At 37.9% G+C, this 67,863-nt stretch overlaps 1 protein-coding gene across 1 annotated transcript; it reads right to left on the reverse strand.

Moving 5' to 3' along the window:
• Positions 1-855: 855 nt before the first annotated feature.
• On the reverse strand, positions 856-47,561 carry LOC113079796 (protein sidekick-1-like; the record flags this gene model as incomplete). Its single annotated transcript, XM_026252018.1, has 11 exons — positions 47,506-47,561; positions 41,565-41,698; positions 18,343-18,369; positions 15,897-16,008; positions 15,059-15,249; positions 11,103-11,186; positions 9,172-9,366; positions 7,203-7,319; positions 5,535-5,702; positions 1,299-1,396; positions 856-1,079 (listed from the first exon to the last, which is right to left on the reverse strand). Coding segments are annotated over exons 1-11 (1,406 nt in total), but the record flags the coding sequence as incomplete, so codon positions are not given.
• Between the last annotated feature and the right edge of the window lie 20,302 nt (positions 47,562-67,863).

Raw genomic sequence — 67,863 nt, forward strand, 5'->3', positions numbered from 1 at the left:
TTAATGTTAATAAAAAAAAAAAAAAAAAAAGAAAAATCACTCACCGCTCTTGACGGAACAAACAACTTTGGTAGCTTTAACAGTGATTATATTTAATTTATACAGTGAAAAAAATGCAATGCTATTTTAAAGCTGATTATTAATTTCTGTACTTGAACACTTAAAACAACTACAAACCTAAAGCACTGTTTAATTTGTATCTTTGTTCATTAGACCTTTCACTTCTCTTTAATACTGTTTGAGCTTTATATTTGTTAGTAGTTTTTGATGTGGTATCAAAAGAGGAATCATGATGAATTGTAAAAACTGGTATCTTAAACGTCGGTGTCATATAAGCTTATTTATTAGAATAGAAAGAAAACATGAGTCAAAAACAATGACTGCAACAACTATTTTCATTTATTTGTATATTTTTTGTGGCAGGGCCAGAGAAAACGTTGGCAGGGCAAGTAAAAAAATTGAGCAATCTGAAAGAAATCCTTGAAAAAAAAGATGAAAATTTTCATTTGTGGGTGGATTATGTAGGACCACCTAAATATGTGTTTTTTTAGTCTGTTCTATTGTCCACCGGGTGGAAATCATATTACACCTATCCTCGACAAGCCTCACGATTTGAGGTATTATTCATGTCTATAGCAGAAACGGCGTGGGATGAGCTACATGACAAAGTTGAATACTTAGGGTTAGAGGTTTTTGAGAGCCGTCATATTTTTCGCTCTTCAGTTCCGTCCTCACACTTCAAAGCCGGCTTGTGAAAAATGACGCGCAATACGCATCTGGAAGGTGACACACATCCATCAGCACAGCGCATTAGTCAGCCTAATGCTCGAGATGAAGGGAAGCTAAGTCACTCACATGACCTCCAGACGGGGCCGCCTTGGGTCGTTGCCGGCCTGAGAGATGACGTCACAGGTATAGTCCCCGATGTCCCGGACCAGTTTGACTGATTGTGCAAGGAGCCCTCCTGCAGGCTGATACGCCCCCCTCTGGTCTGGCCTCACTAACTCCTCATCCTTTTTCCACACGTACCTGCCAAGTGAAGGAGACGAGGAGCAGAAGAGAACTCTATCACAGTCAAACTGACACAGGGGGAGCACAGGAAACAGCACTGGCTCATACGCTGATATCCAGCATATTAGTGCCGAATTAACTGTACAGCACTACGGATCGCGCTTTGAATCAACTTCAAGGCCTGTGGGCTGACACTCTGAATTAACATTACAATCAAACCGAGCGTGGAGCCCTGGGCTCTGATGTTGAGAAGAGAGGAGGAAGCAGTTTGTCATCACCCACCTCACTGCCACGCGCGGGTCGTGGGTGGCACCGCACTCCAAAATGGCCGTGGTCCCCTTAATGACACGTCTGTCCATGGGAGGCCTGGATATGGACGTGCGACCTTGGAGCAAACACAACACTGTTAATTCTGCACTAGTTCAACATTTCCAAGAACCAAACAGCTACGCTTCACTGTTTAACAGCCTTTTCACACGTCAACAGCCGAGTGAATTTCCTTCCCGCTGAGACAATGCCAGGACTTTACATGCTCTGATCGGTGTGTAATAACAAGTCTGGATGCTGTAGATATCACCTTGTGAATCTGTGCTAAGAAGCTATTTTCACGGAACAGCTTATCAGTCTCTGCTCTGACTTTATTTATTTAGAAAAGGAAGTTTGATGTGAGTTTCGCTTTTGTATAGACCAGAACCGCACATTTCTGCTGAATAAATGGTGGTCAATTAGTCACATTATTTTCCTGTTCATCTGAAATAAAATTATATGATATATATGTACTCTTCATTTATAAAACTGATTGTCAGATCATGTTTAATGTGATGTATTAAAGACAATTAGCATGTTTAAACTCACAGTTAAAGGGATAGTTCACCTTAAAATGAAACTTTTATGTTTATCTGCTTACCCCCATGGCATCCAAGACGTAGGTGACTTTGTTTCTTCAGTAGAATGCAAAATTAGATTTTTTAACTCAAACCATTGCAGTCTATCAGTCTTATGCTGTGTTTACACCAAGCGCGAATAGAGTGCCAAATTCACGTGTAGCTTGCCGCTTGAACATTTTGAAGGTATTCGCACATCTAGAGGGAAATATACGCGCGTAGAAAGCAAAAGTTTCTTGTGGGAGGGGCAAGTGCTAGTGGTTGTCTGTTTGCAAGATGGCTGATGTTGATCGAGCACTCGGGTCTTTTCCACTTTTTCCTGCACACGTCCTCTGAATAAACGCATGATCTTGTTAGCGAAAAGTAGCTGAAGGCTATATTGGAGGAAAATACTTGTAAAAAACAGCGGGAAGGCCGCGGGTCGATAAACGTGTACGTGACTCAAAAGTTAAATGTGTATTTACAACACATTCTTCCAAGCAAGGTCTTATATGAACTTGTGTGTGATACTTGTGTCATAAAGCTCCTGTTGACTGCTCACTGACAACATCAGTTGTTCCTCCATGTTGAATGAGTGACTCCTGAGCAGGCTCCTGATTGGTTAACGCGGCACAAATTGACGCCAAAGTTCAAATTTTTCAAGTCGGGTGGCAGCAGAGATGTATAGTAACGAAGTAGAACTACTTCACTACTGTACTTAAGTACTAAAAGGCGGTATCTGTACTTTACTAGAGTATTATTTTTTTCTCCTACTTCCACTTTTACTTCGGTACATATTTTTGCTGAGTTTAATACTTTTACTCCGATATTTTTTTCATGTGCTGCATCGTTACTCGTTACAATTATAATAATGTTACGAATCATTCCATTACAAACCACTGCCAGAACTGTAGATGGCAGATTTGATGAAGCTGCCACATCATTGAGCGAATCAAGCGAGACTGCGCGTGCTGACTGAACTGCTGTGAAGAGAGAGATGAACACCGAGCCGAGCCAGATAATGACTCGTTCACGAGTCAAGAACCGGTTGCATTGGTTCTCGGATGACCAGTAATGTTAGTTCTTTCTGACAGTTCGATTCAATAAACCAGTTGAAGAAAACAGTTCACCGATTCTTTTGCGCTCGATGCAATGGCGTCATTGGCACTGACTGCACCTGGGCTCATAACATTAACACAGAATCAGTTCAGAATCAGTCACCAAAAGAATCAGTTCGGTCCAGATGTGTGTCGGTTTGCTTCACGCTAAATCACACATGCGCAGTATCATCAGCTCCTCGATTCACGAATCGGACGCGTCTGACAGAAACGGTTCTTGACTCATTTTCTGGCTCGGCTCGGTGTTCATCTTCAGTTCTCTCTTCACAGCAGTTCAGTCAGTGTACTGTTTGAGTCAATGAATTACTCCGGGATATTGGTTTGTTTTAACTCAGAGGGAGTGTCAGACACATTAAACAAGTTAACAGCTTAATTCATCTGTGGATTAATGCGTATTGTTCGATTTGGTGGACTGGTTTCAAAAAGATCTGGTTACATCGAATGATTCGTTCGCGAACCAGATATCACAAACTGCTTTGTTTTTAACTGTCTTACAACAGACACGGAAGAGAAGACAATGCTGAATAAAGTCGTAGTTTTTGCTATTTTTGGACCAAAATGTATTTTCGATGCTTCAAAAAATTCTAAATGACCCTCTGATGTCTTACTGGTTTGAAACAACATGAGGGTAAGTTATTAATGACATCATTTTGCAAATTGGGCTAACTAACCCTAGTAACGGTTTTTTGTTTACAAGAAGTTACAGTCAAAGGAATTGTGATTGTCCTTTAGGTTAATCATTTGAAATAGTAAAAACAATATGTTCAAACTTTTGACTACTTTCTTTAATAGCTACATAACACAATACTTCTACTTTTACTTTCAGTACTTGAGTAGTAAATTTTAAAATAGACTACTTGCAATACTTAAGTACAAAAAATGTTGAATACTTTAGTACTTCTACTTAAGTGTGGTGCTTAAAGAGCACTTCAACTTCTACTCAAGTCACTTTTTTGATAGAGCACTTGTACTTTTACTCAAGTATGGGTCTCTAGTACTTTATACATCTCTGGGCGGCAGACTCGAAACTCGCGTCACACATAAATACACAAAAGCACCATTCACGCGTAATGCGCGTATCGTGCCAGACGCTCAATTCACACGAACTAGACACGTGAATGAGGTGAACTTGCGTGTTCCGCGCCGCGTGAAATGTCTCATTCGCGCCGTGAGACCTCCAGATGAGCGTAAACGCGCCTTTGCATTGACTTAACATTGAAATCATTCGCGCCAGACGCTCTATTCGCGTTTGGTGTGAACACACACTTATAATGTAAGTCGATGGGAATCACGGCTAAAACATAAAAATAAAAATTAAAAATACACAAAAGCAAATTAAATCCTGCTAAAATGGGCAAAAAGGCGGGAGCTAGTTGCTGAAGCCACACCCACCTAGCTTGACAGCAGTGTCAGCAGCGGCAATCCACCTGTCACTCAAGTGGCCACGCCCTTAATTATGCAGAACTTTAAGGCTTAATATAATTTCAACAGATGAATTATAAAAAAATTCACCCCCCTCACAGTTGTCATGACGGGCAAAATTATCTATTTAGACCAAAATAATTTTTTGAACCAGGCTGTAAATATTTTTTTCGGCTGTAAAGCATTTTAACATGGGGAGTCTATGGGATTGACTCTCTTTTGCAGCCAGCCTCAAGTGACTAGTCGATGAATTACAGTTTTAGTGACTTCCTTGCTGGCTTCACAAGAGAGAGTGGGAGGTTGCGGCTAGGTTTTGAGGAGGCACTCATACAGTTCAGACAGTTCAAGGCATTGCAGTGCATCAGAGGTAAAAAACTATATAAATACTGTTCAGTTTCTTGCACAGACCGATCAACTTATGGAAGCTGCATAGCTACATATGGAAGCTTGTTTCTGCCACAGAAAAATAATACAACTATTTGAAATCTGGGGTGCAAAAAATAAATTAAAAAAAATATTGAGAAAATCGCCTTTAAGTTGTCCAAATGAAGTCCTTAGCTATGCATATTACTAATCAAAAATTACGTTTTTATATATTTGTAGTAGGAAATGTAGAAAATATCCTCATGGAACATGATCTTTACTTAATAAAAAAAATATATTATTTTTGCCCCATACAATGTATTGTTGGCTATTGCTACAAATATACCCCAGCGACTTAAGACTGGTTTTATGCTCCAGGGTCACATAATACAGTCACAAAATTAACATTTTATGATATTTCATTTAAAAAAGGACCACAGGGGGAAAATTATTTCAGCTTGCTACCATACTCATTCCTTCCTTCCTTCATTTATAAGTAAACTCAAAATTGCAAGATATAAACTTGTAATTGTGAGAAATAAAGTCAGACCTGTGAGACTATGCAGGGATAGAAAGCGCTCGGATTTCCTCCAAAATATCTTAATTCTTTTTCAGAAGATGAACAAAGGTCTTACAGGTTTGGAACGAGATGAGGGTGAGTAATTAATGAAGGAATTTACATTTTAGGGTGAACTATCCTTTAATTTTTTTATTCTGTGGTGGAAAGTTGGGTTCAGATTAAGTGTGTTTCTCTTACTCCATACGGTGAGGGAGGCGCTGGCGTTGATCGCTCCTTCTGAGTTAGCAGCGTAGCAGGTGTACATCCCCGTGTCCTGCAGCGCAACCGGTTGAATCTGCAGACCACCGGACTCCAGCAGGGTGAAACGTGAAATTTGCATTGAACCGCTGGCGAGAATCTGGGTATCTGATGTGCATACATATGCAAACAAACACACACACACACACATACACATACCCAGTTAGCTCAACATCTCGCATCTGCTTCCATATAAGGAATTAATAGAACATCACTATGCATGGAGTCGGAGTCCAGGATGATTTTATTACAAGCTTATAGGTTTCCCAGAGGAAAATCCTCCTAAAACCGTCTGCAGAGCTCTCTACCTTGTTAGGGGACGCTATTAAATATGCTGCTTCATAATTGGGAATGCTATGGAAACGACTTCATGAATATCGCCAAAACAGTCGTAGAATGTAATGGAACTTTTTTTGTTACTCTTGCATGAAATTATCTTTTGTGTTGCCAATCGGCTGCAACAAAGACATCTTAATGGCTTCCTGTGAAGCACAAAACACACAACCTCATACATCAATTTATGCCTCCGCTGCAGTCACAAAGGATGCCTGCGATCTGGCTGTAATCAGTGAAATATAGCACTAGTACACATAACAAAACAGCAGGGCAGAGATGGACTCGTGTTAATAATGACATTACTTCTGCACGTTGATCCTCCGTTCAAAAACCTAGCTAACTGCCTGCGGAGACAACATTTTAGGTAAGCATAGATGCTCTCAATGTGAAGACTGTTCCAAAAAAAGTCAACTTAATTATGCTGCCTCCTAATAAATCGAATTTTTACCAAATCCTAAAAAAGGATTAAAAAGTATTCTAAATGCAGAATGCATTGTGACAACAAGGGGAACAAAAGTCCAAAATGATTTCTATTTTAAACAAATGCTGTTCTATTTCATTAAGAAAAAAAATCTTTTTCCACAAAGATATTGAGCAGCACAAAATGTTTTCAACTGATTTTGAAGAAATGTTTGTTCAGCAGCAAATCAGCATGTCAGAATGATTTCTGAAGGATCATGTGACACTGAAGACTGAATAGAAAAGTTATTTTAAAGTGTACCGATATTTCACAATATTACTGATTTTGCTGCATTTAGATATTATGATTGATGAGCATAAGAGACCTCTTTCAAAAACATTTTTAAAACTGTTACTGAAACCAAACCTTTAAACATTAGTGTATTTTATGCAAAGGCAATCCTAGAAGATTCTGATGAACTCAATAATAAAAATGGAAATAATTCAAGATTATAAATAATTAAAATGTTAATCATAAATGAGCTTATATTTTATTTAGTGCTGGAAAGCATTGACACAAACTCTTCAGTGCAATTGAAAATGTATGATTTAGCTAATATTCAGGTATGCAGTGTACTTTCATTCCATTCATTTGCCAACTTCAAACTCAAGTGAACTCAGTTGCGAGTCAAGTGTCCCCTACATAGGCAGCATATGGATTTGTATGGATCCAAGACTGAATAGTTAAAACTCTCCAATGTAGGCAGCAAGCAACTCAATATGTTTTGGAACAGTGCTCAGGTGTGATTTATGCCTTGTTCAATAGTGAATTAGAAACTGCTCAAATCAAACATCACTTTGCACTAGCTTTACCTCTCTTCCAGATGATGGCAGGATTCGGGGCCCCAGATACCTGACAGGTGAACGTGGCCACCGCTCCATCTGTGACGGTGATGTCGACCGGCGCCGCGGTGAAGGCCGGAGCCATACCTGCAAAACACACAGTCACAGTTTTTAATCAGGAAGAGAAAACGCCACATCCGTTCACACGCTTAATGCAGTCCGCCCACACACCTTCTCAGGAACACGCAAATTATTATAAGTACCAAACACCAGCCAGTAAATTGTATTAAAACAATGTTATGTCCATCAAAACACTACTGATGCTTTTTATTGCGATGCGGGACCTGTCTGCAAATTTGTGTTTCAAATCGGAGATGGTAAACAACTAGCATGAATCTAATTATACTGTTCTGATTAGGTGCCCAATGTGGCATTGTGGAGTTGCTAGGTCATTTTTAATAGGCAGAGATGTGTAAATGAACAGGTATTTCCATTTGTAAAAGTAAAACATGCTGCTGTTTGAGAGCAAAAGATCGCTGTTTGGATGTATTGTTGAATATGTGCCATATTCATTTGGAACAGCAGAGACAGAAATATAAAACCCATTACAGCTTGCTTTCCAATTGCTTTATATCATTTTTATCACATGAATACTGATGCCACGGTAAGGCTGGGCAGTATAACTCAAATTTTATACTATGCTACGAGTAATTATTTTTTGTTATCATAGTCACAGTATATAATCACAGTCTAGTAATTTTTTTTCCCAGACTGACCAGTATTTCTATGACTAATACAGATTATTGCAACCAAGGCTCGTTGGAAAAACTTGCTTCTACCTACAGTACAAAATGCCTGCAAAACTTAAAAAAACAATCTACAAAACACAGCCGTTTCCAGCTAAAATTAAAACTACAGATCATTGATTTATAGAGACTTAACTTCGTTCAGTTCCTAGCACAATATTACGTCGTAACCTGACTTAGCTTTTACCATAAGTGCATTAATAGTAAACTAATCTAAAAATGCCTGGTTGCTTTAGCAAATGCATTTTTACTTAATGTTTGCATTTTTTAAACTACTACAATACAGAGAGCAACCAACATAAAAAAGAGCACTTGAACTGTACATCTTGACACAATGTTCAACACACTGAAAAATCAGAGGTAGGTATGACATTGAAAATCAACACTTTCATGCTGCGTTGTTTCTTACGGTGACCCCGTTCATAGGCTCCCTCGGGACATAAAGGCCTGGTGAGTGATTACATATCACACTAGCATTCATCCACTGTACTTATCCTTGATCACTTTAGCATGAAACAGATCTATACAGGAATAATAAAGCCGGCAGAAGAACTAACACAGCTTTGATCGAACCGTCGCTTAATGAGCGGGTCTAGATATGCACAATCAATATGCAAGACTGAAAAAGCCGCATTCCATCCGAGATCACCAGCCGTTCAGTGAAGTGAGCGAGTGCTTTTCGAAATAATAATCTTTTTAATAAACTTCATTCCCAAAAATGGCCTGTGCAAGCCCTGACAATCGGCTAATTCAAAGGTCAACACAACTGGAAGTTAAAATCATTACGGCAATCTACATGCAGTAAATACGTGCAATCGGTGCTGTGGTAATTATCTGTGTGATGAGAGTGCTCCTCTGAGGGGGTCTTAATGTCCTCCTGTACTGATCAGGGCAGTGCCCTGACAAACACTACGATGTAATCAACTCCAGACAGGCCTCTCCACAGGGAGCCGTTGAGTCTCTTATGGAAAGGAGTGAGAATCACACAAGCGTAGATTAGGAACAACACATCTGTCGCGCCGGGGAACTGCTGTACAATGGCTGAGAGAAGGTGCACTTTGCAGCTGGCCACATCTAATACCCTTGACAATGTCTCGATTGTTTGTGTGTCAAAAATTAGTAGCATCAAATCTGGAAAGCGTGCGATAAAGAATGCATGCCGCCCCGCAGGCCGGCCTCGGGGTCAGACTCACTAGTGATGTCCAGGTAAGTGTGGACCTGAGCCTCTCCGGCCGAGTTCCTGGCGAAGCACTGGAAGATTCCGGCATCGCTGGGCTGTAGCTTCTTGACCTGAAGCCCCATGCTGGAGATGACCTTATAGCGAGGGTTGTTTAGTTTACTGAGGGGCACGGCATTCTTATACCACTCCAGCTTCGGCATGGGCACCCCTGTGAATTAAAGCACAACATGATAGGTCACTATGATGCTCAGATGAAGGTAGGAATTAAACAACTGGGTCCAGAACTTTAAAATAAAAAAATAAAAGAAACCTGGAAATTAAAATGAATTATTATTATTATTATTATTATTTTAGAAAATTGCAAAATAGCAGACAATAAAACAGCATATTTTTTGTCTAAAATGAATATTGATAACTACATTTAAATCTATTTACATTTCCATTTAAAGGTGAATTTAGGAATCACAACATTATAACGTGCAATATAAACAATGGATATCCATTTTGAGATTTACTAAAGATATTTAACAGCATAACTGCAGACAGACAGACAGACAGACAGATTCCCAAGTTCAGTGAATCCATTTAGCCAAAGTGAAATTACACAACGTTTATCCTCGTTCTTGTTTTTGGAAGCTCAGGCCTGTGTGGTGTGAAGCCACATGCACCGCCCTGGTCTAAACACTCTTTATTATACACACACTCATAGGTCTAATTGTGAAAATGCTGGCTGCACCCTTTGTAGGATATAAAAAAGATGAAGTGTCAAGTGGAAATGAGATGATCTGAGGCCTTAAGCTTCCAAAGAGATTCGGCTTGCACGCTTCTAAGAATATTCCAGCAGCTTGGAAAAGCGCACTCTCGGGGGGAATGATATAAGTTACAGCTGAAAGAGCTAACAGAGAAAATCATCACTCGCTGTGTCTCGCGTCTGCATCAAGAGAAGGCCACCAGATTGTATTATTCAAACTCATTTAGCGCTCTTCGCCTGTGGTTAACGGCTGTATAAAGCTCCACTCGGCAGCAAACAGTTATGGCGTGCAAGTTTTCCAAGATGTATCAAAAGAGAGAGGGGCTCTGGGCATGTGTTATATAGTCTTTTCCTTGATCCTCGAGAGCTGAAGACTTCTGATTCAGCTCTGGAGAGATATAACTTCTCAAAACAAAAGGATTCCTTTCAATCCAGCCACATAAAAAAGTGAGAACGGTCCCAGAAGCAGCACACAGAAGAGGTAATGGATTGATTCCACTTTCCACTCTTGAGGATACGGCGGGGTGACTCGCTTGTTTTTATTTCTCGCAGCCCATCTGATGCTGAGGGATCATTTTTACCCCTCGCTGAAATTGCAGCTGAGCCGAGCCTGAACCTCAACGGACAAATATCATAAGTACGGTTATAACAGTTGGGCCGACTTTCCATTCCAGCGCTATTAGGAAGCTAGAGAATATTTCTGGCAGAAAACCAATACCATTTCATCGTCCATTTTTCCACTCTATAATGATAATGGTTTAAGCCTCTTCCCATCAACACCTCATATCTCACAGCTAATCGTAAACTCTTCGCCACTCGTCCGAAAGGCCGCCATCTGTCTTCCACGAAGGGACGCTGACATCCTCTAAATGCACAGATTTTATAAATCACCCCCAAACAGAGCAGGACACAGCCCTCGGGGTTGGTTAATAGACCCGCACAGCGCTCCTGGAACTTCATTCACGGCGGTAGGCGGCAGCGCAAAGAATGCAAAGAGAAAATTGCTATAAATACCTTTACGTAACTAAGCTTACCGACTACAAAAGCTCTGTGCGCTCAATGAAGTGCCTGGATCAGAAGGGGGTTGAAGTGTATTGTATGTCTATTGTGTGTAAAGCATATTGCAGAGTATACTTATAAATCTCGAATCAATCCAGCCTCCTCGGTTTAAGTCCCGCACGTAAAACACTCACCTCGAGCTTGGCACTGGATATCCACGCTTTTCTCCACCTCTCCCATCATCTTTCTCCTGGGCTCAGCGGTGAAATAGGGCGCCTCTGCAAAAAGCAAATAAGCTTATTTGAGAACACAGTGACATTTCTCAACCGAATACAAAAGAGTGACGTTTTTTCGAGGTATTGAAATTCATAAACAGCTTCAGAAATAATCGAATGATTCCGTCAGAGGAATTCAATGTGTTTTCTTAAAAACGGTATTTTCATTGAGCGCAGATGGGCGTGGGACAAATTTATTCCCTTTTCGGTAGCAACTGAACGTTTACTGGAGCAAAAGCAATGAATTCATAAACACTGTCAAAATTGAAATGCTCGGCTTGTGGGCTTAATGTGGTCACGTGTGTTCGGCAGTCAGACACGTGGAAGCATCCCATTAAGACTGAGAGCACTGGTGGGCATGTTTCGTTCACTCACCTAATGCACAATGTCCTCTACTCTAATGTTTGGACTTCCTGCAGAGGCACAGATGGCCACTGAGACTTCACTTTCTCACAATACTGCAGTCTTACATTATAGATTTCCTGTTTACAAAACATCTGTTATGAGTCTGTAATGAGGAAAATCTGCCGTTGATTATGTTCACATTATACTGTAAACAGATCTGCATGAATGCTGTATTGTTTTAAAGGAACCGTTCCTCCCAAAAATACAATTCTGTCAATCATTTTATTATCTCCTGTTGACTGTTACAAGTCATTTGTAGAAAACTGAGGGAAATATTTATCAAAATGATCATATTGCACTTTTACACAAGCAGATCATATGACTTATGACTTCCAAATCATGTAAATTCATGTCACTCCAAAACAAAATTGTACCTTGTAGGGGTGCAGCAGCTTGTCACTTGGGCAGAATCCCTTGAAGAGATGTTTTTGTACCTCTAAAAGGTTCATAGCAGTAGATTAAGGATACATATTACAACTTTATGGTACTAATACACACCTTTTAGGATAAAATAAAGTACAAAGTTGTACCTTTTAGGGTACTGTCTCATTGACAAGCTGTTAAAGACACCTGGCAGGGTATAATTTTGTGAGACTGAAGTCAGAAATTTAAATGTGATGATTAATTTGTTGAATGTTAAAGTACTTATTAACACAAGACATTAGTCAAAACTGGTTTTTTTTGGCACTGGTCTTTTTTTTTAAATTTTGGGCTATTGCTTTCATAACTTGTCTCCTTTCAGGAAAGAAAACATTCAAACTACACATAAGTCTTCATTTTATCATACTTCATCTATTTGCATCTGTGCATTTTAAATGTCTTTCAAATGTTTTCCCCCAATATATATATATATTTTTTACAATGCACTCTACTTGATTATAGCAACAACAGCTTTATTCCTATTTATATTCTGAATGATTTTACATAAGGGTTTGTTCATTTAACCATTGTCCATTCACATGGTTTATATAACATAACATTCCTAAAAACATGGTGGAAATGTACTTGTTTTCTGGCTCTACACAGTATTTTCTGATTTATGGAGGGGTCTAAAAGAAATATCCAAAATCCCCTGTGTAAAAACTTTAAATATGTCAACAAAACGAAACAAGAATTCCTAATTTGCTTATTTAAATTTTACATTTCATTTTAATTAATAACTGTCTTAATGTCCGTTAAGCAAATACATTTTTACCCCAATCACTTGTAAGTAAACCATTCAGTTTGAGTTCCCCTAAAAGTTTAAACATGGTTTGGTTTGCTTGAGCATCCTAATGTGCCTGACGACAACAACCCTCACTCAACCAATCGCATGAGTTTGGGGCGGGGCTATATGTTTGCATGTCCAATGGCAGATGAGGAGAGTAGATATTCACAGGTACTGTAATACACTGAAAATGAAATGATATAACATTGATTTGACCTGACATGAGGGTTAATAAAATGTTCATTTTTGGTTTAATTATTCCTTTAATCGGTTATTTAGGAGCTTTAATCATGAAAATTGAGGCGAGAAAGCACATTCATCGATTTATTTTCTATGAGCTATTTCATAGATCTCTTTAATAGTTTTACAAGAAATTAATCTTGTATGATGTACAGCTCAAAAGAGACATTATTGCAGAGATTTACGCTTGTGATGTGTGTCTTCTGGGAAAAACTCGCAGACCATCAAAACTCTGATGTGCATCTTTTACCCAAATAAGCAGATGAATAAATGCATACTTAGAGATCTTGAATATAATTCAGGCACCCAAACAGTCACTAAGCTTCTGACTTATGTGCAGCGCCACACTGACAGCCCACATTCATCAATTCACATGCACTCTTGCCCAGTGCAATATATTCCTCCTGTTAGGGATCCGTCTGTCTATACATATGTATTGGACTTCACATGGAGCTCAGAACACCTGTCAGCTGGGCTCTCAAATAGACGGCAATGTGAAGTGAAGAGAAGGCATAAATATTTAATATGCTGTTTAGCTCAATGGGTTTCCATATATAACTGTACAGAGAAGAGGTGGACAAACTGCATGTAGTCCATATGGGTTAAATATATGCAAAGACAGGAAAAACTGTTGAATGAAGCCTGACACTAACATAAATCAGAGATAAAAATTAAGAACAGATAAATCAATTAAGAACAGATAATTGAGAAATTTGGAATCATGTTTTATGTCACTGTCTCTCGCAAAGAGACAAAGACAAATTTGGGCAATGAATTCAATTTTACAGAAAAACAATACAAATAAAAATGTTTTTAGGTCTCACACTTGCAGTTAAATTACATATTTTTTGTCAGTTAACCTTAATAATGAGCTTTGTGTGCTAATATCAACATTTGTTAAAAAATATGATATGACAATTATATTATTAAAAACACCAATATTATAAACAATGTTAAAGTAACAACAATATTTATAATTTCTATAAATAGTATACTATTTACTATTGTTACTATTACTAATATTATAATCAAATGAGATTACACATGAGAGATTATTGTTTTTAGAAATCTGTTCTTTAAAGCTTTGTGCATAACATTATTCTACTGTGTGTGTAGTTTATTATTTGTTTATTTTGTATTTATCATTTAAATGATTAATTGTATTCTTATAAAATCACAATAATAACTCTTTTATAATTAGAAATTATAGTAACTAAAATATAATGAAAACTGTATGTGAACATTATTATTATAACATTATACTCATATATTATTATTATTATACACGTAAGATATTATTATTAATGGTATTGTATAATGATTTTCTGTTCTTATAAATTTGTTCTTTAATGTTTTATACAACTTTTTCCCTGTAAAATAGAATATTATTAAGGGAAAGATAATAATAATAATTATTATTATTATTTAAAATAAACATAATTAAATATGACTAAAATAGGTAAAGTGATTTTCATAGAGGTTGAAATGACTCTTTCAAGTGTTACTCCACTACAATTTTGTCATTAATTACTCATGTCTTTCCAAACCTGTAAGACTTGTGGAGTAACCATTTAAGACACCAATCTATGTTTGCAGATCCTTCATTTTACCATGCTGTCCTAAAGATATGATAACACCAACATTTATCTCCTTTCACGCTGCTATTACAAAAGACTACAAATTATGTGCACTTTCTGTTATTAAGTAAATCAAATGACTTGGAAATAGGTCTGATGGCACTTCAGCTGATCCTAATGTGTAGAATTACCTGGTGATATGCTCATAGTGTGCTGTGACCGATAGCTGTAATGCCTGAGGCTCTTCTAAAAGCTCTTAGCTCAGCTAATACAGTGTGTAATTTCAGGTTTTATGTGCAGTAATGTAGTGCTATATCTATCAGAGGGCTTTGCTGTTCATCACTTCCCACTGAGTGGAACCATTAAGACGGTGGATTTTCTCTGCAGACGTGCAGCTGTTGTGTTGGAGAGAAGAAATGGAGCTTTTATTGGACGAGGTGTTTCACCTGTGATGGAGAGGAAGGCTCTGGCCTCCGCCGGCTTCACGCTGCTGTCCAAAAGTGAGGCTTCGCACACGTACATGCCCACATCGGCACTCGTTGGGTTGAGGATGGTCAAGCGCCGGCCGAAGGAGCCCACGCCACTGGCCACTTCCACCGTGTTTCTCCGCCACACCAAACTGAGCTTCTCAACCGGACTGGAGAAAAAACAACAGGTGTGACTTAAACTGTGTTGCTGCTAATTCTTCAAAATTAATTATTTTAATTCTTAAAAACTGCCAAGTAAAATACACTGTCAAGGTCCAGAAAAGTAAACAATTTGTCTCCTCTGTTTCTCTCCGAATGAATTAAAATGATTAAAGGTTTCAACAAATACATTTATAATATTACAAAAGATTTCCATTTCAGATAAACAGTGTTCTTTTTTAGAAAATAATCGATTTCCACAGAAATATTAAGCAGCACAACACCGTTTTCAGAACAAATTAGACTGATTTTTACAATACATTAAAATAGAAAACAAGATATTTTAAATGGCAATACTATTTCACAATATTACAGTTTTTACTGTATTTTTTGATCATACGACACTTCTTTTAAAAACAACAATAAAAAATCTTGCATATTCAAAGTCTTTAAATATCCATTTGTAATTAAAAAAAAAATTCTTCTGGAAAAACAGAAGTTTTACTTTAGCAGCTGTTATAATAATTCCATTGAAATGAAGGTTAAATGGAGTAAGACAGTGTGAATATCGATGGCTGTGAACCTGTCAGAGGTAAATGAATATCAAATGAACTCTACTCCTGCTGGGAATAGTGTGTGTCCATATATCCATACTCACCGCGCATTAGCAACACACTCCAGTGTGGCCTCACTGACCCCGGCCACCACTGTAGTGTTTTTGGGTGGGATTACAATCACTGGAGCCACAGGGTCCGCAGGGGCCTCTGAATCTAAACAGGAGAAAAGGTGATGGGAGAAAAGAGGCCTTTAGATCCACATTACATCTGACTCCAAAGTGCTGGTCTTTTAGCCTGGTCAAGTCGATTAAGCTAGTTTTGGTGGTCTCAAAAGTACCTCAAATCACCACAAACCTATTAAAGCAAACCAGCCTAACACTTTCATGCTAGGCAGCTTTAAACAGCTTTCACATAGAAAACATTTAGAGGGATCTGCACTAAATCAGCCAACACGTGTTTTGGTATTACAACTCCGAAAAAAGACAAAAACCAGGGAGTTGGGCTCTTCATGTTCTATGCTTGCCTGACACAGAAAGTTTTGAATAATTAATCTCTTGGCAGTGGTCCTGTAACATGCTCCAAACGGTGGGCTTCCTCCCTACCCCCTCGTGCGGCTGTTATGCGAAATCATTCTTGCATGAAAATATGCTTTTTACATTTTTAAAATGACCCAAGCACATCTCTCGTCTAGAAGTGAAAAAAATAAATGCTGCCTATTAAATCAGCTTCATTCTTTCCAGAGGAAGAATATCTAAAATATTGAAATTTTATGATAATGAGGATTTAAATAACTAAGTCGAATGCTACAATCAAGCCTTTGATGTCGAATTTGACGAAATGCATGAAGGAGCTGCTGAGCTCAGTCAAAAATGGGAACTTCGTGCGCTACTATAGGTGTTCTAAAAGAGACGGGGCTGCTCCAATTACAGATAGCATCTGATGTGACTTATTAAATATGTCAAGGACCGTACAGAGGCCATAACCACATATTCAGGACGGAGAGAACCAAATGTAATGGTTTAATTGAAAAATTGGCCGACCTGTAATCTGAATATTGTCAGTGACCTTTAATATTCACAAAAAGAATATTAAAGGTCACTGCTAAAGATTGCATTTCGCTTTATGATTTACGTTTGGACTTTGGGCTACAATTCCAACAAATATTACAATATTGCAGGCTTGAAGCATTTTTGGACAGAGCAGACAAACTTCTCCATGCCATGTACACAACATGTGGACGGATCCAAACGGACCACTGAAAATATCAATACATTTGAACAAATCGCAAATGTGATGCAAATATAAGCCAAATCTTGAATCCGGTGTAAATAGGAATGTGTTTCTTATAACTAAATCTCCTGCGGTCTTTAGTGTCGATAACAACTGAGACAGAAACAGATTGCGTGGGGCGCATGGGTCTCCCTCCCTCCCTCTGTATTTGCAGATGGGGCAACCCTTTGCAATACATTAAGATATTATTGGAAGACTCATATTTGTTTTTGGAGCAGCGAGAGTGAAAATCCTGTTTTGTGATCATATGTGAGGCGTGAAGCGTGTTTCAGGGGATCCTCTGGTTGCTTACTTCTGCTTCAATGGATAAGTTGCCTCACCTGTGGCCATGGGAGGCAATAATCTGACGAAATTCATCAGGGATGTGGTAAACAGCACAACTCCCTCTTTTTACCTCATGAACTCCATTGGACAAGCGAGCCAGACATCAGTTCCTCTATTCAAGAGCTTTGGGTTCCTCAACTTCATCCTTTATCTATGTAAATTATATTAAGTTTATGAATATTAGGTTACGTTATCTCCTTTTCTGTGTGTACTTGTTATCTCGTCTGAGGCTCAAACTCAAATAATTGTATTAGGTCCATTCCTGGGCTTCTGAATATGTTCTTTGAAAAGCTAGCTAAGGGTTTGAGTCAAAGTAAATCTCTGCATTACTACAATGGCAATTATTTTGTCTAACCAAGTCCACACAAAGGCACACTAAAAGTATATTTCCCCCCAAAATGAAAAATCTGTCATCATTTAAATGATAAATGATGATATAATTTTCATTTTTGAGCAAAGTTTCCCTTTAAGGGCTGTTGAATATGAAATGTTTATAGTATGAAAATCTACCACAAACTGCCTCTGCCTCAAGTCTGAACATTTATTATGAATTCATTAAACTGCTAGTAAATCAATTATTTCCCATGAATTATTTCCCATCCACAGAGCAGAAATGCCATTTAATTGAATTCTAGCTGTAAACTCCAAGATACGTACTTCATACAGGAGAACAGAGAACCATGTGTTAAGGACTAAATAAATCAAAGATTGGAGTATGTTTTACAAGAAAAACAATGCAGCCTCCTTCAAAAGTCCATGCTTAGTTTGGTGACGTGAAATTTAATAGAAATTTCTGAGTTTAAATTGTTTCTATACCAATTTTTTATTTTTTAAAATGTACTTTAATTTAGGTTAATGTATGCAAAGATGAAACAAAATAAAGACAAATGTTCTCCACTTATGTGGAATTTGCAACTTTCTAAGAAATCTTACCATGTGATCCACGGTACTTCTTGTTCACTGTCCGGCAGCAAAAGCAAAAAGAGAGGACAAATACCAGCCAAAAACAGTGAGTTTACAGTAAACATGTACTGTATATGCAAAGTGTAATTTACACAAGCAGAGCATGTTACGGCTTGAAGCTTTAAACCTAACTTTAAAATGTGAGCTCCATGATTGGTCAAAAGCAATGTTGTTTGAGGACCGGTAAAAGATGTAGGAACATTTCCCACTTGTGTAAAGCATATTAAGGTGTATTTCTTCAACTATGGGATATCCCTGTGGCACACTCTCTTTAGTTTATTCAATTTGTCTTCTAACAGAGGCAAAATGTACATACATACACTTTTTCATAAAATTTCCCACCATCTCGATGAAGGGAAATGATGGTTGAAATAAAATAATTATTTTTTTACTCTAACTCTTATATCATGCTTAGTATTTTATGTATCCTGATGACATACAATTCAATAATATTTATATCATTTTTGCACAATTTACCAAAAAATTTTCTTTGTTTTCTTATATTGAATGCATTTCTTATTTTAACTATAATCTCCTAACCAAGTAGACTAACTTAATAAAAATAATTAACATTTTTATTTATATATATATATATATATATATATATATATATATATATATATATATATATATATATATATATATATATATATATATATACTGAAAGTATGACTCTGGGACAAGCTTACAATAATAAAAAGACTACATAACAGTAATGTGAAAAGCATTAAATAAGTTTTAATGTGATCTTAACAAAAAGAAAAGGTAGTTTTAATTAAATAGACCTGGAACCTGGATAAAAAAAAAAAAAAAAAACACCCATATACAGCATGGACAATCTATACAATTACTAAATGTGACAGTGAGATCATAACATATTCCAAACAAGATTTAAAAAGGTTCACTGTGAACAATGACAATCTATATGCACTTCTATATTTGGGCCAGTTTTTACAGCAACACATCAACCCTGAGACTCAAATGGAGATAACGTACAAGTACATGACCTACACTTAATTGCATCTGAGATGTGAAGGGACATGCCAGAACAGCCTTTTCAAGGCTGGAAAGAATTGGGCTGAGACGATAAATAGTAGCAGAGAGGTGAAGACGTCCTTGTTTTCCTCCCCTAAATCTGTCGTTGCCTTAATTTACACAACCCCTAATGAATTCCTATGAAGCATGAAAAGGTGATCTGATACCACACTACACACAGACAGAAAAATAAATGGAAACAGCTGGCAGATTGACAGGCAAAAAAAAGATACTAAAGCTATAAAAAAATTCAGTGTTTCAGGGACTGGGGAAACTTCAAGGCACATGTAGGAGTTTCTTCAGAAGGTATTGTCACACAAACAGGGCCAGATGAGGGAGCCGGGTCTGCTGAACACAGCTGAGAGAATATGAGGAAATATGTGCATTTGTAGATAAAGCCCGGGAGACAAATATTTGCTTTGTTGTTGCCTGGAAGGTTTAGTATGGATGGTGGACGCTGTGTTTAGCTGTTAACAGAGAGGCGGTCGACCCGCACGCTTAGGACAGACACTATAGATAGATTTCTAGTAGAGCTCGGGCCTGTGAAAGACTAACACCTAGGAAGGAGGTTGGATTGACATAAGGAACCCGAGGGTCCATTAAATGAACCAGTTCTGCATCAAATGGAAGCTTATTCACATACTTGTTCCATAATTTATGGTGTTCAGGCGTACCTTTTGGTATAAATATTACAAATAAAAAAAGACAACATTTCGAATTTGGTTGTGCCGTATGACAGATGCAGCCCCCAAAAAGCAACATTCCCAAACAAGTGCATAGCAATGGAGTCTGATTCCATCGCTCTGACCTCATCCGCACCTCGTGCAGACAGCTGATGTGTGACTTCTGATTTGAAGTGCTGTTTCCAGCCTGCTAGTCTTGTGTTGAGGTCAACCGCTGGCAGGTGTTTTCTGGTGAATAAAGACAGAGCTGTGGCTATTCCAGTGCTTGTCAATGGCACATGAGGGGTTTGGTTCCTTGCGGGCTTGTTCTGCTTGTGTTCTGTCACTTCTTTAGCCAGGTAAGGAGGGGGTGATGGGGTCCGGGTTGTCCCTGAGGCCCTGCAGGCAGAAGATTGCTCTCAGGTCCTATTTAGACAGTGTCCACATAAATGGATTTGAACAGGATCGGTGTCCCAGACTGCTTTGCGTGTGTGAGGGCTTGATCCATATTCATTGTTAGTTTGTTTGACATCTCAGCGTGGACAGACCCTGCTGTGGCCTTCACTTTTCCTCTTGCACGTCTAACCCCACGGGCAATGTGCTAACTCATTCAATGTGGCATGTCAAAACAGGACAAGCTCGTGAGGGTTGGGACAATTCAGCAAAAAATGCAAAAAGTCATAAACATTTTTTTTCTATATAAGAAAGTTGACCACCTCTCTCAAGCTTTAAAAATGTAAAGGGCCACAAATTAATTTAACTGAAACTTTTACAACCTGACTCGATTAAGCATTAAAATGCCACAAGAAAACAACAGTATGTGCTTAGAAACAGATCATTTTTGAGTTGTTTGACAATGTTTTTTTAGACTTTGGCCACTAAATGCAACACAAATGTCTTTGGATGAAAGATGCTAGTTGCATAGTGCTTAAAGCCGTGTTAGAATTAAATGTTTACGGCCAAATGAAGCTGTTAGAAAACAGACAGACTGAGGATTTTCAAGAAGCAAAGGATAAAATAACATTTTGTCTGCCCTCCTTTACAAAACAATATACATTTATATATATCTATATAATGTGGTACGTTATTCACTAAAATAAGTTTCATCTTACCATAAACAAAAACTCACTCACTCTGCTGTTATTTAATAGATTAAATGCAATAGAATTTTACTGAATAGCACGTGGAGACACGTTTTGAATTAAAATATTTATATTAATCAAGGATTTATTGACTTTTAATGCACCTTAATTCAAAATGTACAGAAAAACATGCTCTCATATATATTTTAGTTATGATTATTTTATTTATACACTATACTATTTATCACTAATGTCTGAATTCAGTTTTAGTTTGGCTCTAGTTTTGTATATTTTCCAGTTTATATGAAAAGGTTCATGAATTGTCGATTAAAATTCATATACGGTAAATCCTTTTCACTGAACGTGTTAAAAATACGTTTTTTTAAGCGTCAAAATTTTATAAAAGTTATATTATTGTGTGCAGATTATCGGCCTACAGAGTGACGTCATATTTCCCCCCCTATATTCTGTTTCTAATTAAAATGCCACTACACTAGACAGCAAGAACGATAGACTGTACTTAAATACTTAACACAATCATATATATATATATATATATATAAATCTAAGAGCTGGTGTGGAAGCAGAGTTATTTTAAAGGACTTCATTACCAACTTTCTGAAATTGTGTTCAGGTAGCACATGGTAGGTCTAGGATAATTAGCCTGAGTGAGCCCCTGGTCTCTTTGAGAGTCTCACATTTCAGACATGCACTTTTATTGTTTCCCCACACACGGCAGGCAGAACTTCAAAGTAATGGACCTGAAAGTCTGCTCTGAGAAAAGCCAGTGACTACAGCACACCTCAGCCTCTTTCCGAGTCTAGCATGGAGAATATTTGATCATTATTCTGAGGAATGCATAAAACTGTCATGACAATATCTGCTTACACTACCTCATTACAGCAACAAACATTTTACTTTGCCATCAGGAGATCATGTTAATTAAAATTAAATAATTAAATTAATAAAAAACAATCCTATGCAACTTGTGTTGTATTGTCCTCTGCTGTCGTGCTCTAATTTTATTAATCAGTTCGGTTCAAGCGTGGAAATTTTGCACATGCCAAGAATGTGATGTGATTTAGCCTTTTGGTCTATCTCTTCAGCGCTGAGAACTTTGCAATAAAGAAGTTTAAATAAGAGAAAGTTTATTTCTCTGGGGTCAAGTGAAACACTTTCATCTTATAAAAGCACACCCTGTTCACTAAGCTGTCGAATGAGCTGTCAATCAACAGGTTTCCCCTGGGCATTCAGCATGAATTGGACAAAGCTGCAAATGTGCAATATGCCTTATTTCTGGTGTGACCTACAAAGAAGCCTTTCATTAAATAAATCATAGGGATATCCTCTTTTTTTGTTCCTCTCTTTCACGTTAATGGATCTCCATTTCCAAGCAGACCCCACTCAACTCGCTTTTGAGATTCTACTGCAACGAACGAGGTGCAAAAAGCAAGATACATTGTTAAGGCTTTTGTCAGCCAGGTAAGAAACTGCATTAGCTGTGGCCAGGAAACAATAGATGGGGACCGGACAACTCTTTAAAAATGGAAAGCCTCAAATAGCTTTTCTCCAGTCTCAGAGCTACAGGGTCTCTGCCATCTTAGATAGCACTTGGGCTGCTAAGCATTCTCTCCCCGTGAACTCATCTTATCGATTGACACTTGCATTTTTTTTTTTTGTAATGCAGACGGCTGAACAATAAACATAGCCATACACAATCCAGACTGTTCCGAGTCTTATTCTGAGTCCCAAATATCCCCATCACAACAACTGATCCCACCCTGCGTGACCCACAGTTCATCACACAGTGAAAGAGTGATGGGAAAAACAAAAAGAGGAGGTTGGACGCAGGAAAGTCAGCTCTGATGTTGAGACAAGGTGACCTTTCCGGTGCTCTGTGTCAATCAAGCTGAAAGACAACCAGAGATCTGGCCCCTAAACTTTAAAGAAGCTTGGTATTTCACCTGGACGAAGGGTCTGACCAGCTGTCTAGAGAGCTAGCAGACAGGCATGAAATGCTGCAGGATCAAGGAGGTCTTTAATACGCTATTAGAACGATATCTGTTAGCATACAAAAAAGTGGCTCTGACTGCACAGATAGATAGAAAGATAAAACGATAGACAGAACAATAGCAAAAAATAGACAGACAGACAGACAGAAAGATAGATAGACACAGACAGACAGACAAACAGAGATAGATAGATAGATAGATAGATAGATAGATAGATAGATAGATAGACAGACAGACATACAGTTTGAACTGAGGTGGCTGATGACATCAATGAATTGTCTTTAATTGAAAATTTAATGTTTATTATTGTTATTTAGCATAATTTACACACTTTTTTCCTATTTCATACCGTAAAAGTACTTTGACACAATCTGTATTGTTAAAAGCACTATATAAATAAGGGTGTCTTGACTGGCCTTGACATATGTGGTTTCAACAACCAGATGCATTTACACTGGTCCAGGATTTATTCTGTAGCGGTCTCGATTGCGTTTCGGAGGGCATTTACACCTGGTTTTTTCACGATCGGATAGCTATGTGATCAGACAAAATGCATGAAGTGACCAGGTGTAAACAGCCCTTAAGTCAGTGGAGAAAGGTGCCCTAGTTTGGCCATCTACTAGCAAGGGCCAACAAGGAAAGGCTAAGCAGCCAAACTGTGCCCCCTTGGGTTAGAGCGAGCAGCTCGAGGCGGTGCAGCAGACACCAGCCATACGCAGCAGGACAACACTTTCTGGCATGTCTCAGCAGTAATTCACTTCATCACAGCACCCCATCCGAGAGAGTGAACTCGCCAGGTGTAAATAAGCATCTAATTGGATAGTAAAATAATTCCCAGTCACTGAGTATGTTAATAAAAGTAGGTGAGGACACCTTTTTCCAATTAATGATTTAATTATGCTGCTTCAGTTGGAACGTACAGCACAGTTGGGGTCAGGAGAGTAGTTTAAAGCCCTGTGCAGATAAAGCGTATCCCCTCTCTGCTCTGATCAAAGGCTAGTTAAAGTAAAAAATCCTTCGTCTTCTATTCAGACTTTTGCTGAATAAATGTTTTGAATTGGCAGCTGGCCCCCGTCAAATTAATGTGTGCATGTCTATTTATCCAGAGAGTGGTCTTGCAATTCAAAATGTGCGAGAATGTCTGTGAAATAATGAGGACACCAACTGCTTTTGCACAAATTAATTAGTGTACAGCGCTGCGCATGAACAACAGAGTGCAGGATTCAGGTTAGAAAAACAGCCTGAACCGTTTCGAATAAATGCTTGTCCAGTAATCATCCAGAGAATAGACTTCTCCTTCAATGATTCAGATGGGCCGACAGCGTGCACAGCTGTAGCTCAAGCCTTTCCCCCCTTTCTTTTCCTTCATCTCATCAATATCTCATTCCTCTTATGCCCAGACTGGGTATTCAAACATCTGTGGCTCAAATAAGCATAAATAAATTACACATCTTTCAAGGTGCAAAAGCAAAACATACAGTGGAGTCCAAATGGCTGAGGCCACTACTGAAAATGCTCCTTTGCTAAATGTATAATTTAGCTAAAATTGCATCTTAAATTAGATGATCAGAATAGCAATAAAAAATATCCTTTTTTGCCTTGATGACAAAGAGCCTCTTGAGCTTCATTGAAAATACATCTGATTTTTATTACAAGGAATGAATGAATAAACAATCAAACTACATTAATATAAGGACTTGCAAAATTGTGGGAAAAAAATATGGCTATGTAATTGTAATTGCACAGTCTTACCATTATTAACTAAGCGTAAAGTCTTACAGATCTATTTGGTGAATGATAAAGTTGCTCCAGTTCTTCTGTAATATAAATAAGATCTAGTTAAATAACAGTAGGTTTTTTAACCACTGTTACTTCAGCTAAAAACATTCTGAACTGAAGCTCTGAATCGACTTCATCCCAATTACACTGGTTTCACAAAAGCAGGTTTTGAAATCATTATTTTACAGTGTCTCGCCCTTGTGCTTCCAGACACTTCAAGCAAATGAGGGCTCACTAAGACCTACTGCAGCATCATTGATAAAAAGAGTCAAGCACTACAAAAACCAGAATGAATAAGAGTGGTAAATGTCTGGAATCTGAATCCACACTGCCGGAAGGGGAGAGCTCGGGATCTGTCAGAGACGGCGGCTGCCTGATCTGAGTGCTGCAGGCAATCTCACAGGCTTAAATGTTACACTCCCTCAACACCAATCTTCAGTGTCAGAGGTTCCTCTCATACTCACCTCACCAGGGAGATCATTACGCAGTTCCATCTAGCAGCAAAATTACATGGCCAGCGCCTGTAAGAGTCGACTGGCTTGGAAATTAAGTTGCACAAGTACTGTGGAGTGAGGTGTGGTGGGATGGGAGAATAATACAATATGGATCCTCCCTGGCTCCTGACCTCTGGCTTTTCGCCTATGGAAATGTCTTATCTCTGTCAGGAGAAATCCCAAAGTTGTCTAAAAATCCAAAGCACATTACTAACTTAATAGAATTCTACAGCAAAGCACTGACTGATGTTATCAAGATGGTAAAGGACAGAGCGCATTCTCTTTAAATAAGATTCTTAGAGAGAGACGGATGCAGATCTGAGTCTGGACTCCTGCTCTTTCTTGAGCTGCTGCTGTGAAGGGGAATTTCTTCCCAGCCAGGACGTGAGCATGTATGCTCTATGAGAGAGGTTAATGATCCGGCAGTCAAGGGGCTCTTCCCTTGAGACACTGTGGGAGATTAGCACTCTGCAGTTGGGCTCAGGAAGAGTGGTCTGAGGTTTAGCAATGATGAAGGCTACCCGTTAAATTCACAACCCACTTGTGCATAAACACACACAATGGTGGGACATTGGCAGACTTCCTGGCTAACTGCTGACTGCACGGTTGCCGTCCCTGAGGGGCTGGTCGGTGGCAAATCATGGTGTCGCCGGCCAGTTGTATGGTGCATGAGAAAGGTGAACTAGAGGGGGGAAAGAAAGCCAGTCATTTCCCGTCCCTTTTTATGACTGCACAGGAAAATTACAGTCAAGGAAAATGAGTTTCTCTTTGCTTTTTCTTCAAAGCGATCCCCAGTTCCCGGCAGGTAAACCATTGTTTGTCAGGAAAATACTTCTACTTTTAAATCATTTAAATGTAAAATGGATTTTAAAAGCTAGATATAGCACCTCTGCAGAGGATGCTTTTAAAAGTGGCACAAAAACAAAAAAGGATTCACATTTTAGTTGGACTTTAGAATAGTAATATCCTGGTACACTTTGAAGTAACTTGGAGTACGATTTGAATACCATTGCATTGATAAAAAAGTAACTAGCATTATACAGGTTCAAGTTTCAAGAAAGACCAACTTTCCAACAAACAAGCAACTTTTTCATATGCAGAGTGTACTGCAGATGTTTTTAAAGTAAAAGGATAAATAATGTGACACTGCCAGGTTTTTATATTACATAATGCATGGTTTTACAGCCAAAGAAACTGCTAATGAATCAAATTCATTCTCAAACTTTCCTTCCTCTTAAAAGTAGTGCTGAGAGGAAAGATTTTTCTAAATAAATCAGAAAAACACTACCTAAATTCATTCATTCAAGCCCTGTGTTTTATAGTTTTATTATATATACAGTATATGTATAAACAAGCTTTAATGTAATTTAGTAATGCAAACTGTAGGTTAACCATTTAAAGGTAAATATAAATATAATATTAATAGCCTGCCTTTCCTAACATTCTTGGTCCTGTCTAACCATTGTTTAGAGGGGTTGTTTTCTCCTGTTTTGCAAAGTGGATTGATTAAAAGACTCTGTAAAAAAATATATTATAAATAAATAAAGATATTTTTCTCCGTCGTACTCCTTCAAGCTCCTTCGCCTAACTGCTGACACTTGGTTCATATGGACTTCTTTTATGTTCTCTTTATTAACCTTTTGATGCATCAAGTTTTCATGTAATAGACTTTCAATGAAGAGACAAAAGAGGTTTCATTGAAAGTATCTTCAGTTTTGTTTTGAAGATGAATGACAGTCGTATGGGGTTTGGAACGATATGAAAGTGACAATTTTCATTTCCATTGGTGGCTGAGCTATCCCTTTAAACTTTCCAAGTAGCTTCCCAGGCATGATGTAGATGTAACATTTCCTCTAAATGACTCCAAGACTGGTTTTAATTATCTCTGCAATTCCCCCATAACCCACTTTTCATATAAGAATGAGCTTTCCTCAAACATAAATCATTCTTAGCATGAAGGCCACGGGTTGTTGTAATCTGCCCAAATGCCCTCTATGTCTTTTAAATGAGCAAGCGAACACCCTCATTCCCTAGCTGAAGCTAATTATGCTTTAATTGCACTGATGGCACTGTGCAGCCACATTCTGCGCTAATATTACAACATTCTAAACGCTCCATGCTCAACAAATGTGTGTAAAATGACCCACCTCCATTAGCATATTTGAGCTATCACAAAATGCCAGTCCAATCCGGCAGTCATTCCAGGAACTCGGAGTCATCAACGGCTCTAGATACCCTCTGCATAGATTTTTATGATTCCTTTGGCCTTGGGTTGAAATCCAATGGCAAATGCCAACAGCATTTCGGTAAGTGCTCCTTTATAGTCACAGCATTAACATCCATTGTTCAGACAGCATTGCAAAATGGCTTTCGGCAATTTGCTTCAGAGGTAATTCATACAGACGGACAGAATGAGGAATGATAAGCATAATCTTAAGAATACACAATGGAAACATAAAGGAGAGGAGGTGCCGACTGGTTCTCTGACTGCCCACGATGCCTCTGTTTGCCAAGGAGTTTTGGCCACACTGGCCAGTCAATAAGTTTGTGTAGTTATTGCACTGATACAAGATAAGAACTACTTTTTTCCCTTGACAGCAAACTTTATTAAAGAGTTGGGTCACTGACATTGACAATTCCGTCATCATTTACCCACCCTCATGTCATTCCAAATCTGCTTGACTTACTTTCTTCTGTGGAACACAGTGAGAGATGTTAAGTAGAATGTCTAAGCTGCTTGTTTCAGTTCCAAGCTTTAAATATGACAAAAAACAGCAGAGTTGTCCATGTGACTGGACTGACTTTGAGAGAAAAAAACATTTTTTTTAAAGGGCAGTTCACCAAGTGTCTCTCTACATAGTTAGCTTATATGACTTTCTCTTTTTTTTGAGAAAAGGCTCAGTATTTTCTCTCTTTCTTTTTATACAAAAGAAATCAAAGATAACCCAATGTTAAAACTCTTTGCAGGTGTTACCAACATTCTTCAAAATATCTTTGTGACCCACAGAAGAAAGAAACTTATACTGATGTTATGTTAATACTACTACTACTACTATTACTAATAATAATAATTATTATTAACAATTCATTAATGAATTAAAAACATAATAATACCATAAACAGCATTGGATGACTACTGAACTACTGTTATGGTATTATTATGTTTTTAATTCATTAATGAATTTTTAATAATAATAATAATTATTATTATTATTTTTATTAATATTTATTCATCATTTATTGATTATATTATTATCATTTTTAAACTTCACAGTTAGGATTCATTTATTTTGAATTATATGGAAAAGAACAGCAGGGCCATTCTGATAATTACTTCCTTTTGTATTCTACAGAAGAAATAAAGTCATTTCAGGGTTTCTAACAACGCTTTAGGGAAATGCACCCCAGGTCTGGAATGACATTAAGGGGAGTAAATAATTACAAAATTCCCATTTTGGGCTTGAATTATCCATTTAAAATCCTGGCCAGTCTTCTAGGATTTGATAGTACAATCACAAAGCGAATAATATGTCCACAATGAAACGAGATTGTGCTCATCGGGGATTGTCTCCTCTGCATGGCCGAGGCAGACTTCTTGCAAACGCTGGCATAAAGAGGTTAGACGGCACTAAAATGTTATTACCGGGGAAACGCATTACTGACTTTTTTTTGAGAATGAAAAGTTTGTTATCATCGCTTCCAGGCGCGTCTTTTAGACAGAATAAGCCATCTGAATGTCGCCTGACTTCAACACAACAAACACACTCCTATATATATATGGAGGGGAGGCATATCCAGATATATATTCCTCGCCGTTCCATTCTGATGTTGGAATGATGCTCTTTGCATATGCAAACACTTCACTTCAATGCTTCTGCCATCTGTTTGCAATCCATGAAATGGAATGCTACTGTGGATATACAAAAATGATTGCAGCGACATTTTGAGGCTCTGCACTGCTACAATGAAAGCCAGGAGAGGCCCCTGAACGCAGTGTGATTCGCGCACAAAGAGAAGGCTGTTTATTTTTACATCACAATCGCACCATGCTGGGGTTTCATAAAGGAGATCTCAGATGCATCGGCCCGCCATGAACGTGCTCATTTACATGCAGTGTTTGTTGCGGAGCAGGAAACAAAACACGCAGACTTTCCTGTAAACAGAGTTAACCACTGTACTTCCATGACCTACTTCCACCGCCAGCGATACTTTCGTGACTGACAGGCTGACAAGAGAGTGACTAGACTAACTCACGCTGACCAAAAAGCTGTGGTAACATGAACACTAGCCGAAACACATGCTGTCATGTTGATACCCGAGGACAGACCTGCTAGCCGAAACGGCAAGAGTTTCGCATATTTAGAAATGATGTCTCATTTGCTTATTTTCCCAAAATACACCTGATATTTCCAATGTTGTCAGGCAAAAAACTGCTCAGTACCTGAATTTTCAGCCATGGCCTGTCAAAGGATATGCAGCTGTTGATATAAACATGTTTACTCTCATTCCTATTTGTATGCAGGAAGAGAAAGGGTCAGCGAATCAGAATTTTATTAGTATTATTGTTAGTATTATTCTTGCCAGTGACACATAGGGTGCACTGGATTGGACTGTATTCAAATGCACGCACCAAATGGACGCTCTGCTGTGCATATCAGCTTGTGAGTTTAAGTCTCATTTAAAAACACAATTATATTCAAGCATTGCATGTCTATGACTACGTCTTACTGTTAAACAAAACTTCAGTCTGTTTCCTGGGGCCGGAAACTAAGAGACGCAACACCGAGGTTGCTAATAATGGTGCAATTACAAAACAATGGAATGGTTTTCCAACTGGTAATTACTGAAGCCACATGGTTGGCAAGCTATTCATTATTACCGCAACTACAAAAGTTAGTTATTAATTAAAAGAAATAAAAAAAAGAGAATAAAAAGATCTTCATGCAAATGAAAAGAGTGCGTGCGTGCCTCTTATGAGAAAATTTCAAATAAGTGTTTTAATTAGAACTAAAATATTGCAAATATTATGATAAATTCATTTCAAAGTAGTAATCACAAAAAGTGATAAAACCTACACAGCTCACCTTTTAATACCCTCTTTTTTATTTTAATAGTAAATTAAAAAAAATAAAATGACTTTTTAAATTAATAATTAATTATTATTATTATTATTATTATTCATTTTAATTTTTTTTAAAAGGCTAAGTTATTAAAACAATGAGCCATGGTACTATAACCCAGAAAGAAACAACAATATACTGGTTGATTTAAATGATACAATTCTGTAAAAAAAAAAAGACCAAAACAAAAAACAAAAAAACACATGCTTTGGAAACACAAGAGGGTGTGTAAATGATGCCAGAATAGTAGTTTTGGGGTGATCTATCCCTTTAATTTCTACATCATCATTAAAAAGCACTCTAATGTCCATCCCATAAAGATACATCTGGCTTGCTGAAAATGCTATTAGCAAAGGCTATGTTTAGGAAGCTGATAATGTTGTCCTCTCTCCAACTTTAAAGTTGTGAGCCTATTCATTTTTTGGTAGCACATTATGTCCAGACGATGCTGTAATCGAAGAGGAAATTGAGGCTGGGCCCTGTGGGGCATTTCTAATGCATTCGTCTCTACTTTTGATTTTTCATCCTCCATTACTTCGGGCAAACTATCAAAAATAACAATGACACTGGGCAAATCTCCTCAAGAACATCAGCGCTTGACAGATAAGACACTTGTGATTTTCCTCCCATAATCGAGCGCGTTATCATCTTAAAAGGTTAAGTGCTGCCAAACCTATAAACATCTACTATCAGAAAAGCTGACAGGCATCTTATTATTCCTCCATCAATAGCTGTTGCGAGCACCAAACCCCGGTGCGTCTTTCACATGCTAATTAGGGGAAATGGCAGATTTCTCCAGCAGACGGTCCATCAGAGCGCCTCAAATCGCCCGCTGTCGCCTCCTATCAATCTCGGCTCAAATTACAGGTGACAAGTTATCAAATCTAAGATATTACAAACTAAACACGATCTCTCGGGGGACCTATTTGTTTAAGATATAGCCAATTAAACAAGGTGCTGAGTGTCAGGGATGAAACCCTCATTGGAGTGGCGGAGCTAATTTGAAACTCCTCAAGGAAATCAGATGGTGGAAGTGGGGCGGGAGGGGTGCGGAGAGGATATTCTGGTGGGATGAAGGCGATAATAACAATTAAATGCGAAAAAAAAGAAAGAAATAAGGGTAGATAACATGGGGTAGGAGGCTCAGCTTTAATCATATTTAGTCTCTTGGGTCAGCTTACGGCACAGGAAAGCAGCTTTTGTTTGAATGTAATCTGCCAGCAGGAAGGGTATGATAAAAATTTATGGAGGTGTTCATTAAATCTTAACGACGCCGTTCTCTGAATATTCCGCATGCTGGGGTTCAATCCCACGCCCTCCCCTGACGGTCCTGCTGTTCCTGTCAAACTCTGAGTCATGTCGATATGCGTTGATTCTTCAGTTAGCGTTCACCCGAAGCCTGGGCTCGCTTCGCAGGGTGAGAACGGCACAGGAACCTGACTTGCAAATGATGGCTGCAGGTGGAAGTGTTTATCACATGGCTCCGACTGAGCTTGGCATAAATTTGTCCCTGCAGCAATGGTAGCTGCTCATTCAAAACATCGTAGAAATGTTATTATATTCCGCTGGCCTGAAGGGAGCAGTTTTTTTTACAGAGCTGCTCTTTCAGGATCACAGGTGACCTATTATTTTATATCAGCCGCAACTTAAAAGAAAGGAAAACAACAGAAAAGAAAAGAAAGCTTTTGGTAGTCCATTCAAATGAGTCATGGATATTACATCCTGTTCATTCATCACACTGTAAATGGAAGATAAAGTTGAAGCACTGCACTGTGGGATGCAGTACATGGTATATTATTCATTGTTTATATAGCAAATTGTAATAAGTTGTGTATTTTATTTGTATTTCATGGAAAATGCATATTAGGCAAAGCAGGGTGCATCATTCATAATTGAGTCAATAAATTCCTAAAGGCTAATTAAAATCAGAAATTTTAATTGAGGTAGCAAACAGGACACAAAACAATTTATTTTTGCAATTAAAAAAAAAAAAAAACAGTAATAGGACTTATGTTTTGTCTCTGTTGATAATTGTAATCTTATAGTAATGTAAAAGGGCTCCCTACAGTTTAGTTTAGTGCATAGGCTGAGGTAGATTTTTATCCCTAAGAAAATTTTAATTATAAAACAATAGAACAATTTGTTCAGTAAACCACTGTTTAATAATAAAAAAGCAAATTTTAACCACTGTTATAAACCACTGTTTATTAATAAAAAAGAAATTGTATGTTTATTTTTTCCCCCAGCTGTACTGAAATCAAAACCAAACCAAACTGTCTTGTTTATGTAACGTTACATAGATAGATTGTAGTATGTTTTCAGAGCACTGCAACAAAAACAGGGGGTTGATTTAAAAGGCAGATGAAAGCATATTAAAACCTCATGTGGTCTGTGAGGGGGGCATAATACAACACACGGACGGACCCCCTATATGAATTTTTAATGTTCACATGTCTGTTACCAACCAAGCATCCTTGTTCTGCGATTTCAATCTTCTATTTCTAAAATCAGTCATCAACTGCAAATTATACTAGCATATCACAATGGGGACTGATTTTATTATGCAAAAGACATCTAAACTACAGCTTTGATTATGTTTGTGCACAAACAAGCATTTTGAGAATGAAACCATGATTGATTTTCCCTCCTAAAGCCTGGGCTTTTCTTTATTGTCACAAATCCAAAATGATGAAATGCAGCTTGGCTTAGAAACACAGTTATATTTCCTTGAAAGGTTTTTTCAGGTACCCAACGGGATACCTGAGCGGACGGCTACATCCAGATACCCTGTGTCCACTATGAATTGAATACCTGCTCATATAACGGGACAGCACTGTTGAAAAAGTATCTTCACTCTCGAAATGAAATCCATAGGAAGAGAGAAGAAAATACATAATTTAGAAAATATAAACCCACACCAGCTTCCGGACTATATGAGCTTGCCTGCTGCTCACTGTCTTCAACAACAGCATCCTAAACATTATAAACCCTCATAAATGACTGATGTGAGATGTTCTACGAAGGCAGAGGGCGGACTTAAGCAGAGTGATGTGCAGCACACAAACAGAGCTCTGCATGCACAGAAGAGGTTGATCTTTGCGTGTTGCCAAACGAGCTATTTTTATCAATTGTGTTCTGTATTGAATGAAACAACTTTTGCTGCTTACAGCAGATCATTTAAAAATAAATTGCCATCATTTGGTATCTTTGTCTTGTTCCCTATCTGACGATGACTACGAGTTATGTAGTGACGACATATGTGGTTCTTACCTGGAAGCCACAATCACATCTGACTTTAAGAGAAAACACCAATGAAATTTGTTTCTTAAACTTTCCTTAAAAAGCAAATCATGGATGGTTTGGGTCTTTTTAAAGCTGCCGTTCTGTCCGTGTCTTCTTGGTTGTGGTTGTTACCTGTCATTTGAGGATGGACATTAGGGCTGTGCGATTAATCGAAATCTAATCGAAATCACGATTTGAGATGTTGCGATTTGCTAATCGCAAAAGCCTGCGATATTACTCTGTTCCAGAGCATATGCATGACTGTCAGTCTTGAGTGCCAGTCTTACTAACCAACAGAGTGAGGGCACATCCGTTATCCCCAATCGGCTCTGCTCTAGCCAACTGTGTAAATGCCCACCATTAAAAAAAAAACACCGGAAAGCAGGAGAGAGAGTGAGTGGGATTATGGCGCCTACAGGGTCAGGTCAATATTTAGGCAAATTAAAACTAGAGAAAAACGTTATGTAACTTAAGCTTTGAAAAGACAGACAACGAACAAAAAAGATAATTTACAAGAGCTGCGTCTTATTGCATGTTCGCTATTCCCAATTCAGAAGACCGCACACACAGCCTGTGTCTCTGAATGCTTCTCATACACACTCCTCTCTTCCCCCACGAGGCGTAAATCCCGCCTCACGGACAAGGCCGTTCACAATCGCCGCACTCACGCACTGCAATTCAGTTTGCTAGGCAACCTCCAAAGTTCAGCAGCATTTTCGAGACTTCAGTGGCAGTGTGAGATGCTCATGTCTTGCGCATGGAGATTGCTCTCCTCCTGGCAAAGGATGCAATCGAGCCTGTCCCTCTAGCTGAGATGAGGCAGCAGTTTTACAGGTACTTCATCGTACCCAAGAAAGGCGGTCCTGGATCTGCAAGTCTTGAATCAGGCCCTTTACAAGCTTCCGTTGAAGATGTCGATGTAGAAGCGCATCATCAGGTACATCCAGCCCCAGCAGCAGTTGACCTGAAGGACCCTTACTTTCATGTCTCCATTCTTTCTCCACACAGAACTTTCTGCGGTTTGCTTTCAAGAGTAGGGCATGGCAGTATAGGATACCCCCCTTTAGGCTTTCCCTGTCCCCCCATGTCTTTACGAAAGTCACGGAGGGCGCCCTTGCCCAGTTACAGGAAGTGGACATCAGGGTCCTCAGGATCTCGTCGGCTTATCATGGACCGGTCATGAGAGCAGCTGTGTGATCACAGGGACCTAGTGCTCCGGCATCTCATTGAGTCAACTGGGAAAAGAACAAAAACACGGCTGCTTGTCAACATTTGCAATGCCATAGTATTGTGACAGGATTTAAGTAGTGCCATAGACACCATACAGTATGTCGTCATGACATAAATCGAAGTGAACGACAGATAGGGACCATCTCGGTTACCTCCCTGATTGAGGGAACAGAGAAGTTATGGCACAAACTTGAATGATCGCTGGTTGCCAGGGACAGGTTCTCGGCTCCTCAGTGTAAAACCTGAAAAGTGGATGCACCTGTCGCCTATTTATAGCTGTATGCACAGGGAGTGGCTCAGGTATAAAAAAATCCACAAGCCAAATTTCATTGGTGTTTTCTTTTACAGTCAGAGGTGATTGGGGCATCCAGGTAGAACCCCATATGTCATCACAACATAACACCTTCATTACTTCCTTCAGGGAATGAGGAATTTGAACACAACTAAGATGTTACAGTGTGTATTTAATAAAATATAATATAATATAGTGATTATTTTATTTTATATTTTGTATTTATCTGTCTAATCTGTGTTAGTGAGCTTATCCTTTGCCGACATAATCCATCCACCTCACACCTAACCAGTCCAAGACCTCCACATTCAGCATCTTCACCTTCAAGATCATCTGAGAAAAGCCACCCAGACAGCTGCTACAACAATCGACTTGCATAACCAACTAATTTTCTGCACAAACTGCCAGAAACCGTCTCAGGGGAGTTCATCTGCTTGCTCGTTGTCCTCATCGGGGTCTCGACCTGACTGCAGTTTGTCGTCGTAACTGACTTGAGTGGGCAAATGGTCACATTAGATGGCATCTGGCACTTTGGAGAGGTGTTCTCTTCATGGATGAATCCCGGTTTTCACTGTAGAAGGCAGATGGCAGACAGCGTGTATGGCATTGTGTGGGTGAGTGGTTTGCTGATGTCAGCATTGTTGATCAAGTGGCTCATGGTGGCAGTGGGGTTATGGTATAGGCATGCATATGTTATGGACAATGAACACAGATCCATTATACTGAGGGCATTTTGAATGAACAGAGATACCGTGACGAGATTCTAAGGCCCATTGTTGTACCAATCATCCACGATCATCACCTCATGTTGCAGCATGATAATGAATGGGTCCATGTTGCAAAAATCTGTACACAATTCCTGGAAGTTGAAAACATCCCAGTTCTTGCATGGCCAGCATACTTACTGGACATGTCACCCATTGAGCATGTTTGGGATGCTCTGGATCGGCGTATACAATGGGCTGCTCCAGTTCCTGCCAATATCCAGAAACTTCGCACAGCCATTGCAGAGGAGTGGACCAACATTCCACAGGCCACATTCAACAGCCTGATCCACTATATGAGAAGGAGATGTGTTGCACTGCTTGTGGCGAACGGTGGTCACACCAGATACTGAAAATAGTTGATCTGCTTAAAGGTGCCACACAATGCATTGATACAATATTTTAAATTGTTCTCAGATGTCCCCAGAGTGTGTATGTGAAGTTTAATCTCAAAATACCCCACAGATAATTTTTTATAGCTTCTTGAAATTTCCACTGAAATTGGGCATGAGTGAAAACGCTTATGTTTATGTCCCTTTTAAATGAAAATGAGCTGGTGCTCCTGCCTCCCTTCCAGTGTTGCGAAGACCGCGGTTTTCCCTTTCGAAACACGGGTTGCTTTTCATATCCGCAGGTTGAATCAACCCATAATAAAGTGATTTTCCACTCCTGAATGCGATTTTTACCAGGGAACCCCCCTCGAAACGCAATTGGACTAGTTTTGAGTAGCAATTGGGTGGGTTTTGTTGTGAAAAACTGGCAACCCTGCTCACTTCTCAGAAGAGTGTGGAGCTTCAAGAGCTCATATTCGTGGGCATACCAGTGTTATGGTTTACGCAATTGTTAACTACCACATTCCTATTCACGATCATTCTGGTAGCACTTGAAGGCAGCATTAGTGAAAACAGGCAGAGACAATAGTAGCTTTAGTAACATTAACCTTACAGAGAGCCAAGAATCTTTTGGAAAACTAAATATGATGCGTGATGCTTACTTTGTCTGGAGTCTGGACGTTTGCGCATGAAACGTTGGTATCGTTCCTTCTTTCAGAAGCAATCTGCTCAACTCCAGCAATGACCTGACCCTCGTTTGTGAGGCAGTCTGGCGTCAAAAGATTAGTACAAAGTATAGGACTTTTCTGTTTTTTTTTTCTGGGACATTTCCTTCGAAAATGAAATTTAACCACCGTGTCCTTAGAGGTCTATGGGGACTCCTATGTTCGTTGGTGCATCACAACACATAACACTTTTCATGGCTCTTTGGTGCTGACATTGTATCTCCAGCAACTACAGCAAGAGAACCGTAATGGTAGACCGCAGCTTCTCACTCAGGGTTGTGTATATGCTAATAGGATAGAGAGCATCACAAATCTGGAACTGCTCATGTGGAGAGACTGTTTATGATTTTTTTGGGATTATAAAACAATGAGCAAGTGGATTTTTAACAATGTAGGCTGGTTGTTTTCACACACTGCTGCCACACAACTGTTCAAACACCTTATAAAAGTGATTTTTGCATTCTATTGCACCTTTAATATTTTTGTGACAATTGCAATTTTCAGAATTATTTTATGGATGAAAAGTTTAAAAGACCAACATTTATTTGAAAGAAAAATATTTTTTACTGGACAAACAAAACCAAAGTACTTCAGAATTTTTCAGCATTCATATGTCAATGTTGCTGTCAAGTGCCTATTATGTAATGTATTTTTATGAATGCAGAGCACATGTATGCTAAATTCTGTGTGAAAGCAAACCTGGAAAGCCACCTGTAGACATGCATCTCGACTGTGAGACTCAATGTCATTTATCCACACTGAAACATCACACAATGGACACATCTCTGCAGAAGTGCCAGCTCTGTTTTAAAATAGTGGATTATTATTTCAGCCAGGAGAAATGAAACAGAACCAAGCACACGGTTGCCTCCAAATGAGATCATTAGTAACGGCAAATAATGACTGAGCTGGTTAGTCGAAGCCTATTTCCTTTCAAATAAATCAAGCTGCTGTGAGAGTTAAAATGCTGCCTTTGCCAGGCAGAACGACAGGCAGACCACATTCAGATAAATCATCTGTATCAGAGGAACCACATCCACACGTTTATAAGACAATATGGTCCAATAAATGTAGCCCCTAGTAAAGGGCAGGTGTTAGAATCGTTAGGGCCCTCAAGATTTAAAACGTTTTTCAATGCAATTCCAAAATGATTTGCAAAGATTCTGAATACAAATATATTTGAAATATATCTTATTTAAGTAGCAGAAGAATCTTTTTGGATTGCTCCAGAATCATAAGAGAAAAAATCACAATGCATCAGTGAATATTTTTTTCTCTTACTGATGAAATCAACATGATTTCCATAAAATGCCACTGTTAAAATAGCAACTCTCAAGGTGATCCTTTACATCGGCACATTGAAATCACGTCCCACTCTTAATACTGAATTGTAACAGCATGCTCTCTTGAGTGTTATCAGTTAATCAACCATGATCACATGCTCCAAGGTGGCGTATTCAACCAGGCTGACCTTTCTAAATCCAGGTGTGAGGAATAATGAAAGAGCGACAGCATGGAGCCTGAGGGAGATGCCGCCAAATGGAATCCATGTCGCATCTGACAAAAGCTTTTCAGTGTGATGCACAATAATTCGTTTATGATTGGATGGATGATCACCTTTAAGCAAGAAAAAGTAAAAAGGCAAGAAAAAATGCCTCTGAATAGAATATGAATCTATAAAGTAAGGAACAAACTCTCAAACTAGCCACTAAGATGCTAGGAAATTGTTGACAGTGTGTGGACACGTGATTGCTAGGGGTGTTTGCTTATTGGCTTAAATGCCCATTCACACTAGGGATGATAACTATACCAATAACTATAAAGTTTTAATGATCTTTCTAATTTTAAGATAATTGGGACACTTAGACTACAGCTATAACAATAACGACCTAGAGGAATGAGGAAAGTTGGAATTACTTTTAGACTTTACTGCAGAAAAAACTACCAACTACCACAACTATAACTATAACAATAAAACTACATTTTAAGAACATTTTTTCCAGCTGATGATCACTGACATTCAGTCAGAATCCACAGATTGAGCAGGGGTAAATGACAAAACTGCAGTGTGTACTTATAATAAACGTGGATGCTAATATAGCTAATGTTCTGTGTGAAAGGAAAGAAAGAAAAAAATTATAAAAATGTCTTATCTCTTGACTTTTAATTGATCATTTAATTCCTAATGAGAATTTTATGATTGGTTTAGCCTATATACTACTCACAATTTTCCATTTTTATCACCAAATAAGGCAGAAAATACATTAATATAATAAATGACGTGTCAATTAGCACTGCATTATTCATATACTTTATTTATTTATTACCTGGAGATGACTTGGAAAAACACATTTAAACCATATACAGTATTGTCACAATCGTGTATTTACTGTATTCACATTTCAACAGTCAAAACGTTGCTTTTTATTCATTTTATCTACAATGATAATTGGATGCCTTTGTCCATATTAGGGATTTCCTGGCATGTCATAAGTTATTATTATGTCTATGAATTATTTTGAAGTCTCTGCGTAAGAGTGCCTTCTGGCTTCGAGTAATGAAACAAACACTGTTTAGTGCACCGTAATGTTCACATTGTTTTGAATATGAATAAAATGTATACAAACCAATGTGACTATCTTGCCTCTGAAATTAAAAATAAATTTATTCACAGTGGCCCTTAAAAACCTCTACATGAACACACAGAGATTTGACACTTGTCTTAGCAAGATAGCACAGCTAATTACAATAAGTCCAAGGCCATGGTTATTCAAAGGTCATTATTCTTCGCTTCGTTCATAGCACTTGCCTTGCAGCTCTGAGGTGAATGCTGGCTAATTTTTGAAAAGCAGGAAATGCCACAAGGGCATTCTTGACATTTGAATTGTACTTAAGGCACATTAAGGGCAGTAGAAGCTTTCATCTGCTGTCTGCAAGTGTAACTAAAAAGGGTTTCAAGGGGGCTGCTTCCCACTAGATACTCTTTATTTTGCTGTCTGTCGTTCCGTGTTTACTTCCTGAGAAAGTGAAGAGTAGAATGAGATACTGGGTATAAATGCCACAGTGCAGTCACATGAAGATAGACCCCTTCATCTGGGCTCAGCTCTATTGTTCCTCAAATATCAGGAGAATTAGCACTTCAATGGGGAAATTAATTAACTGCTTCATTTCAACAGCGTCCAAAAAAGTATCATTGCAACCTAACAAATCCCCGGTTCTGACAGAGCTATACACACTGATACACGCTCATTACGATGAATGCAATTGTACGTTATCTGTACCGCATTCACAGATTCAATGCTAATCATCTCATGTGATAATCTGAAAACCGGAGCGGTTGAAAAGCAAATGAAGAGAGAACCGAGTTAAAGGCTTTTACAGAAGACTAGTTTAAATGCACGTCATTCATAAGGATATTAAAACTCATAATTCAATTGAATTATTAACTCTGCAGTTGGTGTAGAAGCTCAGTGCCAGGCTTTTTTTTATTAGCGGCCTCGAGCCTCCTGCTCATTTATACTCTTCAAATCATCAAGTTGGTTTCATCTAGTATTGAAAAAATAATGCTAGTTCCATGTTCTTTCATCTCACATCAAATTCTAGCTCACTGCCGTTTCCCAGAGGTCAATGATGTAACCCACAGTCTGTTGAAGGAATCATTGCCATTGCCAAGACTGCATTACAGTCAAATTCTGGATTTTGCCAATAAGTAAATTATTTTGTTATGCTCAGTAACTAATACATGGTTGATATTAAAATTTCAAACTGTTTTGTATAAAAACAAACAAATTAACCCTAAAACATTAACATTGTTTTTTTTTACACATTACATAGATAACAGTTATGCACAAGTAAGTAAACTGATAAAATCCCAAATTAATTTGATCAAACCAGATCTAACTTTCATACTAAATACATTTTTGAGGGATTCCCACTGGCTGTGTAAGTATGAATGGGATGTGCACATTGGAATTGTGAAATACGGAAACCCTCAGTAGCATCTGCCAAAGCAGCTACGACAGCAGCAACCAAACAACGTTCAGCTAGCAGATCCAAGTGTGTCACTGGAACAAACAGATTCTGTGTGTCATTCCACTGATGGCCTTCCTCTCTGATGAATGCACTGCATTAAACGGCCCCCTGAGGGAGTGGAAATTACAGGTACCTCACATCTGCATGCCGGCCTACAGGCTTATGATGTGAGGGTGTTAAACTGCACCTACAACACGTGGGCAAAAACAAAAGTGGGTGCAGACAAACTGAAGGCCATAACTCCCACGTCTGGTCGATAGTTCTGTCTGGGCTGCATCATTGGCTGGCCATGTGACATTAGCTGCAGGGTAATAGAAATGATCTAATGAGATTCATCCCCCCTCAACTTACCTGCCACATTCAGGTAAATGGATGGGCTTGACTTGTTTTCTCCATTCTTCTCATTAACAGCTTGTACGTAGTACCTCCCGGCGTCCGCTGCTGCCGTGGCGAGCACCACTAGCTGGTTCTCCAACGTTATGGCTCTGTGGAGAGTAACAAAGCAAATGAACTACAGCTATGTTAAACCATTATTGACAATTAGTCTGGTAGCCTAACAAATTCCTCTACCGCAATAGAGTGACAGCATTTTAATTAGTGCTCAACTGATGTATATTGGGTTCATAAAACTAGCTTTGCTGTGAACTCATTGTGCCCTGGGTTTGACTGGCATGGAGGAATTTCATGGGGCCCAGCGCATTTTCAATGTACCTGATCCCTCATTCTGACACAAGCTGAGAATCAATGAGTGGTAAGGGTCATTACAGACAGAAATACCGCTGTTGGTGGGAATAAACCTACAGGCGAGTATCTAAGTGAGGGAGCTGTTTGTTGAAACCCAGACTTGGAGAAAAGTGAAATGGGAATAATTCACTGAAAAAAGTCCATAGAATGCTCATAAAGGTACAAACAAATGTTTCAACTGTGATAATAATGAGTAAAAAAAAAAAAATCATAATTTCAAAGGATCATGTAACACTGAAGACTGGAGTAATGCTGGAGTGAATTATATTTTAATACATTAAAACAGAAAACAGTTTAATTAAATTGCAATAATAGTTCACGATTTTACTGAATTTTCAATTAAAAAATTGTGAACAGTAGCACACAGAGACACACACAAAAAGATTATTTGGTCACACTTTATTTTAGGGTCCAATTCTCACTATTAACTAATCATTAACTATGACTTTTGCCTCAATTAACTTCTTATTTGCTGCTTATTAATAGTTTATAAGGTAGTTGTTAAATTTAGGGTATTGTGTAGGATTATAGATGTCATGCATTAAATGTACTTTATAAGCACTAATAAACAGCCAATATGTTAATAATAGACATGCTAATAAGCAACTAGTTATTAGTGTGAATTGGACCCTATACTAAAGTGTTACCAATTATTTTGAGTTTACTTTTTTCAAAGAGCAAATCATTTGATTCATTTCACAAAAAACTCTCTGTAAGCAAAAGGTTTTATTGTATTACAACATAAATTTTGGACTTTCAGAATACTTTTATAGAGATTCTGTGACCTTAAGTGATCTCTGAAAGCTCTTTTCCCCTAATAATTCTATATATATATATATATATATATATACAGTGGTGTCAAAAGTATTGGCATTCATTACTCAAGTAGAAGTATAGATACTAGGGTTTAAAAAGACTTTTGTAGAAGTTGAAGTATCAACTCAAGCTTTTTACTCAAGTAAAAGTGTAAAAGTACTGGTTTAAAAAACTACTTAAAGTATAAAAGTAAAAGTAATGTAAGAAAAAATGCCATTAAGAACAAAAGCTTGGGCCGTGCCAGAGGGGCCTATTGTGCACTACCACACCTCCTCAAAAAAAAAAAAAAAAAAAAATTTCTAAAGGCCATAATGACTATAATGTTATATTAAAATGTTCATGTTGAAAAATTTGTGATGCACTAGGGCTAGGCTACCTTTTTTCAGCCGCATATATGCCCACTGAAAATGAACGCATTTTAGTACAATGCAAATACATTAAAGAGCTAGAGATATGATGACTAGTTGCCAATAAGTATTGTTATGGTGCAAAAAGTCAAACTTCAGAGGCATGTCATCAATAAGCTTTAATTGAATGTAAATGTACATCCAAGCTTAGCTGCAGGAATCTGTGAGGGCAATGGACAAGAACATTGGTGCAGGCTTAGTAACAATTACCCTTGTATGGTTGTCTATATACAATAAATATTATAGTGCTGTCAAAATTAATGATTAATCCACATTGTTAATCAAAAACTAAAAATAACTCATAATCCTGATACCTTCTTAATCGATAGCTTCCTGTATTCGGTACATATGTCTGCTATGTCCAGTGTTCGGGGTTACAAAGTTGGTAAAGCCTAGTTATCACAAAATTGTCAATCGCGTCGTCATTCGCAAACGATAATTTATTAAAATGTCTCGCTACCGAACTAGCTACAGCTTAATTTGTGGAGGATGAAGAGAAAGCCCCCATTTGGTAAATGAGCCAGTGAGAAATAATAACTTTTAAGAAGGGTCCAGTGCCTTTTTTGATACTTTTAAAACGGTACCGGCGCCTAAAACGATACTTTAAAAAAAATAACCTAAAAAAACTATGGATAACATTAGAGAATATTATAAATATTTAAAATAAATCCATAGCTTTCACCTTGGATGCTCTCATTTCCCAAGTTGTGCTTCCCTTAATAAGGCTAATAGATGTATTTCACAATCTGGGTCATTATTTAATACAAAAGCACACATAATGTTTCTAATGTATCTCTGTCACTCACTCTGATATAAAAGTTAACATGAGTGCTGTCTGTCACTGTCTTTAATCAGTCCTGTGAATTACTGTAAGGTCATTCTTTATTAAGTAGCAACAATGTCGTTTTTAAAATACAGTACTGTGCAAAAGTTTTATGGAAAAGAAAATATAGTATTTTCACCCCAAAAAGAGTGTTTTAAGTCAGTTATTTATATATTTTGCTGTAGTGTGTCCTTAGGAAAAATCAGTTTGCCATTAATTTTAATAATAATCTAGTGCGATTTTGAATGCACAAGCAGTTTGACGACGGCAAAATGGATGTTTGGAAATATAAACTGATATTTTATACTGACACACCATCATGACGAACACCATTCTTTTAAGTGAAAATACTAACGTGCCTAAGACTTTTGCACAGTAGTGTATTAAGTATATTTAAATAAGAGTAATTAAAGTATGCGTTCGTTCATATGTGTTAAGGGATAGATTTTCGGTGGAGGAAACGGCTGTGATGAGCGCGCGGTTACAAGCGAAAACTTTATACTAGATGAGAAACCGACTGCTCCCTCGTGACCTTTTGTAAACTGTATTTATGACAAAGAACTGCACGGATACAGATATTCTAACAATCTATCGAGAAACACACACCTTGTGTCCTCTGTCTCTGTTTGAGCTCGCATTGAATCACTGTTTCACGGCTGATCACTGAGCTCGGATTGCAGAGCGCGCTGAAAGACAGAGAGGAGACCGCGGTCTGACGCCGGTTTCATATGAAATTTAAGGGGACTGACTCTGAGGCGATCGGAAGCCAGTTCCACCCTACTTTTAAGAAATTAAATTTTTGATAAACGAACCCAAAACCGGCTATGTCCTTGCTGGAGTGTGATGTGATTTGTGTCATGTGCAGGTGCGATGGATGGATCGCATACAGACCAATATGGTGGGTGTCGGAATGGTATATGTTTATACTTCTCATCCAACCACAATCAAATTCACTCCATCCGGATGGCGCGATTTATCTGGATATTTTTTTTTTCTCAATTATGACAAGCCAGAATGAAAACAAGCCGAAATAAAATAGCAGTAACGAAGCTATTTTTAAAATGTAAGGAGTAGAAAGTACAGATACTTGCGTGAAAATGTAAGGAGTAGAAGTAAAAAGTCGGCTGAAAAATAATTACTCGAGTAAAGTATAGATACCCCAAATTTCTACTTAAGTACAGTAACGAAGTATTTGTACTTCGTTACTTGACACCTCTGTATATATATATATATATATATATATATATATATATATATAGAATTACATACATACATACATACACACACACACACACAAACACATAAAAAACAACCAGTATTTTCTTTTCTTTTTGTGTTTCACAGAAAAAAAGAAAGTCAAACAGGCTTTGAACAACACAAAGGTGAGTAAATGATGGTCAAATTTGTATTTTTAGTGAACTATACCTTTAATACATCTTTAGCTTATTCAGACACTGGTAGATTGAAGTCAGAGCTGCTGCAATCACGCTAATGATTAATCAGAGCACGTCATACTTCATCCACCAATGCTAAGTTTTTAACAAAGACACTAAGTGGCAGATGTGTATCACTGTCAATTTATTCAGGTGTCAGTTTCCCTGGGCCTCTTTAAGGCAAAATTACCATCTCAAACCAGCCGAGAACATGGCGCTATGATAACCCACGACTCCACGTAGGCTGGATGGAATTGTTTTCTATTCATTTCTTTAGATGAAAGCAGATACGGATTGCGTATCTCCAGCCCTGACTCCTACTCCTCATGCATAGTCTTTCTCCTCCCTCGTTTTTCTGATTAATTGATGACATCCTCAATTACACATCACTGCTGTCTAAGAGATTTTCTGCTCAGGCGTGACCACAGCGAAGAAGCCCTTGAGAGGCAGAGCACGACTCGGGATGCTTTGAAACTTATGATTAGTTTTTCGGCTCCGGGGGACCTGTAGCGTCTTCCTACACGCCGCGAGTACAAGCACCGCAGTCATTACAAATTTCCAAGACAGATCCCTACAAAAGACTGTCAAGTCGCAGAGACGTTTGCAAATAGACAAAAACCAAAAATAAATGCAGCAGAAGTAAGGAACAAGAGGGCTGTCTGCGCTTCCGTGGCGAGCAATATTGACGTGTAATTAGAGCGAGCTTCGGTTCTGCTTAGTTCTCCGTTTGCTGTTTCATGATTAAGTGCAGATTAACATATAGAGATCCATCAAAAGTTGGCGTTTGGCTGGGGAGGGGGTTCGGCGAGGGAGGGAGATTGGCGGCCGCTGATGAGGATGCATTACATCGCTGTCTGCACCCTGACACCTGGCTGCGGATCCGGCCTGGGCTGCATCTGGGAAATAAAGGCACCCTTCACAGATGTCAGTGGCGGCTTTGAAAGGTCAGAGCGGCCCGCCTTGATGGACTTTTAATTATTAAATATGCATCGGCTGAAATGACTTGGCAAGCATCTGAGGCTCCGAACCTATGTGTACATAAACAGCTCACCTGCATGATGATTTAAGGGCCTAATGGCAGCATGTGTGATCTTGGTGTGTGTAACGCTGCCAATGGAGAGTGCGGGGGCACGAGTGGTTACCTGGTTTATGCTGCGAGCTGAATCGATGCGACCTGTGTATAAAGTGATTTTATGATTAGTCCAGCTAGTTTGGATTCCATTACAATTGTCTAGATGAATGGCCTCTGCTCGCGGTTTGGTAAACAAAGCACAGCAGGAAAGATAATGGGAATGCTTGTTTCTGATCCCTGAGGACTCTTTGATATCAGCCCACAATGTATTAAAAATGCAGGTTGGGAGCCACGCGAAATGTTAATCCACTTAGGAAAGGTGCCGGGAAGCCCAGGTAATCTAAATATTCAAAGTGGACGACGGTTTCGATTTGTTCAAAAGGCTGTGCATCCCACCAGGCTAAAAAGCACCAATTTAACCGGTCCAGCCATTTCCAATAAAGGAGAATCAAATCTAAAGATCAATTTGCTGAGATACGCTCTGACAATCACTCCTTAATATTTTTATCATCTCTATTTGGAAAACTAAAAGAAAAAGGACTTTTCTGAGGGAAAAAAGTCATAGGCATAATTGAAGATGAATTACTTTCTGAGAGTTTTTGTATATTGTTTACCTGACGTTTCAGTGTTTGTTCGCATCCAAAAGCCTCTGAATTGTAACAAAATGTGTGCACGCCGGAGAGAGGCCAGAACCTAATTCTCTAGGGCACTGGACAGACCGCTGGAGAGATATTACATTAATCAACATGGCAAGAACTGGCTTTCAGAAAGATGGTTTAGAGAATATTTGTTTTCATTTACTGCCATAAATTACGCTCTCAAAATAGGCTTACCAGTCTGAGATGTACGACAAAGTAATTAAAATGTCAACAACTCATATTGTGCTCCTAGTTCCTGGGAGCCCAGCTGTGTGGATCTGACGTTGCGTTTTGATTTATGATGCTCTTGGGCCTTGGAAAACTTTCTCCCACCCACATCTGAGGACAGAAAAGCTTACCGCACTGACGCCCGGGGAGCAGGCAGAGAAACACAAGCACTGCTGCCCTGAGGCATCGTGACCCGGAATTATGTTGGAATCATGGAATATGTCGTCTGCGCGGTGTGTGCCTCTGAGTGATGCTACAAAAGAAGAGATCAAAGTCTATCTTAAAGTAAAAATTTAGGCAAACTATCATGCCAGAAAATATGCTGTGGGTCTGAGCACAAAAGACAAGTGCAAATGTCTGTTTATGTGAGACTATAAAGCAGTAAAAGAACTTGGAAAAGTAGCTTCAGGAGGCCATAGAAAGTGACACTATGTCTGCTTTTCCCATTTAGCCCCAGGATCAAACGAATAAATGCTCAAGGTGAATGAAATCAGGTCATGGCAATTTTCTGGTTTCGGGCTCAGATGCCTAAGGTGGTCGGCGGGCATGAGTCGAGCCTTTTCCCCTGCCGTGCTCTGAGCGGAGACAAGCGTGTCCCTGAAACACGTACAAGGTTCAGATGAAGCACAGCTTCTCTGAAAGCCGCTGAACCAGAAGCCCAGACCTCCCTGTGTGTTCTCTATGGAATTTAACCCAAACTAAAAGAGAGAACATCCCCAAATCTGCCTGTCCCTTCAACCTGACCCCTCACAACTAAACAGAACAGACTGTCTGCTTCCAAATTCTGTTCCCTACCAATTTTTATACTGTAGAAAGTGTTCAGAGGGAAGTATAAAGTGAGAAATGAACAAAATGGGGACAAAATGAGAAAAAAGATTAAAGAAGATAAGATGAAGAAATGCGAAGAGTAAAAGAAGAGAAGAGAACAGAACAGAAGAGAAGAGAAGAGAAGAGAAGAGAAAGGAGGGGTGGACACAAATTTAGATGACAAAAGAAGGTAGACATGACACAAAAACACCAGATCAGGAAAAAAATGGGACAAAGTAAACAAAACTTATTTATTAGTAATTGATTACTTGAAAGGAAATGAGAAGAAGTGCTAAGAGACAAGGCAAGATAACAATAGATGAGAGAAGACAGAGACAGAGACAAGAAGTGCACTGATGTCTGTTCTCTTCTCTCTCTCCTACATTGCTATGTATCACAGCACACTGAGACACTTTCACACAAACACGATGGAGCTGAGCCCAGATGATCAATGGTGTGAATGCAATGACAGCAGAAAATCTCTCTGCCAGACCATATCCAGGCCACAGTTCTAGCGGTTCTAGTGTCTGCTTCCTTAATATCCATTAAAAGCAACAGTCTACTGCAGTCTCCTCTGTGATGAATGTGCTGGTCATTTGTAGGCTGAGATGTACAAGTGAAGATAAGCCTGCTGCCTCATCCATCCCTCAGCCCAACTCAACCCTATGACCACGGGAATCATGACTAATGGCCTTTCAGAACCCAAATTCAACTGTCCCCGCTGCTCTGTGCGGTGTTGGCCAACACCACAGAAAACTTGCATGGGGCTCCTGGAAACACAATATACATAATCAATCAAATTAACACCAAATCATAGTGCAGTTCAGTTTGATTGCAGTTCAATTCTAAATCTACCGTTCTAACTGTCTACCAATCGATTGCTCTTTAAGAAATGATAAACCTTCAAACTTTCAGGCCTTTTAAACTTTAAGCCAATTTAATCTTAAAATGCATATATTTGTTTGAAATTCAGTTGATTTGAATCCTACAGTTCTTATATTCAAATTTCAAATACTATTCTGAATACTGTTTGACAACATTTAAATTAAAATGTAATTTAATCTCAGTTTAATTCTGAATGACATTCAACCCTTACATTGGATTTCACAACAATTCAACTGTATTTTGAATCATATATAAGTCTGCTTCAAAACCTCTTCTGTAAAAGCAACATAAGTGTGGGTGATATTGAGATATCACTAGTATTCCTGAATCGGTGCGTGTAAAGAATCTTGTCAGAGTCTGTTTAAAATGCAAAGCTTGCATGTTTTTGGCAGGAGCACTTTAGTGCTTACAGAATCTGTCTTTAAGCGATGTTTTACATGAATCTGCTTTTGTTTCATGGTGAAAAATAACCTTGTTTGCTTCTCCAACCATCCTTGCTAGCCAATCCATAGCCAATTTTCTAACTTCTAATACTGTTCATAATGTCTAAGTAAAAGCTGCCATTTCCTCGGCTGCTATAATAAAAAAAGAGTTAATTATGCATTAACATCTAACACTTTGTGTTAGAGGATGGCAGACAAATCTAAACATCTCGCTAATCATTATCTGAGGCCAGCCAAGCTGCAGAGCTGAGCTGAAGGATCTCCTTTAGTTTCCTTCAATGAAATATTCAGGTTCGCATCAATACAGACAATCAATTATAAACGAGGCTGAAGGGATATTTCCGTAAGGTTTAGAAAATGGTGAAAAGAGGTCCAAACAAGATAGTTTCTCACTTTAAATATTGAAGACTGCGGAAATGATACAGGGTAAAGCTCTCACCGAAACTCCAACCTCTTCAACTCAGCATCTAATAAAGTTCTGCTTAAAATACAGTTCGACTAAGCAACCGAACGCATTGCATCCGTACACAACTTTCAAGACACATCAAATGGGTTTTTCGTGCCTCTCGCAGCGCCAAACACAGCAGACCACATAACTCCGGGATTTGAACTATCTCCAGGAAGCTAACTTTTAATGCATATACTTTTTATTCCACCCCCATAGAAATGAAATAAATAGCCTCCTTTACTGGATCAAAAACCGCCAAGTCTTTTTCATTAGCTGCATTGCATACCTTCAGGGTGAGGGTTACCGAACACCTCAGCAGAGCAGCCGAACTATGAGAGATAAATAAACAGCGCTGCACCCATGTGGGCTTTCACTTCCTCTCATTCTCTTTGTTCCATGCTATTCTACTATATAATAGAGCCCTGGCATGTACCGGGGGCTCGACAGTACCAAACACAAGATTAAACCAATTGTTGCTTTTGTGCCGAGAGACAGAGAGAGAATAAATAAATGAACCAATGCAGTTGGGGAGAATGCAAGTCAGGGCAAGACAGGTGATGTTTTGTTGGATCATTCAAGAGAATGTGAGGAAATGAATGGTTCCTGTATCCCAAAGGTGTCCAATCCTGGTCCTGGAGGGATATGTTCCTGCACAGCTTCACTCCTAGCACTCCTGAACCAACTAATTAAGGTCTGATTAAGCTAATTAAGAATGCAACTATTATTAACATATTGGCTGTTTATTAGTAATTATAAATCACATATTCTGCATGAGCATATTCTAAATCCCTAATCCTACCCAATACCTAAACTTAACAACTACCTTACTAACTATTAATAAGCAGCACATTTTTTTTTCTAAGGTAAAAGGTTTCTAAGGTTTTTTTAATCTAAGGTAGATGTAAGTCTAAGTTTGACCCTTGACTTGTTTTTAAATGTATTATTTAATAATTATTTATAATTCATGGTGCGTGGAGTTATTTATGGAATACATTATTCATTATGGCCCTCAGCAGAAACATTCCATCAAAATTCACAGTTTTTTTATTTTTATTATGACAACTGTTCTATTAATAAATATAGGATATAAAATATACAATTATCATCATTATAACTAGAGTCAAAATTCATGCATTCACACAGAACATTATTATTCCACATACATGTTTAAAAATGAATAAATAAATCATTATAAATGTCACATGGTTATCCTATCCCAGTTGTGCAGGATGGCCTCCTTTGATGATTTTCCATTTTGTGCATTAAAACTAAATTAGCAAATGCATCCATTTATTTCCCCTAATAGTAGTCTATTGGATGATGCATCATTATCATGTACATGCCAAACTCATTTTTAAATATAGTTTAGCAGTAAAAAATATGGTCATAATTTAGTAGTAAATGCACACTGTTCTTCAGGAGGGCATCCGCTTTCATCTTAACTTACTAGAGACTTCCAGTCAGGTCAATCTTGGAGTAGGCTGGAGTGTAATTCTGAAGGAAGTCGGCCTTCCTCAAAAATCAAGAGCAGAATCAAACTATCTTACTGAAGCTTAACGGATAGAGCCTGTGATGACAAGGTCAAGGGTTCAATTCTCAGAGGATGCATGGCCTGAAAATTAATACAATTTTGGTAAATGTGCACTAGAACAAAACCACTGCTCAAACACACTAGGTAAGAACTGTATCCTGCAGCAAAAAAAAACTATGCAAATGCCTCCTGTACAGTCACTTACGCATCTTTCTTTCCATTTTGTAGGGTCTGTGAAAGCTGCACAGCACCATTACAGATACAATGACTGAAATATAAACTCAAATAGTGCTGGAAGAAAAAAACTATCGGGCAAAGTTTACTAGTTCACTGGGAAGGCAGCTATAAAAGCTTCTTTATAGCTGTAAGGGAAGGGATGGGCCCGTCTTATACTTTAGACAGAAGAAGCTGAGTATTACTGTCAATCAAACTAAACGAACCAAAAAAAGTCCTAGTGAATGCGAAAAGTATAGATATGATCTTGCTTTCTTTCCTCAGCCACATTTTTGGGAATTTTTGTGACACGGTGGACAGACTGTGATCGGGACAACTGTGACTTTGGGTCCTGAGACTGTCAGCTAGCTTTGGGATGTAGACAGAGTGACAGTAGTACAAAGGCAGGGAGGCATCTTTGTTGTGTCAGAGTTCGCAACAACACTGTGACTAAATAATGAGACGAGACGTGCCTCATCAGAAATGTGAAGGCTGTGTTGTTGTGAGACTTTGCACCAGAAGAAAAGATAGTATGCACTATTCTCTTTGATGAACAAGGTTTTGGAGTGCTTGCCCTCTGGTCTCCTGATGCCACTTTTGCTTTCTGTGGGTGATATATGTGGATCCCAGCAGCCTCGACCATGTCAACCAGCTCTCTCGTAGTCCTCTACAAAGTTCTGAAGCAGGAGGCTAGAAAGAAACCAGTCCAACGTCCATTTTAATGCTGTAATACACTTCAAAGCTTCAAAACCTAAAGCAGATGAACTGTCTTCCAGCCTGACACATGAGTAGAAATGGAGAAATTTTATGTATATATAATTATACTGGACAAAAGGGTATAGGATTTACTTAAAAACAGGAAAACAGGAAACTTTAAACAAAATTTTGACAGCATCTTTTTTTTACAACATTGAAAAATATTTTTTAAAGGGTATAGATGTTAAAGAGTGAAATATATAAAAATAATAAAACATAATTTTATGACTTTCTAATATAGTGGAGGTTTTTAGCCTAATAAATGCAAGTTTCATGCTTTAATCTATATAATTGGATAATTGCTTTAAATACTTGAAGCACTAACTTATTTACTTAACTGAGAAATTCACAAAGACTACATGGCACTGATTAAAGTCATTTTATTGATTTATTATATTTTAACTTAAAATGTCTAAATAAATAATATGCAAGATATAATACTATTTCATTATATATATATATATAAATATATATAAAAAAACTACTGGCCCCTTCAAAATTGAGAGATTTGCTATAGCACAATGTATACATTTAAACCCTAATTTCCTTGGAGTCACCCAATGAAAATTGTCCTCATTAAGGGAATTAATGATGTTGCTAGGCAACCAGGTTTGCTGGCAGGTCCCAAGCAGCTCCTTAAGTAACCCAGCAGCCTGTGTGGGTCACGATGCAGCGCACCCGTCTGCTCTGGGGCTTCAAGTGCTAGCTGACATTTCAAAGACTTTCAGCGTAATTCATTATGGACGACTTCCAAGCCCTGATTAAAATGATTTGCTCGATAATAATTTAACCTACCGATTTTCCATCTGTGAGACTTGACAAGCCTTTGGAACAGAATTTATACAGAAAACTAATAATAAACAGAACGGCAACTCTGAAATCCAAAATGTCAATAAATAAATAAATAATTTACAAATTATATATATATATATATATATATATATATATATATATATATATATATTTAAACCCATACTCAGAATTCAAGCTCTACATTAAACCCATCCAAAGTGCACACACACAGAGCAGTGAACACACACCCAGAGCAGTGGCCAGCCATTTATGTTGTGGCACCCAGGGAACAGTTCTCGAGGGCACCTCAGTCATGTGATTGCTGGCCCGAGACTCAAACCCACAACCCTAGGGTTAGGAGTCAAACTCTCTAACCACTAGGCCACGACTTCCCCTTATATAAAACTCAGTCTTTAAGTATTCCCCTTTTCCCTCTTAAATTAAATTGGAAAATTATTTCTTTACACAACCTGACTTTGCAGAAATGGAGCTACATAGACCATGGTAGTTAATTAGCTTCTTGGTATCATGAGTAATGATAGATAATATAAATGGTCTGCTCTTGGGGAGAAGAGAATTCATTTTCATGAATGTTAATGAACTTGTGAAATGTGTTTTCAACACTTCAGCATTGTACCATGTGAGTGATCCTGGATGTTATTTGACTGCGAACGTCTAATTAAAGAAAATATAGCTCTGTCAGAGAAATGTAGTCTTAAAAGTATATTTATATGGGAAAATAATAATAATAAAATATCCACACTATACACCATCTTAAAAAACATACTCTAAAATATGAAACCTGATCTCGTTTACACTAAAACAAACCCAACCTAGTGCAATGAGCTGAAATAACTTGATACTCTCAGTCAGCAATGTAAAGTCACTTCACGATGGCTTCTCGTCACTGGTGGAATCCGTCTTGAAATCACTTGAATATGTCCTCATTTCTTAACTTCCTCTTGTTTCAAAGAGAGGAATAATCCACTCCAGCAACTCTTTCGCTCAAAGAATAGAGTAGATCTCTCCAAAGCCACACAGTCACACTCGTCAGCACAAACGCCCTCTTTACTTTGAGTAATTACCATTTCTCTGCAATAATTATAGCACCTCAACTCAACTACCCCTCAAAGACTCGCCTTAATGTACGAGGAGCCAAAAGGCCATTCCTCTAAAGAGCCTCTCTGGCTACCTTAGGCTTTTTCTATGCAGCCCATTAGTCTCTATTAATATATGACAGTCAAATAGTTTTGTTGAAAGCTGGAAAACATCAAACCTCTGATGGCCAACGAAACATGATACATTTGTATTGGAAAGCAGATTTGCTGGTGTGGTTGATCTATATGTTTTTTTTGTTTTTTTTTTTTATGATGCCAATACCTAACCCTAACCCTAACTATATCTAGAGAACAGGGTGGCCCTTGGCTGGTACAATGCAGATTTAGACATACTTTAGTTACACCAAAGAAGATGTATACAAACTTGCTGCAATGCAATTAACTTTTATTTTAGACAATATGTACACAGAATTCACAAAAAAAAAAAAAAAAAAGGCAAAAGCAAAAGCATAAAATGTTTATTATATGGATATACAGAGTAGGGGAACACTATAATTGGAAAAATATTATGTTATTTTAAATCTACCTAATGTTTATAAATGGCAGGTCAGCCGTTTTAATAGCAATTGCCATCTGACTGTCACAGCCACCAATGTTCAAAATGTTCGACAACTTAATCACTCATAGGGCCTGTATATTGCATAAATACACTTATAGTCAGTTGTAAAAAATGTATTTAAACAGTATTTTTGGATTAAAAACTTTTCTTGTACTTTTACTGTTCATATTAATTCAAATTTCTGCATGTCAATAATAACATTTTCAGATATATGATTTCATGATTTCAAGCACCATACTGGCACAAAATTCACAGCCAATTTGGTGAAATAAAATTAAATGTAAAAAGGAAACAAATGAAAACAAATAAATAATAAAATAGATCAACTGAATAAGCTACTAAATTAAGTATTTGATATTTTATGCACAGCTTACACACTGCAATTTTATGCATAACTTACTTAAGATACTTAAGAAAAACTTAAGTTAAACTTAAGATAAATCTAAAAGTAAGTAAATAAGTAAAAATATTGCCTTAATTATTGTGTTCCGTAATTGCCAAATGATAAAAAAGTATAGAACATTACGCTCTCCGAGTAAAACATGTAAAAAAAAATGCATTTCACAAAAATAAGTGTCTTTAGTTTGATAAAAATCAAGTCAAATAAAACAAACTGCATTAGCACTGACCCCTGAAAACACCACAGCGGTCGTCTGGCGTACTGTCTGGCATACACCAGCCTATCCAGCTCAGAAATTCAAAGCTAAGGGGTTTTTATTTGTTTGTTTTTTGCTGCATGGGGTGAACTGGCCTGATTTTAGGGCCATGCTGGGATCAGGTCACAGACAAGCCTGGGATTATTTTAGGCGGTGGTACCCTGCAAATTCACTCTAACAACCTGGTGCTGGTCCCATTGAAACCCATTAAAATTGCAATATGATGGCCTGTGGTATAAGTGGCCAAGCTCAACTGCTTTTCTGTTGCTGATGAGAGAGCCCATTTCTGGACAGGAATGTTAACGCAAAACACCTTTAAAGCAGCTGCATAGAGAAAAACAATAACTATTTTTAGCTTATTTGTTTATGTATTAAAAAAAATGGACAGCTACTCACTAACAAATCCATTTTTAAAGTTACAATCCTGCGGATGAGTCTTATCCACATCCATAAAAACCACAGGGGTAACCAAGGGGTCCACAATCCACAATGGTCTCATCCATCAAAAACATACCAACAGTTTCTAACAGCAGATCACCTCAGCATCCTTGACATGAAAATTGAAACATTGGATTGTTTATGTAAAACATTCCCATCAAAGAAAAGAAAATTCCATTGGAAATTCAATCCTTTAAAAAAACAGGTTCTACTTATTAAAATTCTAGCATTTAAAAAATACTGATGTTTTATGAAAAGTTTTATGTTGTGCTGTTTGCTGTTTGAAATCATATCACATATAAATGTACCTTTGCAAAAAGTTGTGCTATGTCATTTTATACATTTTAGTTTACATTGGGTCTGGCATTAGTAAACTAAAATATTTACTAGCCAAATGCAATTCTATTGCCAATTTGTGGGTAGAGGGTTGCTGCCTGTAATTTTCAAGCAATCTGGAAGACTTATGGGTTATTTTATTATATTTTTCAGTGGTTTCATTAAGAATGGAGCTAAACACTGCAAGAGAGTGGCCTTCCAGGACCAGAGTTACCCATGCCTGCTTTAGACGGTCTTGAGTTTTCATATTAAAATAAACTAAATAAACTCATGTAAAATGAATTAATATGTAAATGAATGAATGGTTTCCTCCAAGGCCTCCAAAGGCCAATTTACAGTTAATACACTACATGCTTTTGCCTTGACTAATGCTATTAATCAACAGTGCCTCAGCTCTCAGTGGTTATTAGGCAGAGCTGATTGGGTTGTGTTTCTCATGTTTTTGTATGCACGCTCGTGTCTCCACGATATAACACACTGCATGCCAAGCATGGGAGCCCTTCTTATACAGTTTCAGCCTTTCTGAAGCACTGCATTGACAGGGGAGCATCTTTTTTCAAGCCTCTCTCCAGTTCTTTCATGAATTGCTTGGCATCTCCAGACAGGCAGTCCTGTTTTGCGTGGAAACCCCACCTCGACTACAACAATTCAACAATCTATAACTGCGTGAGAGAGGCCTGGCGCGTCATTCCCAGCGCCTTTGCCGTGAACGTGGTTGATAGTTACATTTTAGTTGTCATGTAAAGATATTCAGACCGGACACGCATGAACAGCGCAGCCGTCGTAAACTTTTTTCTGCATTGTACCGCATCAAATCCCCAAGCAAAGACACTTTGTCTCCTCTGTAATGAGATTGTGTCTTTTGAAAACTTCCACATCAGATTGTCTGACAACTGCAAATTGAATTTTACATGTCTATTTGTGAAAGTCATTCATCATTTGCTTTTGGCTAAACAAGCACTTTTAAATGATATTATGGCTTCAAAAATATGATTACAAGCATGACATCAGAAGCACATTTTACATGTCACTCTACTGTTTGGCCCCAGTGTTCAGTCGTAAAAATCAAAAATGGGCTTTTGAAATGTAAGACATGTGGCTCCTTTTATAATATGCCTTCTTTAATGCAAATTCAATCAAAAATGTACAAAATAAATAAAACAAAAAGTTCTTTTGTTTTCAGTTCTTGAGATCTTTCAATAAACTGTCATCCACCCACTATATCCTAGTTCTCTCTGGCTTTTTTAAGAAAAGCAACATACACCATCGAAAACGTTACAACCATGTATAAATCAAAATGATCATGCACATTTGTCATATTAAATAGAATATACAGAATTATGGACTGGTAGTGAATGAGACATTGGTCATTCAGTGTGTCTGTAAATAAATAAACAATACTACTGATAAAATACTACTGCTAGTATTTCTGCCATTGCACTGAAAAAAAAAAAAACGTGGGAAGGATTTACTATTTGAAACAATTTTCACACACAAATTTATAGTAAATTGGAAAAATAATTACAAGAAAAACACTGATTAATATGACATTTTTGAAGTTGAAAGACTGAAATAACATTTTGTCAGTCATGCATATTTTAACTTCAAAATAGATAAATTAATAAATAAGCAAAATAACATAATTATATATATATCTATATATATATCTATATATATATATATATATATATTGATATAAAAAATTAAGAAATAAAAACACGCACTGTGGATTTTGCTTGTTCTAAAACACTCAGTAATTACAAACCAACTTTATTTCTTGGTTTGAAGAAAACCAAGAAAAGAAAGAATACCATTTACATGTAACATGCCAGTTCTACTTGGTGAGACAGAAAGTGGAACTTTTAAATGCTCAGTCAAAGTGTTCAAGTGTAGGTGTGTGAAAATATATCAGTGTTAAACTTATTTTAGTTAACTCAAAACACTAGCAAGGGAAATCTAACAATGTATTGGCCAATAGCTAAAGATAGACATTATTTAATTGCCTAGCATGACATTTCGTCACTTATCAGAGTGATTTCCTCAAGTGTTGAGAGTTGAGCAGGTGTATTTGATTAAGGAAGAAACTGCAGGACTAAAGTTGCGCATATGACTGATTTAAAACATTTGCTATTTAAAAAAGTGTGCAATACAAATATTTATTTTTATGTCATTTATTTCAAAGAAAAATAACACAATCACATTTCTAACCTAAGTTTGTTCGATTTCAAAAGATAAACATTTATATCGTTAGATTTATTGTTCCAAATATATATATATATATATATATATATATATATATATATATATAATTAAAAATGTAGCATTTTTTTTTGTAACACTTTAGTATAGGGTCCAATTCACACTAATAACTAGTTGCTTATTAGCATGTCTATTATTAACATATTGGCTGTTTATTAGTGCTTATAAAGTACATTTAATGCATGACATCCATAATCCTACCCAATACCCTAAACTTAACAACTACCTTATAAACTATTAATAAGCAGCCAATAATTCGTTAATTGAGGCAAAAGTCATAGTTAATGGTTAGTTAATAGTGTGAACTGGACCCTAAGATAAAGTGTGACCTTTTTTTTATGATTATTTAAATTTTAATCCACATTACATATATATTTAAGCTCTCCATTCAAAACCAGTCAACCAGTCTTTCATAGTGTTTAAAATATTTCCCTTGACCTCCCTTTTGTAAGCATCCAAAAACTATAGGTGCATGAGAGCACTTTCACAATCCTTTGAATCTGATAAAAATGCAAGACACTATTCAAGCGGAGTATGAAGCTTTTGCCACGAGGAACATAATGAGGAACATAAGAGGAAGAGACATGGACATTTGCCTGCTCTCTCTGCCACCAGCACTATTAAGAAGTTCATGCTTCAGTAAGCCAAGCTGTGTGTTCCAATAAGGCTAGTGTTCGCTGCAGCTGAGATGCTGATGGCATCTATTTGAAGCCTCACCAGTGACCAGAACTCACAACAAGCTTATAGGGAGAAACGGACTGTGTGGGACTTTAAAAGAGAGATAAGGATTTCACTTTGCAATCTAGCTATGGGCAAAAAGCCCAGAAAACAGCACGGTTTGATTGCAAAGAAATATGCCAGACCCCTGGACTTTAATGTTATCAACCCCATCTGTCAATATCAGCCAGAGGAAGAAAAAAAACAGCATGGACAAGACTTCTATTGACTGGTTAAGAATGTGGATTAAACATATCATAGAAGCTGGATTATGAGCTCTGTCGAGAGATCTGATGGCAGCAGGTTTCCAGGCGGTGCTGCTGGAAAAATGGACTGACGTAAGGGAAATGGTGACCTTTGTGTGGGGCCTGGCCAAGTCACGGCACTGGGCCCCATATCAGCGTGGTCAATGAGCTATCCAGCATCTGATGTTGAGCGCATTACCAGCCCAAATATGCATGGACCATTCAAAGGGGTATTAACAGCTGACACCGGAGCTGGATATTGCACAGCGTGGTCTCCAAACATAAGGCCCATACTTTGGCTGATCTGAATCAGAAAGCTTGTGCTACTAGTCCTGCTGAAAACACAACGTTTGTGGTGGATTGGATGCTGTTGTCCCTACTATATGTAAAAAAAACATTTGGACTCCTGAAAACACAAACACTTGTTCTTGAACATTAAGCAGTTGGCCCTCTAGTTGCAGCTTTGATGGGCATCTCCATGCACTAGTCAGAATTTGTAAGCCATGTTGTGAATTTTCTATTTCCATGACATTGCACTAAAACACGAACAGTGAACAATGTGTTTATATGTTCATACATGTTTAAATGAATGTGTCAAATATTTGAATAATTGGTTTCATTCTGCATTCTCATCAGCTAAAATTAGAGATACAAAATTAATTGAAATTGAACAGAAATCGCAATTAAATAGTTTGGTTAATGCGATTATGAAATCACGAAATCACTTGTTAGTGAAGTAAGGCTCTGAGATCAGTAGTAAATGCTTAAAGGAATAGTTCTTCCAAAAAGGAAAATTCTGTCATTAATTACTCACCTTTTATTATAATACTTTATTATAAAGATAAGACATGGCAAGGCTTAAAGAACTCAAATAAACCACATATTTGCATTGAATCAGTGTCTATTTGTATGTGTTTAACAATATTTCCAACTTCTGTGGCTAATGTCATATTTTCATCAGTGAAAGCAATCTTTTGTTTATTAAGCTACCGAAGCCTTTGCCGAATCGCGATTCGTTTAATTTTGATTAAATCTGCAGCTCTAGCTAAAATGTTATTAGATGCTGAAGAAGAAGAAGAAAATTATCACTGGTTCCAATTATTATTAATTTAAAATATCCAGGCCATTCAAGCCCTGCAACAGCACACTCAGTAAACCGCTTCTTTATGGACCTCTCCTTTATACTGTATACTCACATGGTCAACAAGCTTCACTGCAACGATCATTTTCACAAGCATATACCTACTTGGAAATGGTCCAAGATGGTCTTTTCAGCAAGGGTGTATAGAAAGGGATGAAGTACATAACAGAGAATCGAACCTTCAAAAGTATTTCCCCCCCTTTATTAAGCTCTTCGACATTAAAGACATGATAGGCATCTCACTTGGATGCTTATCAAGCTACTAGGCCAGTTGTTATTTTCTTAAACAATCACAGTCTTCGCTATTTGTCTGACACCCTGGAATAAACACAGACTATTCAAGGAAAGCAATTACTATCGGGTCATTATCTATTGAAGCATTGCCTCTCCAATGCCCATGTCTGCTCGCTCCACTTTAAACATTCATGTTGTTTTCCACAACTCCTCTCGAAGACAAAAACAAGAGAACTTCAGCAGCCGACAATCGGTCTTTAGAAGACGAACGCTAATTATAAGTAATTATCGGTGTCTTCAATTAAGTGAATAAAGTATGGAATTTAATCTGGCTGTTTAATTGGTGTAATTTACTCAAGGGGTACCAGTGATTCCTCTTGAGCATTTCTGACTGATCCAAGGAGGACGAATAAATGGAAAAACTGTCGGAAAAACAGACCTTGCAACTTCCAACCCTCACATGTGAAACAAACATGGCTTTGCCAAGACATGCCACCCATCAGCCGTTATTGATCTGCGCCCTTCAGGTATTCAACGATCCCTCAAGAGAGGAGAAAGGCTGGATGGGTGATGGAGGTGAAAGCTTGCTGAGGAGCGTCTCTGATGCTGCTTTAATGTGTTCCCCGTAGCATCTCCTCCCCATCTGTAATTAATTCTCAATTAAAGTGGGCAGCTCGAAGCCCTGATACAGAGAACGGGAAGGAGGAAGGCCTTCGGAGTCTCATTAGTAGATTTACATCGATCAGATACATCTGTTCAATAACAAAGAAGGAAGACGTTCTCAAGTCTATTTTTCACCTTGCAGAGGAGGCGAGATAAACTCTCGCTAGCCAACGTCGAAAAAAAGATGTTGGGTTGGGAAAGAAAGAACCGAAGCAGATGGGCAGAAGTGCCGTATAATGCAGATGAATGAATGTGTTTGGAAGATAGCAGGATGATTAAAAGAGGTTTAGAATGTCACCTTAAGGTGAAAAGCTGTACATGTGTGTTTCTCCTGAATTACAACAAGGCTGTCTGTTTATGATTGGTGTTCTTCATGGTCTTTTTTTGTTTCACAGTACCACAGACTCTCTCTCTCTTTCTCTGTCTGGCATAGATGCAGATAACCTTTTGTTTTCTACAAAATAATTTGTCACAAAAAACTTATTTTGAACTAGGAAGGTCATAACTCAGTAAATCTCACTGGTCTATGATGCAAAGGCACTGAAAAATGGAACATTATTTTATCTGGGCTAAAGCTGCTTGAGTAACAAAAGAAAGCACTGTGGCAATAGAAAACCAAATTAAAATTCAGATGAAATAAACCTATTATGTGGGTAAATCATAATTTAATGTCCCTAAGTGCCTCCTAAAGCTAACATTGCTATTACAGCATTCGAAATAGAAAACAGAAAAATATTAGATTCTATACTATTAATAATACAATGAATTTATGTTTTCATATGAACTAAAATTAATTGTTATTTATTTTAATATTAAGTCACAGGCAACAAAAAAATGATTTATTGTAATACACAGTATTCCCAATAATACAAGCTTCATTGTCTTTTTGCAGTGAAACTGTGTAGGCATCAGGGTTTAAAGTGTCTGTCTCTCAGTTTTTGAGGCACACATTCAAGACCCAATCAGATCAAATAAATCATTCTAGACAACAAAATCTAGTCAAGGCAGAAAATGCATACATCATGAGCTTCAAGCTTATTAGATGATCCAAGTCTGTATATTTTTCAGCTTCTGTATCTTTCAGTCCAATATTTCAAAAGTACCATATCACCAAAAATTGCAATACCTCTGCAAATTTCTTCACCCTAATTTAATTTAATCCTCCATACAGGCAAGTGCTCAGCAAACATGACCTAGTTTCACTCACCAGAGAGAAACTTCCCTTCAGCCTTCTCAAAAAGACTTTATTTACAATCTTTAAATGTCCCCCCACACAAAAAAAAGTAAACGTTGCGTTAAATTCAGAAGAGACGCTCATCTTAACTGAAAAATACATTGCTTTGTCTTGCCAAGTGCATCATTGGACAACAGCTTCTTTTTTGGGACTTGTGCAATGCGAGTGATAATTAGATGTGTCCCAAAAAAGGCCATTTAGCCTGTACCAACATGAAAAACAGTGTTTACTGAAATTATTGTAATCTTTGCACATTACCATCACCAAACATGTAATTAAAGGTTTGGAGTGTGAACTGTTTTTTCCCTTGCGACTCGCAGAAGTGAGTGCTTATCACACCAATGACACATTTGGAAAACTGCAGACACAATTCCCTGACCGCATCACCACTAAGATGCTAACTTCACTACACTAGTGCACTTAAAAGTAGCAGGAGCAGAGAAACTGATAATGGGTGTATTCTGCCAGGCTTGTCTTGACTTGCCAACACAGCAGCCCCAAAACCGTTGCGGTTCTACTTAATTTTATACTAAGTCGTTAGATGCACAAAGTCAACAGGAGGTGGGAATGTGGTTTTCTTCCGAAGCATTGCACAACAACCAGTCAATGACACAGATAGATGCTTGTTCCCTGTTAGCGGCACAAAACGCACAGCGAGAGAGCCGCAACCTTGAGCAAATATACAGGATTAAAAAGAATTACACCGCTCTTAGTAAAAGCAACTCGCTAATTGAGGCGCGCATGTAACATATTGCTTTGTTTGTAGTGCACGCTTAACTCAAATGAACCCGAGTGCAATAGTCACTTAACCGCTTATAAAGTAGATTAAAGTCCCTGACTTATGAGGTCATTAAGTCTGTATGCTGAACATTTAAATGAAAAGTAGCAAAATGTTTGTACTGCTAAAGCGTACGCGTTTAAATCGCTTCTTTTATCGCAGTTAGTGCCAAGGTGCATTAGCCGAGTGCATGCTAACTAAAACACAGACAGATAGATAGATAGATAGATAGACAGATAGATAGATAGACAGACAGATAGATAGATAGATAGATAGATAGATAGAACTGTTATTTAAACGAAGTTCACTCAAAAATGCTAAATATTTTGTCACTTTCACACCATCCAAGATGTAGATGAGTTTGATTCTTCATCATTACAGATTTAGATTTTTAAAATCTAATCTGAATCAGAAGAGAAATATGCACAGAACAAACACCGTTTACAAGTGAAAATGGTCCAAAACGGTTCTACAAGTGATTTTACCCAAATCTGGATCCCCTAGTGGTCCCTGGCCTCCCGTTTGAGAGCCGCTGGCTTAGAGGACAGCGTAGAGCGTTTCACTCTGAAATACACAGGGAAGACTGATTAAAAGCTCAAAGCTCAGAGCTCAAGACAGCATGGTTGGCCTGTAGCCATCGAGCTACAGTATTCAGGTGCACGATCCATATCTAGCAGCTTTGGAGACCGCAGGATACGGCTTCTTTTCCTGCCCCGGCGCGACAGATGGACAGACACAACAACCCTGTGTGTCAAAACCTGCTGTAGCACTCACTCTAATTCAATTATACAATTGATTGCCTGGAAGTCGGCCTCCAGCTAACTTACTCTTTGGTAAACATGTTAAGACTTCCAACAAAAAGCTAAACAGGTCTGGAGTGAAAAACTGTCTGGAACCAATTATCAGAAATCTAAAGTTTTTTTTTTCCCCTATGCTTCTTACCTGATATAGCAAACAGGCCCAGATTTGCCATTTAAACATGTTAAAAGTTCACTGTGTTTATGTAATCCCTATTGACCTTTAATTATATTTATCTTAAAAAGTGCTTTGCAATTGCATAAATTAGTTATTTATGAGCCGAAATGTATGCATTATTCACTGGTCTATTTGCATGACAAATGGATCTGGGAATTAATTGCAATACTTAATAGTTAATGCAGAATCAGGTACAGCCGGGCCATTGGTTTCCCAAAATATCCCATTCTTCAAAATTAAAGATGGTGTTTTTTTTTTTTCTTCTCAATTTAGAGAGGTGAATAGGTCATTTTTTAATGCTGTGAGCGGTAATGGACTCCGTGCGTAAAGGCTGAAAGGCCATCACAAAACACATACACTCTTAGCAACTGTATTATTTACAATGAAAGCCAAATGGCTGCACTGTCAAGATAGATGGACACTCTATTTACCCGAAAGTGAATTATGCTTTCAACAGGTAACTAATTGCGCAGATGAGATTTCAGTTGGAGAAAAGTCAGCTCTTCATAATACGTTGACATTTCCACACTCGTCTTTAGGACTACATTAATCCGCCTCATCACAATGAACTCTGGGCAACTGTCTGCGAATGCACACCGCCGAACACGCCGTCCCTGCGACACATTGGAGTGTTTCAATATGTCACACATGAAATCTTGAGCTTGATCTTGCTTTTCAGAACAGATTGCTTTCTGTCTACCCACACACTTCTGTCGCCCGCCATCGCAGGGATGGGCGCGTGCGTCTTCTGACATGAAATGGGGGCTGAGAGAGAGTGCGCCACATAAAAGGATTGACTGACAGAGCTGGTCGCTCAGTGAAAAGCAGGATAAGGGATAAACATGCTGAAGATAGATATCTTCCTTTTCATTTTTTCCAGCAAACACAGAACGTCTCTTTCGTTCACATGTCTAGCCAGTCTGCTCAATGCGGGTAGTGAACTAGGCATAATCTGTAGTGACTTGTGAGATGCTTTTTGAAAAGCAGACATTTCAACTACTGCCAAAAGCACTAGTCGGACTGACTTTTATTATGAGTAACATTTAAATTTTTATTCTTTTCGCTTTATAAATACTTGAAAACTTTCATCAAAAGTTAATTTTCAAACTCAAAAAGCATAATAATCCAAAACACTAATATTATAATCTATAAAAAAACTATGACGATGTAAACAAATACTGACTCATCATAAATCTTTTACTATCAATGTTCAACCTAGTACATTTATTTGGGAAAGCTAGTGTACTCGTTTACCAATAAATGTAAAAATAGCAATATTAAAGAGCACAACTGTTTTCAACATTTATTATAATAATAATAAATGTTTCTTGAGCTGCAAATCAGCATATTACCTTGATTTCTGAAGGATCATGTGAGACATATGATTCAGCTTTGCTATCATAGGAATAAACTACATTTGAAAATGTATATTGTAATAATATTTCGCAATATTACTGCACAATGTATATATGAAAAAATGTACAATTCTCCTGTTGTGCATGTAAAATCTACAGTGTGTTTTCACAAACAATGTGTTTTTTAGTGAGTATAATTTCCAAAAGCCCAGAGGGCAAAAATATGGCGTTTTACTTGGCTCCTCCATAATAAAACATATGCATTTGGATTGACTTTTGGGCCAATTACTCTATGCAAACTCAAGAGATGACAAATCGATCAGGAATAAAATTACCACAAGACCACAGTGTTTGTCAAAAAGCAGTTGGAAATTTCATCCAGGAATTTCTCCTGGGTGGTAAGAGAGGAAAAAAAGCAATAAAATCACTGACTAACACTTATTAATGCTGAAATTGCATCATGTCAACATGTAAAACAATTACAGCCCAAATAGGGCTACAGAGAGTAACACCGCTCCAGCCTTCGCTATATGAAAGTGTCACGAGATCATGAAACACTTCTTTCCATATCTCAGTCCAATCAATCATGACAATATCATTTCTCTGCATTTCCAGGATTCTGGTCAATTTAGCAATTGCTCAATAATGCACCTTACCGGTGGCATTTCTTCTTTATTTCAATATGTAATCCGGACAGCTTCTCTGGAATAGCCTGTGAAAAGGCAATTATCTATCATCCGTGTTTCGGCTCGATACCAGTCCTGATTAATGTGTAATTGGAGTCAATGATAATTCTTTAGCAACATTTAATCACACTTCAGGTCCAACAGAGCTGCCAGTAAGCAGACACACAGCAATTGCTCTCAAATATGCAAACCCTTTCCTTCTTTTCTTTCTTGGTGTCTAAAAGCTTCCTAGCAGGTACGAGGGAGGCCATACACATGAGATCAGGACAGGCCCTTCATTCACATTTTCATTACCCTTTTCCTTATCTGCTACTTGCATCTCTTCTCCTCTTGTTTACTGAAAAGAGTGCAGCAGCATCTCTCCAGTCTGCAGGACGAGTGTTATATGTGCTGACTTCTGATTTGAGATTCTGTGTCCTCTTTCCTCCAGCTGCATTATTTCACTGTCAGAGGTTTGAAAAAGCAGAGACGAGGGCAGACGGCTCTTCCGAGCTCGGGCTCCTTTCACTGATTGTCACTCAGTGGCATCCTGCCGCCATTGTGACTGAGACCGACTGTAACTCTACCAGCAGACACCACAGGCCTGAGATGCTTTAATCAAAAACAACTTCCCAATAGATTCTGACAGTGCTCCTGAAGGAGACTAAGTGACATAAAGGAGCAAAAGTCTGCTTTGGAACCTCAGAAACTTATTTTCCTTTTTCAGGATGGTCCAGTGAATAATATGCTTAATCCATGAAGTTAGGGAGGTGTGTAACTTCAGAAGAGGATGTTGTTAACTTCAAACTACTGAATATATTATTGATTTCTATACTAAACTAAACTGTTAAAGGACATATTACTCATACGAAGTGGTTAAATATATATTAATTAAAAACATCATTATGGACATTATTAAGTATCATGAAAGACATGAAAGGCCAAAAATCAAATACAAACATTTGCTGTTTAAATCCTGCTACCTGTCATTCCAGAATATAATTGTATAATAGTTTAATTATAATAGTATAAATAAATAAATGTATAATTATTTAGCACACTAAAAATGTAACACAAAATTAAATGATTGTGGAAAAATAAATATTTATAATGTTAATAAAAAATTCAGTTAATACAATCAAACAACAAAAATAAATAAATAAATAAATTGACAAGAAAGGAAAAGAAGAAAATTTATTTTAATTTGAAGCATAAAAATTTTAGTCTAAAATCTAGTTTTT

The sequence above is a fragment of the Carassius auratus genome, unplaced genomic scaffold, assembly GCF_003368295.1.
Source record: "Carassius auratus strain Wakin unplaced genomic scaffold, ASM336829v1 scaf_tig00029227, whole genome shotgun sequence".
Taxonomy (NCBI): domain Eukaryota; kingdom Metazoa; phylum Chordata; class Actinopteri; order Cypriniformes; family Cyprinidae; genus Carassius; species Carassius auratus.